Source organism: Myxocyprinus asiaticus, chromosome 9 (assembly GCF_019703515.2).
Source record: "Myxocyprinus asiaticus isolate MX2 ecotype Aquarium Trade chromosome 9, UBuf_Myxa_2, whole genome shotgun sequence".
In the NCBI taxonomy this organism is placed as follows: Eukaryota; Metazoa; Chordata; class Actinopteri; order Cypriniformes; family Catostomidae; genus Myxocyprinus; species Myxocyprinus asiaticus.
The window spans coordinates 31615191-31687279 of record NC_059352.1 but is presented as its reverse complement, the minus strand read 5'-3'; the positions used below and the strand labels follow the sequence as shown (position 1 = coordinate 31687279).

Sequence of the window (72089 nt, the reverse complement as noted above, 5' to 3'; positions counted from 1 at the left end):
TGGACTGAGCTTGTTGTCACTGCAGGCAATCTCAATGCTGTGCGTTACAGGGAAGACATCCTCTTCCCTCATGTGTTACTCTTCCTGCAGGCTCATCCTGATATGACCCTACAGCATGACAATACCACCAGCCATACTGCTCATTCTGTGCGTGATTTCCTGTAAGACAGGAATGTCAGTGTTCTGCCATGGCCAGCGAAGAGCCCGGATCTCAGTCCCATTGAGCATATCTGGGACTTGTTGGATCGGAGGGTGAGGGCTAGGGCTATTCCCCCCAGAAATGTCTGGGAACTTGCAAGTGCCTTGGTGGAAGAGTGGGGTAACATCTCACAGCAAGAACTGGCAAATCTGGTGCAGTCCATGAGGAGGAGATGCACTGCAGTACTTAATGCAGCTGGTGGCCACACCAGATACTGACTGTTACTATTTTGACCCCCCTTTGTTCAGGGACACATTATTCCATTTCTGTTAGTCACATGTCTTAGTTGTTGAATCTTTTTATGTTCATACAAATATTTACACATGTTAAGTTTGATGAAAATAAAAGCAGTTGAAAGTGAGAGGATGTTTCTTATTTGCTGAGTTTATATCAGCATGTTTAAAGATGTGAGTGGTCTACAAATAAACATAACAAAATAGAATGTTAAGAAGAATGGTATGAACAGTATCAAGAAAACATGATATGATATTATGATTTCAGAAACAATATAAAGTTATCAAAATGTGGAGTAGGGACAACAGCTAAACATTAGTGAAGAAGATTCATCAAATAAAGGATATTATGTAAAGGATATGTACTGCATTATCGAATCACCTCTCTATACTGCTTATTGGTGCATGTCTGGGCGTGTCTAAGCAATACTCGGTAATTGCAGTAACAGCAACATCAACTACTTATGCACACTAGAAACTTCAGTTACAAGACAAAACAGAAGTCATTGTGTTTGGCAACAAAGAGGAAGTTCTCAAGGTAAACACATAACTTGACTTCAGGGGTCTAAAGACAAAAAATCAAGTAATTTTGTAGTCAGACCTTAGTTTTTTAGTGGTCATGTCAAAGCAATAACTAAATCAGCTTTAGACTATAATCTAAAAAAACAATAGCAAAAATTATATGTTTCGTATCCAGTCAAGACTAAGAGAAAGTTGTTCACGCTTTCATTACCAGTAGAATAGACTACTGCAATGAACTCCTCATCGGCCTTCCCAAAAATACCATTAGAGAGCTGCAGCTCATGCTGCTGCCATGATTCTGACCAGAACTCCAAAAAACTGAGCATATCACCCTAGTCTTCAGATCATTACACTGGCTTACAGTCACATTTAGAATTGATTTTTAAGTACTATTACTAGTTTACAAATCACTCAATGGCCTAGGACCTATATACATTGCAGATATGCTTGTTTAATATAAACCTAATAGACTTCTCAGATCATTGGGATCAAATCAGTTAGAAATACCAAGGGTTCACTCAAAACAAGGTGAGAAAGTGTTTAGCTATTATGCCACCCACAGCTGGAACCAGCTTCCAGAAGACGTCAGATGTGCTCCAACAGTTGCCACATTCAAACCCTGAAAACACATATGTTTAACTGTGCATTTACTGACTGAGCACTGTGCCGCACTTAATGATTGCACTGTATAATTTGATTTATGTATTATTTTTTCTTAATTTTTATTCATTTAAATATCTGTTGGAAACATCTGAACGATAAAGTTGGGGGTTATTAAAGACTACGAGAGTGGTCGCTTCAAGATCACGGGGTGAAAGACGTTAGGACCTCAGGGAGGTGGTTATTAAATGTCAGGGGGGTGGCCACTTGAATATCAGGGAGTGATTGACCTTCAGACCCCTGGGGCACCTGTTCAGTGTTTTTACTCAACAAAAAAAAGGGGTGCCCAAACTCGTTGGTAAAAATAAAATGTTTATTTTTATTTCTTGTTCTTACTGATTGCACTGTATGATTTTATTTAATTTAAATACCTGCTGGAAACATCTGAGAATGAGAAAGGTGGGGTTATTAAAAACTATCTGAGTGGTCTCTTCAAGATAATGAGGTGATGGACATTAGGACCTCAGGAAGGTGGTTTTTAAAGGTAATGGAAGTGGCCACTTCGATATCTTGTTGTTATTAACATTTTTATTGATTCATAAATTAACACAAAAAATACAACATATATATATATATATATATTGAATCAAACACTTTAAACATTAAACCCCCACTATATCCCCTCCCCCTACCAAACTCCCACCCCACCCTGATCCCCCCACGAACACCCCTGTGGTCAATAGAATATAGACACACACACAGAAAAAAAACACAAAACTAAAACAACAACAAAAAATGTAATAAAATACAATAATCAAGTATTATAAAAAATAAAAAAAATAAATTACTCCCTCCACCGCCCCTCCTCGAGATTCCCCCAAAAACGCTAAGTAATTGCCCCATTTCTTATTGTAAGAAACCCTAACCCCCATCCTTATGCTCGACCCCTCCTCGAAGGCGGTCACCCTCCCCATCTCCGCACACCACTCCGGGAACGAGGGTGCTCCATCCAACTTCCAACTCCTCAAAATAACCTGCCTACCAATCATCACACTGGTCAAAACCCAGTCCTTCATGTACTTATCCTCCAAATCCATGACCTCCCTATCTCCCAAAATACAGAGTCTGGGACAGAATGAGACCTGAGTGCCCAACACATCACACACAAAACTTTGCACCTTCAGCCAAAATTCTTGGATCTTACGACACCCCCAAAAAACATGGGTGGTGTCTCCATCTTCAGAATGGCATCGCCAGCAGATGGGTGTGTCCTTGAGACCAAGCCTATACAATCTATACAAGAGGGGGTCCAATAAAATCTATGTAAAATCTTAAATTGCATAAGGTGAACCCGTGCATCTCTAGATGCAAACTTGATGTTTTTTAGAATCCTAGCCCATACTCCCTCCTCCAATAACAAATTTAAATCTTCCTCCCATAATCTTTTGAGAGAATTTAAAGCTCCATCCCCCAGACTCTGAATTAACAGGGAGTAATACACTGATGCCTCATGACCCTTCCCAAAAGCAGTAAACACCACTCCCAGAGTATCTGCCACTCTAGGGGGGTGTATGCTACTCCCAAAAACAGTGCAGAGCAGGTGGCGCAGTTGTAAATACTTATAAAATTGAGATCTGGGAATCCCAAAATGTTGAATCAAATTTTCAAAAGATCTCAATACTCCACTCTCATAAAGGTCACCAAGTGTATTAACCCCCCTCACAATCCCATCTGACCAACAGAAAGGGGACATACTAATACATAGTTTAGGGTTCAGCCATATGCTTGAGGCTACGTTAAAATAAATATCAGAATTAAACACTCTGGACACTTTTGTCCATATCGAATGCAAATGCAAAATAACGGGGTGCGACTTAACTTCTCCGGCTAGTTTAATCAAAAGGCTTTGCAGTGGCGAGATAGGGGCAAGAACTTTTCAATACAAAACCAGGGAGGGGCTCTCTCAGTTGGAAGCGACCAATGAGCCAAATGTCTAAGAACGAATGCATAATAATAAAACAAAATCTTGGGTAGGCCTAACCCTTGGGTAGGCCTCATTCCAAATGAAGGACTTCGCTATGCTATCAAATTGCTTGAAATAAGACAGGGGGACATCTACAGGGAGAGACTGTAGCAGGTAGTTGAATTTTGGAATACAATTCATTTTAATAACATTAACCTTCCCAATCATCGATAAGTGTAATGAAGCCCACCTGTCCACATCATTCGAAAACCTTTTTATTAAGGGATCAAAATTATCTCTGACTAAATCAGACAAATTTGCTGGGAATAAAATTCCCAAATACTTAATTCCCTGTTTGGGCCACTGGAAGGCACCCAGCTGGAAGGCCGTTACTGGACAGTACACTGTAAAAGCCAAAGCTTCGGATTTAGACCAATTGACTTTGTATCCTATGAATTTAGAAAAGGAGTTAATAATTCTGCGGAGGCAAGGCATAGATCTAGTAGGGTCAGAGACATATAATAAAATATAATCTGCGTAAAGCAGAAGTTTATGCGCCACTCCTCCTGCAATCACCCCTGGAAAATCATCCTCCTTTCTTATCGCGGCTGCTAATGGTTCCAGGGCAAGACAGAACAATAATGGGGAAAGAGGGCAACCCTGCCGGGTGCCCCTATCCAGAGTAAAATAATCTGAAATTAACCCGTTTGTTTGCACCGCTGCTACAGGGTGTCTATAAAGTAACTTAATCCAACCAATAAATGTACTCCCAAACCCATACATTTCCAAAATCTTAAAAAGATAATCCCATTCTACCATATCAAATGCCTTTTCGGCATCAAGTGAGATGGCAGCAACCAGAGATTGATCATTCGCTATTGACCACATGATATTGATGAGATGCCTAATATTATCAGAAGAGTTACGGCCTCGAATAAACCCCACCTGATCTATATGTATAAGTGATGTCATAACTTTACTTAATCAATTAGCCAGAATTTTGGACAAAATATTTACGTCTAACTGGATCAGGGAAATTGGGCGGTAACTTTTACACTGGATCTTTGCCCTTTTTAAGAATCAGACTGATCTGAGCTTGCGTCATGGTTGGAGGAAGCTTTCCGTTCTTTAATGATTCCGTATAAACAAAAGTGGAGCCAGTTCTGTAGCATAAGATTTGAAAAACTCAGGCCTCGGCAAGGCCTTAATTACCTCATCAAGCTCCTCCAAGTTTATCTCAGAATCAAGAGAATTTTTTGGCTCAGTCGTCAGTTTAGGGAGATCTAATGGTTCCACAAAGTTCCTAATGTCTTCATCAGTAGACGAAGACGTGGAACTATAGAGATCAAAATAGAATTCTTTAAAAGCATTATTAATATCAATGGCAGAGGTAAATATTTCACCACCAGCAGATTTCACTGAGGGAATGGTAGAAAAAGACTCTCTCTGCTTTATATATCTAGCCAAAAGTTTTCCTGCTTTGTCACCTGACTCAAAGTATATCTGTCTTGCCCTGAATAACCAAAACTCCACTTTCCGTGACAAAATGTATATATTTATATTTCAATCAGGTCAATTCTCTGAGACCATCAGATGACATACGGCGCTTCAGCTCTGCCTCGGCACTTTTAATATTTCCTTCCAACTCCACAAGTTCTTGTGCTTTGGATTTTTTGGTGAATGAGGCATACTGTATGATCTGACCCCTAAGAACCGCCTTAAGTGCCTCCCAAGCCATGCCCACAGAGGATACTGAGGACCAGCTGGTCTCCATATAAACATTGATTTCAGTCTTTAACATTTGTTGGAAATCAGGATTTTGCAAAAGGGACACATTAAGGCACCAACTATATGATTTCTTTTTCTCTGTATGTGGCAACACCTCTAAACTCACCAGGGTGTGATCTGAGACTAAGATATTTCCAATTGAGCAATCAACAACAGATGAAATGAGGGATTTGGAAATAAAATAAAAAAAATCTATTCTAGAATAAATCTTATGGACTGATGAAAAAAATGTATAGTCCCTACCAGATGGGTTCAAAAGTCTCCAAATATCCGTAAGACCAAGATTTATACACATCCTGTGAAGCGTCAGTGTTGCTCTAGGGGGTTTATACACTTTTGCTTCACTGTGATCAAGGACTGAGTCCATCAAAAGATTAAAGTCTCCTCCCAATATTAAATCATTGTCAGGTGTATTCTGTTGATTCATGTCTTTTATTTTGAAATTCTAGTTCCTGTTTCATGTCATGTGTTCCTGTTTCGCTAGTCATGTGATTTCTGTTTTCCCTCCATGTTCATGTGTCATGTTTTCTTTGGTTTATTGTTTAATTATCTTGTTATCAGTTCTGTTTGTTCATTGGTTTATGTTCTCCCATGTCTTGTATTTAAGCCCTCATGTTTGCATTGTCTATTGGTGGAGTATTGTATATGATGGTATGTGTTTGTCAAGTCAAGTCAAGTCAAGTTCATGTTCTTGTTAGATCACGTTTATGGTTAGGGTTTTTGGAGTTCACTTATAAAATAAACTGCACTTGGGTTCTTCATCTTCACGTCCTCGTCATCATCATCATTGTCAGCAGTTCCAGCATACGTTCCAGAATACTCCACCACAACCAATGGACCCAGTAGTTTTACTTCTGCGCTTACGTCAGGGGAATCATCCTCTGGAGGACTATGTTGAGGACTTCTGCGGTCTAGCCAGCCAGGTAGACTTCAATGAGGTTGCCCTCAAGGGTTGTTTTAGATTTGGACTAAATGAGATTTGGACTTTTTTGATGTCTGGCGATTGCAGTTCCCTCAGCCTGGCTCAATATATCGACCTCGCCCTACGATTCATCAGTTCCCCATTCACTGTGGGGGAGGCGGATCCCGAGCCAGAGTTCCACGACATGGCTGCCGCCGAGCCAGAGTCCCACGTCATGGCCGCCGCCGAGCCAGAGTCCCACGTCATGGCCGCCGCCGAGCCAGAGTCCCACGTCATGGCCGCCGCCGAGCCAGAGTTCCACGTCACGGCCGCCGCCGAGCCAGAGTTCCACGTCACAGCGACGCCTCAGCCTGCTCCATGCCACGTCACAGCGACGCCTCAGCCTGCTCCATGCCCCGTCACAGCGACGCCTCAGCCTGCTCCATGCCCCATCACAGCGACGCTTCAGCCTGCTCCATGCCCCGTCACAGCGACGCCTCAGCCTGCTCCATGCCCCGTCACAGCGACGCCTCAGCCTGCTCCATGCCCCATCACAGCGACGCTTCAGCCTGCTCCATGCCACGTCACAGCGACGCCTCAGCCTGCTCCATGCCATGTCACAGCCACACCTGAGCAATGGGACCTGGAGATGGTTCCCACCCTTATACCCACCTTTAGTTCTCCTGAGCAGGCAAGGGGAACTTTCAGCCCTCCGATCTCACCTGGACCCTCTGAGCCCTGGACTTCGCTTTGGCCTGTCGGTCCCTCGACATTGCCTCAGTTCGGTGTTCCCTCGGCTCCACTATGGTCCTTCAGCCTGTCGGCTGTGCCGGGGTCCCTCGTCCCTCTGGCTCCTCCTTGGTCTGTCGGTCACCTGGCTCAGCTTTGGCTCTACGATCCCTCAGCTCCACCTTGCTCCTTCGAGCCTCTAGCACCGCCTTGGTCCTCCCTGCCATCGGCTCCACCCTGGCCCTTCGTGTCTTCGGCTACTCTCCAGGCACCACATTCCAAGGCTCCGCCCCTCGAGCCTCTCATGGCTCCACCTTCCATGGCTCCACCCCTCGAGCCTCTCATGGCTTCACCTCCCACGGACTTTGCCCTGGTCCCATGCCCCTCGCCCTTTCTCGCCACGCCATGCCCCACGCCTCAAGGCACCCCCCCCCCCCGCTCCCTACAGAACTTTGAATTATGTCATGTATTATGTGTTTTGTTTATGTGTTGGGGTGTCAGGAGCCACCCCTTAGTGGGGGGGATATGTTAGGTGTATTCTGTTGATTGATGTCTTTTATTTTTAAATTCTAGTTCCTGTTTCATGTCATGTGTTCCTGTTTCCCTAGTCATGTGATTTCTGTTTTCCCTCCATGTTCATGTGTCATGTTTTCATTGGTTTATTGTTTAATTATCTTGTTATCAGTTCTGTTTGTTCATTGGTTTATGTTCTCCCATGTCTTGTATTTAAGCCCTCATGTTTGCATTGTCTATTGGTGGAGTATTGTATGTGATGGTATGTGTTTGTCAAGTCAAGTCTAGTTTATGTCAAGTTCATGTTCTTGTTAGATCACGTTTATGGTTAGGGTTTTTGGAGTTCACTTATAAAATAAACTGCACTTGGGTTCTTCATCTTCACGTCCTCATCATCGTCATCATTGTCAGCAGTTCCAGCATATGTTACAATCATGAGTGGTGCCAACAGCTTGCAGCATCCCTTCAACATCTATAAAAAAAGCCCTGATCATCAGTGTTAGGTGCGTAAATATTAGCCAAAATCAACCTTTGCCCTTGAATTTCAGCTAAAACAATAATGACACTCCCTAATTTACCTTTAGTCTGTTTGAGACATTTGAATTGTAGATGTTTATTAATCAATATAATGACTCCCTTGCTCTTACTTAAGCCAGCACTAAAAAAAACATGTCCACCCCATATCTTCCCAATTTTTTCAGCTTCCTGCTGGGAAAGATGCATTTCTTGAAGAAACACTATATCATATTTCTTACGTTTAAGAAAATAAATAACCTTCCTTCTTTTTATGGGGTGCCCCAACCCATTTACATTCCATGTGGAGAGAGACAATCCACTCATATTAACATCTGACATTTTGATATAGTAGAAAAAATAAATTGTGTGTCAAAAACAAAATTATACAGACCACATTACCCATTAGTGAAACAATCAAACCCCGAACTTCCCCCCGAACAAAACAAACAGAAAAAAGAAAAACGTGCGCATTAACCCCGCGTACGAAAGCGCCAACTGGCGACAATCTCTCTAAACAAAACAAACTCCAGCCAGCGGGGGGAATAAGCACGAAGAACGAACAGATTAATCCACAGCTGTTCCAAAGGAGTGTTATTCAATAGAACAAGCTCCAGTTGCTAGGCAGAGCCAATACAAAAAGAAACAAAACCAGCATCCCGGTTCCCCGGATGGTCGAGTCAATTCAATCGGAGGCCGCATAAAAGTACATACCATGACTTACATAATCCGTCAACTTTATAAAAGACATCCTTTGTGTGAGCATGTAGATATTTTGCGGTCATCCACAGTGTCCACTCTCAAACTGGCCAGGAACTTCAAAGCAAAAGTAATCTTTCGCCAATGCAAAAGTTTCTTTAAGGAAAAGTGTTATTCACAAAACAGGCTCCAGCCGTTCGGCGGAGCCAACGCAAAAAGCAAAAAGAAACCAAAATGATGCCAAGCTTCCTCAAAAGCCAGAGTAAGTACAACGAGTCGACCCACTCACATGAGAAACACCCAATGGTTTACTCACCCATTGATTCAATAAAAGACATTGCCTGATTGGGACATGTAAATACTTTGTGACCGTCCTTCGTTTCTATTCTCAGTTTGGCCGGAAACATCAGAGCAAAAGTGATCTTTCGCTGATGTAAGAGTTTCTTACATTCCTTGAACCGATCGTGTTTCTCTCTTGTCGAACTCGCAAAGTCCGGGAACAAGAAAATATTATGGTTCTTCCAAGAAAGCTTCCTTTTGCTCCTCACCTGGCGCAACACAAGATCTTTATCGGATGATCTCAGAAATCTGGCCAGAATCGATCGGGGCCTGTCTCCCTCAGCAAATCTGTGAGCTGGGACTCTGTGAGCTCACTCGATGTCCAGCTTGTGGCCTGTTATGTTGAGCAGACTCGGAAAAAGCTCGTCTAGGAATTTCACCATGTCTCTGCCCTCCTCATGCTCAGGAATTCCAACAATTTGAACATTATTCCTGCGGCTTCTACTCTCAAGATCTTCAAGCTTTTCAAGGAGATTTCCAAATCAACTTTGGTCACGGGCGGATTAGCGGTTAATTCCCTCTCTGAAGATTCCAGACAATCGATTCGACTCTCAACATCAGACACTCTGGTAACTAAATCAGAGAATTTTATTTCCATCGCGTAATCGATCGACGTATTACAACGAGATCCTCCAAGTCAGCAAGAACCTTCGTCAACATCACCGACATGTTGGACAACTGACGCTGGATCTCCTCTCCCGCCGCGCCATCCAAATCGAGTTCCCGGTCTGTAGACCTGTCAGGGCTTTCATCCTGAACATGTATGTGTCTTTTAATGTCTCCAGAGCCCGAGGATTTTTACCTCTTTGCCATGTTTTGCCTCAAAGAGCAAATGTTTAACTGGGTGTATCAAATTTCACCAGATTATAACATGAAAATAATAATAAAATTTAGCAGAAAAGTGCGCAGAGCTCGTCGCTCACACATCTGCTTCTTGCATGGCGTCACGTGACCCCCCGGCCACTTTGATATCTTAGGGTGATCATCCTTCAGACCCCTGAAGCACCTGTTCAGTATTTCCAATGAAGGGGCGCCCCAAACTTACTTTTTATTCTTGTTCTTATTTTGTTGTTCTTAAGTGATTTTAAAATGAACTTTTTTGTATAATTTTATGTTCCCTATAATTTCCATGTAAAACACTTTAAATTAACAGTGTGTATGAAATGTGCTATATACAGTGCTGTGAAAATCCTTCCCCATCCTGATTTCTTCTGTTTTTGCGTGTATCTCATACTAAATTGTTAACAAAATTCAAACAAAATCTAACATAAAACAAAGGCAATCCGAGTAAACACAAAATACAGTTTTTAAATGATAATGTTATTCACTGAAGCAAAAAAGCCCAAATCTATGAAACTGCATTCATAATGGAGTTCAGCTGGACTAGACACACCCAGGCCTGATTACTGCCAGCCTTGTTCAATTAAATCAACACCTAAATAGAACTTTTTCAGCAGCATGAAGTTGGCTAAAAGGTCTCACTCTGTAGCACACTATGCCAAGGTTGAAAGAAATTCCAGAAATGATGAGGAAAAAGGTGATTGAAATACATCAGTCTAGGAAGGGTTACAAAGCTGTTTCAAAGTCTCTGGGACTCCAAAGAACCACAGTGAGAGCCAATATCTCCAAATGGAGAACACTTGGCACAGTGGTGAACCTTCCCAGAAGTGGCCGACCTTCCAAAATTCCTCCAAGAGCACAGTAATGACTCATCTAGGAAGTCACAAAAAAGCCAAAGACAACATCCAAGGAACTGCATGCCTCTCTCACATCAATAAAGGTACTGCTCATGACTCCACTATCAGAAAGTCATTGGGCAAAAATGCCATCCATGGGAGAGTGGCGAAAACCACTGCTAACCCAGAAGAACATTAAGGCTCATCTGAATTTTGCCAAAACACACCTTGACGATCCTCAAAGCTTTTGGGTGGATGTTCTGTGGACTGATGAGTCAAAAGTGGAACTGTTTGGAAGACAGGGGTCCTGTTACATCTGGCGTAAATCAAGCACAGAATTCCACAAAAAGAACATCATGCCTACGGCCAAGCATGGTGGTGGTAGCGTGATGGTGTGAGGATGCTTTGCTGCTTCAGGGCCAGGGTGACTTGCAATAATTGAGGGAAACATGAATTCCCAGAAAATCCTAAAGGAGAACGTCTGGTCATCAGTCTGTGAGTTGAAGCTCAAGCACAACTCGATTATGCATCAAGACAATGATCCAAAGCATAGGAGTAAGTCCACCTCTGAATGGCACAAAAGAAACTAAATTAAAGTTTTGGAGTGGCCTAGTCAAAGTCCTGACTTGAACCCAATTGAGATGCTGTGGCAGGACCATAAACGGGCAGTTCATGCTCAAAAACCCTCCAATGTGGCTGAACTAAAGCAGTTCTGCAAAGAAGAGTGGGCCAAAATTCCACCACAGCATTGTGAACAACTGATCTCCAGTTATCGGAGGCATTTGGTTGCAGCTGTTGCTGCTAAAGGTGGCACAGCCAGCTATTAAGTTTAAGGGGGCAGTTAGTTTTTCACATGGGTGATATAGGTGTTGGATAACTTTTTTGCTTAAAAAAATAAATAATATATGAAAACTATTTTGTGTTTACTCAGGTTGCATTTGTTTTATGTTATATCTCGTTTGGACAATTTAGTATGAAAAATACACTAAAATAAAAGAAACCAGGAATAGGACAAATACTTTTTCATAGCACTGTAAATAAATGTGCCTTGTCTTGCCACACTAGAGGGCGCTGTCAGGGCTTTTTACACTTCTTATATCATCTGAGGCGAACGTAACCACGGGGTAGATCAGTCAGAAGGAGAGGAGGAACAGTTGATCAGATAAAGATACCGTTCAAGAAATAAAATACGGAGGCAAACAAACACTATTGAAAAGACCAGTGACCAAGGCATTTTTATTTGTATAGTGCATTTCACATTATGCAATTCAAAAGCAACTTTACAGAAAGTTATGCCGAATATCTTAAAATGCCTTAAAGTTTGGTGTACATATGCCAGTATAATTTAACTATATAGCATGTGTAATACAAGTCATGTGTTGAATGCAGATGTTAAAGGCGTCCATAGAAATGATAAGTTGTTTTTTCTGGCTTATGTGAATATAGGGTGAGGAGCCATGGCAGGCATTTCAGATGAGCAGTTAAGAATTAAAATGATCTGAAAGGGGATTTTTTATATGATACACAGTGTACAAATATTTAAGAGTATGCAATGAAAATGAATTCCTATTTATCTGTTCTTTAATTTGAATTGTTATTATACACTGTGATGTGTTGTAATGACCCACCCCCTGTCTAAACATTTATCACATGTGCTGGAATAAAGGTCTTATTTTGGCTTTGATCAACCTTCAGATGGATTTTGGTGAGTGATGGTAACAACGTTTTTCAGTTTTTGGAAGTAAAAAAGTCTAGAAAAGAGGAATTCTTTCAAATGTAACCCTTCAACATTTTTTTTTATTAGTTCCCCCTAATTGAAGAATAACCCATAAATACCCACAGAATACACAATATAAAATGAATAGGAAGCTGGGTAGGAGTCCCTCCTGGAAAAAAAAGCAAAGCTTATGAATTCAATGTTGATCCAGCCTGGTTTATGCTGGTTGGTGCTGGTGTACCAACACCAAACTTGGTTTACCAGCATGATTATTCTGATGAAGTTAGTTGAAAAGGCACTATTGCTGCTAAGGAAGTGAAGCAGCAGGCTCATGCTAGTTCAACTGTCAAGTATTACTGGTATAGACATTTGGATAGGGTCAGTTCTTTCTGGTTAAGCAGCCAGGTCCAGACAAACCAGCATACCAGCATCCCCTGATACGACACAACAAACATAGTCACCTGCTGGAAACTAGTGACAAGCAGTGTTGGCCTTTTCAGTAGAGTCAAAATCCCAGAACAAAACTGAAATGAAAATATGCAGAAAAAAAAAAAGAAAATGATATACCAAAGAAAACAAGCCTTAATCTCCACCCTAACACAGATACCGGATACTCAGGTTGGGTAACATTCTTTAGGTAATTATAAGGAAAACAATCAAACACAGGTACAGTTTGAACCAGGCTGCAAACAAGGTCCAAGCAAAGAGAACTTAACTGAACAAGTACTGTAACTAAATCAGGCATCAAAAGTTGGGAGGAAAAATATAGTTTTCTTTAGTGGAAGTTATTGCCAACAATATTTATACATCTGTTAATGTTCCTTCGGAGTAAATGTGCTATTCCAAGTCTTTCTGGGAATGTGTCCAAGATAATTTTGTGTTCCATGCCCCTGGAAGGAACATGTTGGTAAACACAGTACAAAAATGGGACAGTAGCGACCTCTGCTGGATACAATTTCTATACCAGGTTGTTTACTCCATTTGAATTGAGTGTTGATTTTAAACAAAGGCCAGTACAACCTGGAGGAAAAAAACAGTGTCCTGTTTATATGAAACAGGACCTCTACATCCTTATGTTTTAAAGTGACCACAACATTTATACTGGCCTTAAAAACCATACAAATTTTATAGAAAAGACTGAATGTACTATAAATATGCCCCTTATGACTTAATTTATATCGACAATGAAGTACACATGGCAGAGGAAAAAGGAGGAAAGTTGATGAACAAATGAATAATCTTCTTGGGCTTATAACCATCAGTCATATTAGTTGAATTCATACAAGTCTATTAGGGAGTTAGTAATTTTCTGTGTATTTTTTGCTACATGTTCTCTCCATGCACAGATGGAGGCAGGGAGGTTAATTAGTCTATTAACGTATATTAACATTACTCACGTAACTTTGGTTCTCTAAAAGGAGGGAACAAGATGCTGCGTCAGAAGCACACGCTATGGGAGCAGCCTTCAGGGGGCGGGACTTTGAAACCTCATATCATCATGCCAATTGCACTGGCTGGTGAAGCTTGGTGCTCCACCTATGCTGACATAATCGTGAGCATATACACTGGAGCCCAGCTTCACACCATCAGGATTTTTCAACTGAAGGGAGGGAGAGCATATCTCTCATCCCATAACAGCGAAAAATCAGTAGCTGTGGCACAGCTACGCAGCGTCTTGTTTCCTTTTAGGGAACCAAGGTTATGTGAGTAACCGAGATGTTCCCTTTCAAGAAGGTTACTTCGACGCTGAGTCAGAAGCTGATGCAATGGGAGCCATATATCATAATGCCACAGCACCGATGTGCAATGACTACTAGCCATTACAGGGTACTTAAATGCATTGCTATAGCCACCCCTTGGTTTTGAGAAATGGAAGCATAACAGTAAATCTGTCAGGAACACTCGTATTAGCATACACCATTCATTTAATTCAGGCGACTCGTCCAATCATAATCCAACATCTTTCTAAATCTGCAGCTGTATGTTATTGCATCATGTGCATTGTTTTCGCCCCTCAATCCACCCTTTCACAACCAGTTTAGGTCTCGTCCTACTGAGGGGTAAGTTCCTCTCCCCTGCCGTTCATCTTCTGGCGGGATCTGACTGTTTGAGCGAGAATCTGAGCACTGAACCGTGAGACAGGGCTTATGCCAAAGGAAACTATTAAACTATTCCGAGTCTTTCTGGTAGAAATAGAATGTAAGTGGGAACAATAACTCAATGGCTCGATGCCAAGACAGAGACACTAGCCATGCTGGGTAGTAGAGCAATGCCTCAACAAGGAAAGAGGGGAACAGAGTGATCACCTCACCAAGGATTTGGCACAATGACATTAGCCACCAGTGTAGTGAAGCATTGCCCAAATGCTCTCATTCCCACCTGGGAATTTCTTTGCTTGGAGACAGCCAAACCCTTTGAGTGGCCTCCACAGCAAACAAATAGTTGTTGTTGCGATACTCGGAATTCACTCATTCTAATAATGAACATCCATAATGCCCTTACAGGACCATGTGCAGTCACTTAGCCTCGTTCGACTCCAAGGGAGGAGGAGAGAACACCGGCAGCGTAACATTCTGAGCCCTTAAGGGGGTTTCCAGGATTTTGGGCACATCACCCCCTCTGAGCTTGAGAATGGCCTTCGACATGCTCGATACGAACTCTAACAAGAGTTGCTGACCAGAAGGGCCTGGAGGTCTCCCACACGTTTGACTGTTGCCAAAGCAATTTAGAGCTCAGTCTCCAAAGAGAGTATGCATATGCTGACCACCTCTAGTGGCTTAAACAGTGAACCCATAAGCTCGTATAACACCGGAATTTTAGAGGGGCGAAAAAGGATCTTAGCCATCTGGCACCACACAATATCTGTTGACCAGGGGGTGTTTCCTACAGAAAAGCCCTCAAATGGCTGTTGGGCTATCTTCGGCGCAACTTGTATCACTGTTTCCTTGTCTTACCATATCCAGCACCATTCTTGATGTCAGCTGACGAGGGAAATGCATATTTGCATTTTGCTGCCATTTGTGAGCTAAGGCGTCTAAGCCTGGTGGAGCTTGCTGTTATGCATTACCAGAGGCAACAATGCATGGCCTCCAGGGAGGCAAAGAGGTTCACCTCGGCTTCCCAAATACCTCCCAATTCCTCTGAACTGATTGAGGGTGGAGTCTCCTTTCCCCCGTCCTGGCACCCTGATGCTAGAGGAAACCAGGTCAACTGTGCATGCAGCCAGGGATGTGCATTGCACGTAGGAGACATGCCTCACTCCAGAGAAGAATTCAGCTCACCAGGTGTGAAAATACTCCTCCTTAGCAATTCATATACTCCAAAACTGCAGTATTGTCCGTATGAATCAGAACATGAACTTTGATGTCTGACAGAAAACCTTTCAGAGCCATTAGAACTGCAAACAGTTCGAATTATGTGCCACATAGTTTGTGCACCCTCCAGGTGCCAAAGGCCAGACGTCCATTGCCAGGTTTGAGAGGGTTACTTTTGAAATGTATTCCACTACAGATTACAGAATACTTGCTGTAAAATGTCATTTGTAAAGTATTCCGTTAGATTACTCAAGGTCAGTAACGTATTATAAATATTTTGGGTTACTTCTTCAGCACTGGTAGATTTTTTCACTTATTTTGACTATAAAAACTCTGCCAGTACAGTAAGATAAAATACATGATAAAATACATTCTCTGAAAAACCTAAATATATTACGCAGTGTTGTTTCTAAAACAAGATTAATCTAATTGATCTTGTTTTAAGGATTTTTAGATATTTTTACAGGAAAACAGTACAAAAATTATTACCAAGAATAAGATTTTTGCCCTAATATCAAAGGTCTTACTAGAAAAAAAGAAATTATGATCCAACATAAATTTTCTTGATAAAAAAATATGATCATGCCTGGTAACGTGCATGTAAAATGGCTAGAAATAGCATTTTAGCTTAGTGTAAAGCTGACAATTTACACAAGGTTTATTTTTTGTGATTAACATTTTTTATTGATTCATCTATTAAACAAAGAAAAGCAAAACATATACAAACAGAATCAATATTTAACCCCCACTATTAGACCAACTGACTCTGTATCCTGAGAAGTTAGAAAAGGAATTAATAATTCTGTGAAAACAAGGCATAGATCTAGTGGGGTCAGAGATGAATAATAAAATATCATCTGCATAAAGCAAAAGCTTATGTGCCATACCTACCACCACCACCCCTGGAAAATCGTCTTCCTTTCTTATCACGGCTTCTAATGGTTCCAGGCCAAGACAGAACAATAATGGGGAAAGAGTAAATAATCCAGAGTAAAATAATCTGAAATTAATCCATTTATTTGTACCACCGCTACCGGGTATCTATAAAGTAACTTAATCCATCCAATAAAAGTATTCCCGAACCCATATATTTCCAAAATCTTAAAAAGATAATCCCATTCTACCATAAAAAAAAACGGCTTTTCGGCGTCAAGTGAGATGGCAGCGACCAGCGAGTCTGATCATTCGCCACTGACCACATGATATTGATGAAACACCTAATGTTATCAGAAGAGCTGTGGCCCCAAATAAACCCCTCCTGATCTATATGTATAAGAGATGTTATAACTTTATGTAATCGGTTAGCCAGAATTTGACTGAATTTTGCTGGATCAGTAAAATTGGACGGTAACTCTTACACTCACTTGGATCTTTGTTTTTAAGAATCAGACTGATCTGGGCTTGTGTCATGGTTGGCGGAAGCTTTCCATTCTTTAATGATTCCGTATAAACTTCTTGCAAAAGTGGAGCCAATTCTGCAAATTCTGCAAAGCCATCTGGCCCCGGAGCATTGCCTGTAGGCAAGGCCTTAATTACCTCGCCGAGCTCCTCCAAGGTTATCTCAGAATCAAGAGAATTTGTCAGTTTAGGGAGTTCTAATGGTTCCAACATGTTTCTAATATCTTCATCAGTAGACGAAGAAGAAGTGGAACAATAAAGATCAAGATATTAATATCAATGGCCAAGGTAAAAATTTCACCACCAGCAGATTTCACTGAGGGACTGGTAGAAAAAGACTCTCTCAGCTTTATATATCTAGCCAAAAGCTTCCCTGCTTTGTCCCCCGACTCAAAGTATGTCTGTCTTGCCCTGAATAGCCAAAACTCCACCTTCCATGACAAAATAATATTATATCTGTATTTAAATCAGGTCAATTCTCTGAGGCCATCAGATGACATTCGGTGCTTCAGCTTTGCCTCTGCACTTTTAATATTCCCTTCCAACTCCACGAGTTCTTGTGCTTTGGACTTTTTGATGAATGAGGCATGCTGTATGATCCGACCCCTAAGAACTGCTTTAAGTGACTCCCAAGCCACACCTTTGAGGATACTGAGGACCAGTTGGTCTCCATATACACATTGGTTTCAGCCTTTAACATTTGCTGGAATTCAGGATTTTGCAAAAGGGATATATTAAAGTGCCAACTATATGATTTCTATTTCTCCAGATGTGGCAACATCTCTAAACTCACCATGGTGTGATCTGAGACTAAGATGTTTCCAATTGAGCAATCAACAACAGATGAAATGAGGGACTTAGATATACAAAAACAAAATCAATTCTAGAATAAATCTTATGGACTGATGAAAAAATGTATAGTCCCTTCCAGATGGGTTCAAAAGTCTCCAAATATCTGTAAGACCAAGATTTTTACACATCCTGTGTAGCGTCAATGTTGCTCTAGGGGGCTTGCACACTTTTGCTTCACTATGATCAAGGACTGAGTCCATCAAAAGATTAAAGTCTCCTCCCAATATTATACCATGAGGGGTGCCAGCGGCTTGCAACATCCTTTCAAGATCTATAAAAAAGCCCTTATCATCAACGTTAGGTGCGTAAATATTAGCCAAAATCAACCTTTGCCCCTGAATTTCTGCTAAAACAATAATGACTCTTCCTAATTTATCTTTAATCTGTTTGAGACATTTGAATTGTAGATGTTGACTTATCAATGTAATGACTCCCCTGCTCTTACTTGAGCCAGCACTAAAGAAAATATGTCCACCCCATATCTTCCCAAATTTTTCAGCTTCCTGCTGGGAAAGATGCATTTCTTGAAGAAACACTATTTCATATTTCTTACGTTTAAGAAAATAAATAACCTTCCTTCTTTTTATGGGGTGCCCCAACCCATTCACATTCCACGTGGAGAGAGACAATCCACTCATACATCTGACATTTTGACATATACATTTTTTTTACATTCCAACATAAGAGCAGCAAACAAACCCTGAACCAAACAAACAGAAAAAAGAAAAATGTGCGCATTAACCCCACGCACGACAGCATCCATCCCTCTAAACTCAAACAGTCCATGTATGCCTATGAGAGCCCCTGTGACAACTTTGCCGTTGGGTTGCTCAAGTCCGGTGCTTCTGTACAAATTTTATGAGACAAAATAACAGAACAGAAGATAATCTATAAAACAAATATTAGCCAATAGGCGGAACCAGCCATCTTCCTTCTTATGGCCATCCTCAGTATCCATTCCCAATTTGGATGGGAACATTAGTGCAAAAGCGACCTTCCATTGATGTAAGAGTTTCTTGCATTCCTTGAATCAATCACGTTTCTCTCGTCCAATTCACAAAGTCTGTGAACTAGAAAATGCTGTGATTCTCTAAGAAAGCCTTCCTTTATTCCTTGCCTCGCGTAACACAAGATCTTTATCGGATGATCTCAGAAATTTGGCCAGAACTGATCGGGGCCTGTCTCCCTCAGCGGAACTCCGAGCCGGAACTCTGTGAGTTCGCTCGATTTCCAGCTTATGGCCTGTTATGTAGAGCAGACTCGGGAAGAGCTCATCTAGGAATTTCACCATATCTCAGCCTTCTTTGTTCTCAGGAACTCCAGCAATTTGGACGTTGTTTTGTCAGTTTTAGCCGATTAGCAGCGAATTCCCTCTCTGATGACTCTAGATAATCAATCCGTTTCTCGACATCCGACACTCTTGTAACCAACTCAGAGAATTTCTTCTCCATGGCAGTGATCGATCGACGTATTACAGTAAGATCCTCCAAGTCCGCAACGACCTTCGCCAGCATTGTCGACATGCTGGACAGGCACCGTCCAAACTGTGTCCCTGGTCTGCGGCCCTGTCTGGTGTATCAGCTTGAGCACATAAGTGTCTTTTAATGTCTCCAGAGCCCAAGGATTTTAAATTCTTTGACATATTGTCTTCATAGAACAATTATGGAACAGGGAGTATAGAATCTCACCGGTTTATGTTACAAAAAGTATTAAAAACTAGCAAAGTGCGCAGAGCTCGCCGTTCACACGTCCGACTCTTGCATGGTGCCACCTAACTTCCTCTACACAAGGTTTATTTCTATTTCTTCTGCTCCAAACTTACTTCAAACGTACTTCTATGTCTGCTCGTATGAATGTAACACATCATAAGAAAGTGTTTCACCGCTGTTCAAATGCAATTTGGATCAGATCATTTATATGTATAAATGTTTTCCATCTGAAAGGACTAAATATTAAATGAAACAAATGACAATAAAATGCAAAGTAATCTCTTCAGTAATCAAAATACTTTTTGAATGTAACTGTATTCTAATTACCAATTATTTAAATTGTAACTGTAGTGGAATACAGTTACTTATATTTTGTATTTCAAATACGTAATCCCATTACATGTATTCCGCTTATCCCCAACCCTGTCCATTGCACAGGGCTCCCCAGCCTGTGTTGGAAGAGCGGTGGTGACAACTTTGGAGTCTGATCATATTGGCGAATTTGACACCTTTCAAATAAATCCTGGTTCTCCTTCAATAGGTAACATGCTTAAACAGAAACGAGTAACAGTAGCCTAGTTTCCATCCACTTTTCATGCTATTTTGTTATCGACAAATTGAAAATGCATATTTTCTTTGCGAAATTTGCCGTCTTCTGTCTGTTTCCGTTCAAATGGCCTTTTATCTATAAAAATGGTGTGCGTGATGACGTCATGCCTAAAAAAACACTTTGTTGCATAAGTTTTGGTTTATCGCAAAAGAAATTTGCCCTTAAGCCGTTTCCATACAGAAATGTGTGTTTATCACTAATTCGCCTCCCAGATATCCCTAATGTTTGGTAAAATGGGGAGAGTATTGAGACAATCGAAATTAGCCAGTTTACTGTCATTTTTATTTCACAAATAAATGCAATCAGAAGAGGAGAAATTGCATTCAAAAGGGAGCAGTTGCTGATGTTGATGTATTGGTCCTGATGTTGCACCTATTGCAGTTTGCCACCGGTTCTGACCCGAAAGTGAATTGTAATGGCCCTGTTCAAGCTGGCAACCTGCTCCAAGTAGTAGGTGTCATGTATTCCCTGTTTTTGTCTAGACTTTTATGTTGAAATTCTCGTTTAGTTCCCTGTTCCTGTTTTCTGTGTTAGTTTTGTAGTCCTTTGTAGTTTTTTCATGATTGGTTCACCTTGATTGTTCCCAAGGTGTTCCTCATTCCCTGATTGTTTCCCCAGGTGTTCCTTGTTTTCCCTTGTGTATTTAAGCCCTTGTTTTCCCTGTTTTCTTTGTCAGTCTTCGCATGTATTGTCATGTTCTGTACATGGTTCCATGTGTTGTGTTTTCATTTCATTCTGAGTTACCTTGTTCATCTTTTGTTTACATTAAAAGCTGCATATAGATCCTCCATACTTGCCTGCCTCATTACAGTGGGGAAACATTTGGTCTTAGTATAAGGACCATCCATCAATGTGTATATGCTGTGTGCACAACTATTAAAGAAAAACTGATGCAGTGTAATATCAGGGTTTACATATGATACATTCCTGATAATCAATAGGCTATTTTAAACAATCATTTAATCTAAAGCATTGCAATCACAACTGCATTATGTCTTGCATATTTGTCCAGCAACTTTTAATGACCAATTGAACTTGATTATCATCTAAAATTAATTTTAGTGTCATAATGCAATTTGCATTTTCTGAAGAAGTTCAGCAGATGCGATCCGAGGTAAATTTTAAAATGTTCAAAAGCTCATTTTCTGAAAGTGAACTCTTTGGACAAATAGTTCTGATAGTTTATAGTCTTGAAAAAAGTGCAGAACATTCTGATAATGCAATTCAGCCGATTTTTTCATATACAGAACAGGGTAATGCTAATTTAAGTTTGTGTAAAGAAAAGGCATATATAGGTCTAAAAATATATTTTTTTTAATTTGGTAATGTATTTTTTTAATTTGATGCTTTTTATTTAATGGTAATTCATTTAATTTAATACAGGGAATTTTGACGCCATTTTTTCAAAAGTAAACTAAATAATTTTATAGAATTTGGCTATAAGTTAGTGTTCCAAAAATGCACACTGATGTTTTTCTCCTAGCATTGTGTATTTATTTTTAATTTAAAACATCTTTGTGCACAGAAATGATATGTTTTTTGTATTGTGGGCTAATTCTATGACTGACGTCTATTATTTTGAATGGTATGGAAAAGCAACTTTAATAAAAAAAACGGATGTCTACCATGATTAAATTAATCGCAAAGAGTGGCCATTCATTTGTTGTCCGTGTACTTGTCGATGTGCATGATAGGGGATATTTGTGGTGGCACTCCTAGAAGTGTCATGTTTGCAGCATCAGATCTAGGCCCTATATGCCATTAAAATCAATCCATAATCACGTACAATAAATTGGCTTTCAAGGATGTATACCTTGTCGTCATGATTAACGCAGGCTAGCAATTGGGGTAGATTCTGTAATGTGACACTACATTTTTGCGTTAATGCCAATTTTCTCGGCAAAAAGTGTTTCCAAACCAATTTTTTTGTGACGTGAAGTATCGACATAGAGTTTTCGACATTTCCATCTGCTTGATTTTGATGCGCTAAAACTTTTTTCACAAAAAATCCTTGGATGGAAACGTAGTTAATGAGGAGAAGGTGACCGTGTTGCCAGACGTAATGTGGCACCCTCGGGCTAACCAGCACTAGAGAGGTCTCATCTGTAGCAAGCCTGGCAGGGTGATGGCAGGTGCGCTCACTGGTCACCTGTCCAGTAGATGGACATGAGACAAAATCTGTCTCTACCTGGCGACCACAAAAATAATTGCTGTAGAAGCCTTTCTGTGCCTCGCATGCCGGTACTTCCTTTATCACATCTTTGGCGAAAAGGTATTTTACCTCTGAGCGTAATCTCGGCAAGTCTCGACTGTATGGTGGAGGACAGAATGTCATTGAGGTGAAGCAGTTGCCTAACAAACCAAAGCACATAACCATGTTTGACTGTGCTCAGTGTTGGTGGATGAATACCACCCACCATCATGGGTGGTCACTCACCGCAACAGAGTTGGCTCAGGCTAAATTTTTGCTCACTTTTTTGAACATGTTTGTGCCTTGTGCAGCCACTTAGAGGTCTGTCTGTTGTTCTGATGCAACGAAAGGGTTGTCACCAGCTTGAACCTTGTCAAGTGTAGGAAAACGGACTGAACTCATTCTTAGGTAAGGTGCCAACATGGTTACCATGTAGAGTTTCATTCCTAGGAAGGAAACTTGCTGACTGGGCACTCACACACATTTTCCAGTTGCTCTTGATGCCCCAATGTACCAGCAACAGGTCTCTGTGCTTGCACATTTGAGCTACTAATCACTGAGGTAAAAAAGACGCCGCTTGGCCACAGCATTTAATAAATGCATGAAGGACCAAGGACAAACTGAAGGGTAGGACCTTGAACTGAAATGCAGTCCTCTTGAATACGAATCTTCAGAATGGCCTGCAGCAAAGGGATGTCTGCATATACACATCTGCAAATCGCTTGACACAAACCTGTCTAGTGGATGGACATGAAATTCTGTGATGGTATAGGAACAGGGTTGGGAACCACTGGTATAGGGTTTCAAAGTCTCACGCCCTGAAGGGTGCTCCCATAGCATCAAAGTTACCTTTTTAAAGGGAACTAATGACTCCTGAGGGTAGAAACTGTTTCTGAATCTGCTATTTCTTTATGTGATACTACAGCACCTGCAGCCATCTTCCTGTGTTCATTGTGATTCAGTTCAGTACAATATGAACACACTGAAAACACAATATTGATATATTAAAAATATTTTGACAAATGCTTAATAAGTGAGGTAAAGAATTATTTCAGGTAGAGTCAGCCTCCCTTGAGTATCATAAAAGTAATAGTACACCTCTCCTCAATTATCTTTATGATTTGAGGTATGACTCATGTCTGTAGCAGAAACATTTAGGACAAGTTATAACCTGAGATATAATAAAAAGTGTGGTTTGCGGCTTATTCTGGCTAAGAACCGCCCACTTGAGCAGCAAATGTCTGTTTGTAAAGTGACAGTTTGACAGGAGAAAACTTTAAAGTACAGAGAAGTGTCTAGAGTTACTATTGAGTTACATCCTTTGGATATTACAAATAGAAACAACAAATGTCTTGTGATTGACACACCAGCGCCATCTATTGAGCTGACTGTTGTAATCTTGTATCGCAGGGGTTTTCAAGCAAATGTATGTGTGTGAAAAGTAGTAATCGTGACAAAGACACTATGTTGTTTGCAAAATAAATAATTGGTGTGTATTTTGTCAAAATAAATAAATTCTTAAAATATTATCTGAAATATATTTACTTCATATTAAGTTTACAGTGTAGCTTTTTTTACTCATTATTGGACTTACAAAGCATAATGAAACTCTGATCCCCAGTTTTAAAACCCCTGTTTTATGAAATACATGTTACTCTTACTTCTGAGCTGTTGTACTAAGTACAATTGTTGTTGTTTTTTTTCAGCTGAATTTATGACCCATATCTGACCTAGAACATTCCATCTGTCATTTATAATCTAAAATAAACAGGGCCTAACAAATAGGCCCTATTTTTTAAGCAGCCTATCAGTTACAGCAAGACTGTAATACCAATTGGCAATTAAGAGAAGTTTCATTTTGAAAGAATATTATTATCAGTATAACTCTCTCAAACCTCAAGGCACAAACAAACTCACAAAAATAGGCAAATTTCCATCTTTAACCGACTTGCACTGAGCACTTGAAACTCGGCTCGGTAGCCATGTCGCTACGTCTGACTGACAAACGTGCTCAATCTATCCTCCGATACTTGATGAGTTTCAAGCTGGGGTATCCCTGCCACTGCATTTGTTCCAGCTGCCGTCACCCAGTTGGGATTGTTACAGATGAAAACTCTTTAGTATTTGCTCAACTAAAGGGTCCCTCATCATGCTTGGCAATACGGTCGCCAAGCGCCACAAAGTTTTATTGAAAGGGATTTCTCGCCCCATGTGGTCAGACAAAAAGTTCATGAAGGATACGTCCAACACAGGCCATCGTCCCGCGCTTCTTTCAAGCTGCCAGAAAGCTATGGTAACTCAGATAACCACTCTGTACAATTGTAGAGAGCAGAATAGCATCTCAGAATGCACAACACATCGAACCTTGAGGCAGATGGGCTAGAACAGCAGAAGAATACGACAGGAATGATTTGGGATAGGACCTGTTTGCCTCCCCTGAAATCACACACTGTCACATCTGTAACTCCATGACTCTGGAACTCCATGGCCCTTACTCAAAAATGGCCAGCAAAATGCAAATGTGCATTCCCTTCTATCCGCTTGCTACACCAAGTGTTATGCAAGATTTGGGAAGACAGGGAAACCATGTTGCTAGTTGCCACAAAGTAGCCCAACAGCCACTGGTTTCTGGAGCTGTTAAAGCTGTCAGATGCAATTCCTGTGAGGAGGGATCTGCTCTGGCAAACCTGAGGCATGATTTTGCATCGCCAGCCAGAGCTGTAAAGATTTCATGTCTGGCCCCTGAACGGGGCTTGTCTGAAACAATAGGGCTGTTACAGCCGATGTTCAACACATCACTACGGGCCAGTGCCCACTTAACAAGGCAGCTGTAGGCCTTAAAATGGCAACTTTTTGCTGACTGGTGTTCTTCCTGTGTTGAGGACCCAACAAGTTGCATTTTGTGCAGACAATCCTGTGCTTTTTGCAAGAGCACTTGGATGCAGGGCTCCATCCACACTTAAAGTGTATGGCGCTGCCATAGCAACTGGCTATGACCCCGGGTGTTTATTTTTTTGTGTTTTTTTTTTTTTTTTGGCTGATCTTTTCACCTTGTGACTGTCCTGGTCTGGGACTTAGGGATGGTATTAAATGTGCTTAAGGATTCCCTGTTTGAGCTTACACATATTCTCTTTGAAGACTGCTGGTACTCACTTTGGCTTCAGTCAAACGTATTGGGACCTTCAGGCCTTGTCAATCAAAAACTTGTGCTTTGAGTTTGGACCATGCTTGTCAAAAGCTATTTGCAAGCCCAGAGAGATTAATGTGCCCAAAGGGCTGGCCACCTCCTTTAGGGCTCAGGTTGTTACCCTACAAGTATTCTCTTCTCCCTTTGAGTCGGATGAGGTTAAGAGATGTCACATGCTTTGCCCTGTGAGGGCATTACGCATGTACATTGACAGATCAAGTCAATTCAGACTGTCTGAACAGCTCTTTGTAATTTGTCTGGCCATCTCAAGTAAAGAATTTCTCACTGGGCTGTGGGTGTCATTGCACTCGCTTATGAGTTGCAAGACATACAATGTCCCATTGGTGTTAAAGCGTTTTCCTTAGAGGACATCTGTCTGGCTGCAGGCTGGGCTTCCCCTAACACCTTTTCCAGGTATTATAACTTGGTTGTTTCCTCCCTTCCCATGTTTTTGCTGTGAAGGAGGGTTGATATATGTCTATTTAATGAAAACTCTGGATAGTCTTGTCCTTGACCATCTCCAACCCCTGGTGGGCTCAGCTATGGACCCGTTGCAGTTTGCCTATCAACCAGGCAATGGGGTAGATGACGCAGAGAGAGCAGGAGTGGACTTTAGCTTGGCTACCTGGATAACAGACTACTTCACAAACAGACCCCTGTATGTGAGGCTGCAGGACTGTGTGTCTGATGCGGTGATGCTCTACATGGGAGTCCTGCAAGGAACAGTCCAACACTCCATTGATGGTTATAAGGGTGAAAATAGAGGCTTGATTAAGGACTTTGTTGACAATGGAATTGCCTCCAGCTCAGTGCTTGTAAGACTAAAGAGATGGTGGTAGATTTCCACAGGGGAAAAAAAAAACACCATACAATGCCAGTAAACATTCAGGGTGTGGACACTGAGACTGCGAATTTATACAAATACTTGGGTGTCTACCTAAACAATGAACAAGAATGGTCTGATAACACAGTCTTGTATAGGTAAGGTCAAAGTAGTCTCCATCTCCTGAGACAACTGAGGTTCTTTAGAGTATGACGGGCACAGCTAAAGACTTTTTATGACTCAAAAGTCTTTGTGCTAGTGTAGGGCTTAACTGGTTGTTTAGATCAGTGTTACTATCAGAAATAATTAACAATAATTTCTTTAGTTATTAATTAATATTTAAATTAATTAATTGAAACTAACTCATTAAATCCTCATATGGGGCTCCAGTAAATGTAGTGTGCTACGTTTAGGAGCAAGTTTGGTTATTAGCAATAATTTATAATTATCGAAGATAGTTATTAATTATTAAAATCAATAGAACATTGATGAGAATCAATGTTAGCTTTTCTAATCCTTTAAATCAACAATTATCAAAGATAATCGTTAATTGTTAACATCGATGAAACATTAATTAAAATTAACACTAGCTTATTGATCATTCAAATTCAACAATCATCAAAGATAATTATCAATTATCAAAAATCAATAGAATATTAATAAGGATTAACATTGACGGGGCACCACCCTGGAATCAGGGACTAATAACTAGATAGTATAACAGTCTCAATATTAGACTGTTAGGAAAATCGGCATCCGAAGAATATCAATTTTCAGGAAAAAAACAATGAATGAAGGCTTGAATCCGAGCACTAACATCCCATCAGCATGACACAGGAGTATGCAAAACAAACCAAAACACTTCTCTTTGTAATATAACAAAGTTTATTTATGCAGCAATATCAATTAATAATTAATACAATGCAGTCAATAAACATCAGACTTACAACTACAAAATAAACAGTGATATGATTAGATATGGAAATCAAAATAATCCTATAACACATGAGGGTGTGTGTGTGAGAGTGAGTGTGTGTGTGTGTGGTTAGTACGAGAGAGAGAGAGAGAGAGAGAATAAAAGTGATGGCCCTAAAGCCGATTTCGCGATTGTGGGAGAGCAAGCAGCTGTTAGTTTATCGCTCAGAGACACGGTGGATGGCTCGTAAAAGTCCCGCGTTCTTTGACTCTTTAATGGATAAACTCAGTTTGCTGGTCTCACCCGCGATGGCAAAAATGCACAACAGTCCAATTTGGTTGGACCACAATACAGCAAAACAAATTCGTGATAATTAATACCCTGAGTATTAATAATGAGCGGTCATGGCGGTCCGTAAACTGTACAAGCAAAAACCTTGAAACACAAGAATAATTCTATCTCTGCCCAGACGTAAACCTCTTACTTGAATCGCATGAGGATGCAGAATGTGTGTTCATCCGTCCTTTAACTCTGACCCGGTTCCTTGAGGCTCGGGTGATGAAGGGAGGCCATTTCCTTGCTCTGTTGGCGGGCACGGCTGTTGATTCTCGGCAGGCTGGCGGAGAACTCAGAAATGTCGTCTTGATTGAAGATGGAAGAGAAATCTTTAATCTCTTCACTTCTGCAGGCAAACGGATGAAGATGCGGATTGCTCGGTGATCTCCTTAGGATCCGTTTGAGTTTTCGGTTGAACATGGAGTAATCTCAACTCGTCCAGCGAGATGGAGATTGTATGGCCACAGTTTCAAGTTGGACGTTACTTCCTTGTGCCATGAGGTTGCACTGAGGGCAGCGATGAGCTGCGTCTACACACTGCAAACAAAGTTGCTGGAAGCAAATCCCAGAAGCATTTCAGAGGTATTTCTACTCCTGATGATGCCATGGTTTGAGGGACGTTCTGTTGTGTGCCTCATCCAATAGGAGTTGAGAGTTCAATCCTTTAGTGAGCAAGGCTTCATGGGGTTTGTAGTCTGTTTTGGACTCCCTTTGTTTGATTTTGGCACAGTTTTTATCAGTAAGATTTACGACGTGGTGTGTGGGGGCCTGAGTTAGGTTTTACGACTGTGTTAGGCCTGCCTTTGTCTTCTATCTGAATACATGAGGCCCAACACTAGCATCTGTAATTCTGTACACTGTTGTTTGCTGGGGTGGAGACATCTCGGACAGGGAAAAAAAGAGAATTAAGAAACTGATCAGTAGGGCTAGTAATGTCCTGGTTTGTCCCTAGGACTCCATCGATGAAATAGGAGAGAAAAGGATGGTAAATAAGTTGTCATCTATTCAAAACAACCTCTTAGCTCATCCATGAGACAGTGAGGGCCCTAGGCAGCACATTCACCCGCACTGCTCAAAAAAGTGTTAGCGAAAAGTCCTTTCTTCCATCTGCCACAAGACTATTCAACCAACATCACACATGATTGCTTCTATGTGTAATATGTATTCATTTATTTCTAATGAAAGTGTGCAACATCTTAGTGTTTTAATACTAAATTGGTACAATACTGTCTGCTGGTATTTATTACTTTGTACACAATTTGTTTCTTTATATAGTTTTGTAGATCTGTAATAAAGTTTTTATAGTCTTAAATTATCTTTATGTTTTCTATGTTTTAACTAAGTGCTGTTGTAACATGGGAATTTCCCCTCAAGAGGATCAAGTTTTCAATTCAATTCAATGTTTCACTACACTGTTGGCTAGTGTTATGGTATTACGTTACCATAACATAATACAATAACGTTCCCTACCCACTGTGGGCGAAGTAGAGCTTTGTGAAATGTTTCACTACCCTGGATGGCTAGTTTCATTGCTTATGTGGAAAGACTGTTTTTGTCCATGTCACCCTCCCTCTTCTGCATTACATTGCAAATAGTGTTATTTTCAGTAGTCAACTGCCTTGTTGGCTAGTTCCATTGTATCACATTCCGGTCTATGACTGTTTTTGTCTCTTCTCTTTGCACTATGTAGGAAGCAGAGATTTCATGCAGTGTTCCACTATCCGGATTAGCTAGTGCCATAGTTATGCTATTACCATAAATGGTTTATTTCTTGTCCCTCTTCCTTCCTATTTTTCAATACGAAGGGGAGGTCATTCTAATGCATTTTACTACACCGTCTAGTATGCATTGTCAAATGCGTGTAAATCACTAGCATGGCATTATGGTATATGGCTCCCATACTGTTAGCAACTGACACAGCATCGAAGTGGCAGACTGTAACCTTAGTTCTCTGAAAGGAGGGAATGAGATGCTGTGTAGCTTTGCAGCACTACGGATTTCTTGCTGTTAAGGGGCCGAGAGATGCGCTTCTCTCCCTTCAGTAGAACAATTCTGGCGATGTGATAAAATGGATATCTGCAGTGTAAGCATCGATGAGCTATGCAGATTTGGAAAAGTTGATTAGAATTAAAAATCGAGAAAGAGAGGCTATCAAATCTTCAACCTGCTCTTCTAGCTGAGGTACTAACCTCTGCATTGTCTCTGTGGATGGACTGAATGCTGGTGCATCTGGGTTCAAAGGCGGGTGTGACTGATGACTGACTGGCCATGTCAAGTATGCAGTTTCAAAATACTCCTCTGATTCATATTCCTCATCAGTTTGCTAGTAAACCCGGTGTTGTCTGGTGTGAGGCTTATGTCCTTGGTTAGTCTTTCCATTTGTGCTAGCTTTTTGATTTTGAGGAGTTTTGGTTTTAAAGGGTAGGTAATCACAGGGCAAAAGTAGGTTCCGATGAAGCACTTTCCTTTTTCTTTTACCACTCTCAGGTTTGATTTAAAAAAACAGGACTATTTTCACCCTTTCAGCCCACCACCACGTACACTTCATCTTCCCAGTAGGAGCAGATCTATCCCAGGCCTTCTCTTTCTCTCATATTTCTTACAAGAACCCAGCTACCTTGTGTGAGGTCCCCTCCATAGATTTTCTTATCATATTGGGATTTACCTTTCAGAGCAGATTTTTCAGCTGACTTAGATGCAATCCTGTAGGCTTCCGTCATTCTCTCCATTTCTCTACAAAGTCTTGAGATAAATTCTGTTGATCTGTAGGTCCTGTGCCAAACAGCAGTTCTACTGGAAATCTTGGAAGCCTACCAAAAAGCAAAAAGAAAGTGGAGAAGTCTGTGGCATCATTAGTGGTGCAATTATATGCATGTAAGACCTTGGAGAGAAGGGTATTTCCAATCTGTTTTGTGCTCCTCTGTAAGAGCCCTGAGCATGGAGAGCAATGTTTGATTGAATATCTCCAGCTGTTCATTCCCTTGTGGGTGATACGGTGTTGTATGGGAGCCCTTGACACCACACAGCTCTTTCAGGCTCTGGAGGAGGTGATTTTCATGTTCGCGACCCATGTCATGATGATTTTGTTCTGGAAAACCAAACTTCAATGCAAACTCATTAAACAGCTTGTCAGCCACTGTCTTTGCTGATTTATTTGTTGTTGCGTAAGCTTGGGCGAAACTATTATAGTGGTCCATGACCACAAGAATATACTCGTAACCCCCCTTACACTTTTCCAAGTGCAAAAAGTCCACAGGCACTAATTCAAATAGTTGGGTAGTTCTGATGCTGCACATTGGAAACTTACAGAAGTGCAAATTTACAGAAGATTTGCACAAAAAATTCCCATGCTTTTGTCCAGGTCAAGATCCGTGGGAAGCACAATGCATGACAAAGCTGGCACTTATGTGTCAGTTGCTAATAAAGGTGCAAGTGATTTAGAAGCACACATTAGCTCTGCGAAGCGTAAAGCGTCAGCAAAAGGTGAAAGTTCATCAGGTAAATTAACGGGCTACTTTTTGGGACCAGGTAAAATTGTTATCACATTGCTTCATTTTCCATGGGCATTCAAAATAATAGTAATAGTAAATGAAGGTACACTCATGGCATCAAATAATTTATTTTGGTACATGGACATTCAAAAGAATGTTAGAAATTTTTATTTATTTATATATATTTATGTTATGCTAATAGAGTATCTTTTTCACTGTATTAAAGTTTGCATTCATAGTAACACTGTTTTGAAGCCTATTATTATCCCCCCCCCCCCAATACAAGTTGAGATCTGGTACTACTTTTACGGTGGAGGATACCATCTCTCTCCACATACAGTTCATTCCATTCTCTCAGCAATGCTTTTACTTGAATACTCTCTGATGCTCACAGGCTTGCTCACATGGTCTATTATCTCTCACTTTCCAGCTTAAGACTTTGCCTATGCTTTGGTCTTTTGTCTGTTCTTCTCTACCTAGGAATGGGCTGTATGACACTGAGGAATCTGTCTGATTCTGCTTGGCACTCAATAGCACTGAATGAAAGAGAACTATACAAAGGTGTGGGCTCCTCCTGCTGGACTAAAATGCCCTGACGTGTGGCACTTACCACATCTTGTGTGACAGCTTCTGTACATTGAAACATGTAGCTGCCCATGTCCAGGGGCATTCTGGAGAGCCCATCAGCATCTGCATTGGCTTTCCCGGGCCGGTACTTTATGGTAAAATTAAAATCTGCCAACTCTGCCAACCACCTCTGCCCTGTAGCATTTAGTCTGGCTGTGGTGAGGATATACAGGTGCATCTCAATAAATTAGAATGTCGTGGAAAAGTTTATTTATTTCAGTAATTCAACTCAAATTGTGAAACTCGTGTATTAAATAAATGCAATGCACACAGACTGAAGTAGTTTAAGTCTTTGGTTCTTTTAAAAGTGATGATTTTGGCTCACATTTAACAAAAACCCACCAATTCACTATCTCAAAAAATTAGAATATGGTGACATGCCAATCAGCTAATCAACTCAAAACACCTGCAAAGGTTTCCTGAGCCTTCAAAATGGTCTCTCAGTTTGGTTCACTAGGCTACACAATCATGGGGAAGACTGCTGATCTGACAGTTGTCCAGAAGACAATCATTGACACCCTTCACAAGGAGGGTAAGCCACAAACATTCATTGCCAAAGAAGCTGGCTGTTCACAGAGTGCTGTATCCAAGCATGTTAACAGAAAGTTGAGTGGAAGGAAAAAGTGTGGAAGAAAAAGATGCACAACCAACCGAGAGAACCGCAGCCTTATGATTGTCAAGCAAAATCGATCCAAGAATTTGGGTGAACTTCACAAGGAATGGACTGAGGCTGGGGTCAAGGCATCAAGAGCCACCACACACAGACATGTCAAGGAATTTGGCTACAGTTGTTGTATTCCTCTTGTTAAGCCACTCCTGAACCACAGACAACGTCAGAGACGTCTTACCTGGGCTAAGGAGAAGAAGAACTGGACTGTTGCCCAGTGGTCCAAAGTCCTCTTTTCAGATGAGAGCAAGTTTTGTATTTCATTTGGAAACCAAGGTCCTAGAGTCTGGAGGAAGGGTGGAGAAGCTCATAGCCCAAGTTGCTTGAAGTCCAGTGTTAAGTTTCCACAGTCTGTGATGATTTGGGGTGCAATGTCATCTGCTGGTGTTGGTCCATTGTGTTTTTTGAAAACCAGAGTCACTGCACCCGTTTACCAAGAAATTTTGGAGCACTTCATACTTCCTTCTGCTGACCAGCTTTTTAAAGATGCTGATTTCATTTTCCAGCAGGATTTGGCACCTGCCCACACTGCCAAAAGCACCAAAAGTTGGTTAAATGACCATGGTGTTGGTGGGCTTGACTGGCCAGCAAACTCACCAGACCTGAACCCCATAGAGAATCTATGGGGTATTGTCAAGAGGAAAATGAGAAACAAGAGACCAAAAAATGCAGATGAGCTGAAGGCCACTGTCAAAGAAACCTGGGCTTCCATACCACCTCAGCAGTGCCACAAACTGATCACCTCCATGCCACGCCGAATTGAGGCAGTAATTAAAGCAAAAGGAGCCCCTACCAAGTATTAAGTACATATACAGTAAATGAACATACTTTCCAGAAGGCCAACAATTCACTAAAAATGTTTTTTTTTTATTGGTCTTATGATGTATTCTAATTTTTTGAGATAGTGAATTGGTGGGTTTTTGTTAAATGTGAGCCAAAATCATCACAATTAAAAGAACCAAAGACTTAAACTACTTCAGTCTGTGTGTATTGAATTTATTTAATACACGAGTTTCACAATTTGAGTTGAATTACTGAAATAAATGAACTTTTCCATGACATTCTAATTTATTGAGATGCACCTGTATGTGAGGGGATTATTGTCTGTATATACTGTGAAGGATGGTGCATGGTACTAATAATACTGGAAATGCTCACAGATGACCCACTTTAATGCCAGACATTCTAATTTGCCCGAGTGAAGGTGGTAGTTTTTCTCTGCAGGGCTGAGAGTTCTGGATCAGCCATCTTGACACTGGTATAGGGCTGCTCCCAACCCTTCCTGTAAGGCATTGCAGTGCAGGATAAACTCTTGGTTAAGATCTGGATAGCAAGCAGTCGACTAGGTAAGTCAGTACTTGGTGTTATTCAGTCCATGTGATAGGAGTTTTACCAGAGAGTTTGCCTTTTACCTTTTTCGCAGTAATTTCTTTGTTTTTGAGTATTTTAACTGTGTTTGTGATATGTTTCCAGATGGTAAAAGTGCTAGCAAATCACTTTGGCATTTGGTGTGAGTTTAATACCATGCTCTTGGTATCTTTTCAGAGCCATCTGGATATGCAAGATATGTTTGGTGAAGGATTTGTGTGAACTAAGTTTTCATCAAGGTAAGGCTGGCAGATTTTGTCCCTCAGGCCCCACAGACACTACTCCATACTCCTCTGGAACTCAGCTGGGGCTGAACTCAAACCAAATGGAACTCATACCCCTTCATAAAGGCCCCATAGTGTTATAAATGCAGTAAGAGGGTGGCTTTCTTCATCCATAAAGCCCTGATGATAAGCCTTCCCCTGATCTAAGACTGAGAACCAAGAGCTTCCACTCAAACTATCAAGCATGTCTTGAATATGGGGTATTGTGTGTCTGTCAGGCACTGATTTTCGATTAAGTTCTCGGTGGTCACAGCACAGTCTTAAACTGCCATCTTTTTTCCTGACACATACTATAGGTGATGAGTATGGGGATTTTGACTGAGTTATCCATCCTCTGTTTAACAGATCTTGAAGATACTCCTTCACCTCCTTATGGATTGGCTTGGGAACAGAGAGGTAAGTCTTTTGCACTGGGGTGGGATCTTAATAATAATACTTGTAATACGCATTTTTAATGAGGGAATGCAGCCTACTTCATTACTGTCTCTTGCAAAACCATGGCACTCCTCTCTCAGCATTTATCTTACCATGGCCTGCTCCTCACTGGGAGATGATCAATATCGATCAGAGGATCCCATGACTCACTTTGTCCCTGTAAGCTCATCTGTGGGTTAGGGTCAGGGTTTATCCAAGCTGATGTACAGGTGAGACCAGGGTTTATTGGGCTAGGGCCCCCAGTCACTGGCTGCACAGCTGCAGGGTAGACAGCTTTAATCGTTTCAATGTGTCCAAGGCAAGGATGTGGGCCAAGAGTTATATTTTGTTGTGTGAGGTTCACAACAGAGACTGGGATGCGACATGAGCTGCCCCACTTGACTGTGACTAGCAGTTCTTTAACGTGCAACCCTTCTGGCCAGTAGGGTTTATCATCAGGAGTAAACATCATGACAGTGTCACTTTCCATTGTGCCCAGGTGTGATTGGCAGTATACATTGGTTGATTGCCCAGGAGGAACCACAACTGTTTTTCTACTTGTCTTCATCATCTTTACTTCGTGATCTGAATAGTTTGTACTGATCAGTTGCATCAGAGTATTGGCTGTACCAGGATCGATTTGGAGGGCAGCACTTAGTAAGCTGGCTTTGTATAGTTCTCTGTGCTCTTCACTTCCTGGGTGCTCTTTAATGATTTCTTCAATCACATTGAAACCTATTATTAGGTCACTGGCTACACTGGAGTCACAGGACACTAAACTAGGGAACTGTAAGCCTGAACTAGACCCTGCTTCACTATTTAGCTTGAATTTGACTGCTATCCAGCCAGTGAATGGAATAGGGGTTTGGTTAGCAGCCATACCTGTCAATGTTTCGTGCCCCAGGAGCTCTTCTACTCCTCTAACCATTGTGTGGGGTAAATGTTTAAGCCTCCCAGTTTCATTTATAAGGCTTGCTTGGGCTCCAGTGTCCCATATGCTTTGACAGGTATGTTATCCAGACTACATTTGACCATGCATTTTTTGCCAATCAAATTGAGCAGTTTTCAGTTTTGCTTTGGAGGAAGATAGTTTACTTTGCTGGTCTCAATGAAGAGTGATGTAGTTTTCTTTTGCTGTGACCCTTTATATTCAAGCTGGCTGATTGCTTTGCATAGAGGCTGATATGTATGCCATTGATCTTTCTGACAGTATTTGAACAATATTGTGCTGTGTTATAGTGCTTACACTTTTTCAGTCTCTAGTTGGGCTCCTCCTTCATGCCACAGCTTTGAAAGTGTCTAGGTGCTGGCGTTTTGGACATTGCATTGGGGGTCACTGGCTGTCCTGTGACAGGAACCCTCTCCCATTTCACGAACAACTTTGCTGTGGAGTTTTGCACCCACGAGCAACATGTCTGCCCTGACCACACTATAACTGTTGCCTTGACCTAGCATAAGCATCGGCTATATATCTGATTTATAGGGGAACCCACTAACTATTTTATCCATCTGTGCATCAAACAATAAGCAAAAGTACACCATATACTCTGAAAGATTACATAAAACCAATGCACCAAATTTAAGTAAAGTTTGCTCACTCAAAACAGTTCATTTGTGAATTATACCCTTTATCTCCACACCACATTGAAAAACAGACACCATATACAAAATGCAAATCAGCAGTATAAAATAAATTATACAGTCTTATCTGTATGATGTGAATGATGATGATGAATATCCTTTCCAAACAACGCATGAAGAATACACAAGTCCATGGATGAATGAGTTGTGGTTGTAATCCAAATGATTTTCCCAGTGCAAAATATATTACTTAGTGCCATGGTAAATCCAGTCAAAAAGTTCTTATATTCCTTATTGCAGCTTGATCCACTTAATAATCTGCAAAAGGTGCAACATAAAGTTTGAAAGCTTCCAGAGTTCATGAATCACACACCCCAAATGCTGCTCACAGTCCTCACTATGGTACAGGCAGTGAATAAACATTAAACTCAGGCCTGTGAAATCCTTTTTAGATTGAGCATAAAGCCTGTGAAGACCTTCTACAAGTAAAATCAGATAAATCACATTTAGAAAATAAATGTTCATCAGTGAACCAGAAATATACAACAAACACAAGAAAAGAAAACAATGCTCAGACTGAGCATTAAACACAAGGTTTCCCAATCAGGACAGCAGTTCAGTGTTTGGAGCAATAAGCCATGCTTACTTTCTCCATTGCAAACTGAGTTCTTCTATGACCCACACCTGTCTTATACCTGAGAGTTATGCCCTCTAACTCCCACTCAGGGTGAGTAGTAGAATTAATATAGCAACCCCCCCCCCCCCCCCCCAAAAAAAAAACCATGTAAACAGGTTTGTGACTGTTACAACACTTAAAAACAATGCTTACACTGGTCACCTGTCCCTTGATCCTGACATGACCGACAGCCTTTCCTCTTTTCCCCCAGCCCTCTTGCTTTAGTATTACTGGTCCCTTGGAACATCTGTTTCATTTCAGCCATTTCTGTTCTCAGTTCAGCTACTAGGGCATGAATATTAGAGCCCTAAGTAGGCACGTTGATGTGTTTGGTGAGCTTCTTGCCTGTGTCTGATGACAGGGCTATGGCAACAAGCTTTTGAGGCAACTGGGACCATTCATTCACATCCTCATTAGAGTCAAAGTGAAACTCATTCACTCTAGGTGGCTTAGGGGCTGTAGTTTTCTTGAGCTTATGCTATCTCTCCAGCTCCAGACTGGCTGATTCATTTACTCTCTCAATTAAGATTTCATCAGAGACCCTAGGATCATCGAGATAGGGCTTAATTTGGAATTTAATGCTACCACTCAACAGTCCTGTACCCACTGACCTAAGGAATTTTTTCAGAATTAGGTCTGGATTGTATTGCTCTCCCAAATCTTTTTCTTTTGATGCAAACAACAATCTGTATTTGAGTTCTATAGCCCTGAAAAAGAAATATTGGGCTGACTCTTTTGGGTCTTGTGAGATGCTAATCAATCTCTGATACAGGTCTGAGCTTTCTTCCTCTTTGTAGTGCTTTTTCAGAATGGGTTTTAACTTCAGCAAGGTCAGGTCGCTTTTAATTGCAAGCCTGGACTTATGGCCCTAATGACAGCCTCAATAATTTCACTTTCTGAGTGACCCTTATGAAGCCCTGACTCAATTTGGTGCACTACGTTTGTGTACAAGAGCTTGTCTGGTTGTCCCCCTTCACCTATTTGCCAACAAATTCGAAATTCTTTCAATTTCAAGAATTTTCCGAATGGTGACTTCAAGAATTTTGTTGTGAGGGCATGGATAAACTGCAGCATTTGAGCTGAAGTCTTGAATATCCAAATTCTCACATGTATTTCAGCATATTTCGATTTCTGGGGTTTTCTTATACTGACATGGGTCTTTCTGTATCTCTGAATGCTTTTCAGTTGTCACCTTTGGATGAGTTGGCTCAAGGTGATTGAGGATGTCCTCTGGATTACTATATTCGTACTTCTCTATGAACAACAGAAGATCCTGGATGTACTGGCTTGCTGCCTCTGCTTCATTTGCATACTCTATCTCATCTAACATCTGTTCCACTGTTCTAATTAGGGCGCTTTTAATTTTATAAGCAAACTGTTCAACATCCTTTATCATTTTTAAGAATACACAGACTTCCAGAAGCTTTATGATGCTTAATGCTGTACTCGCCCTTTCCTGAAGTTCATCCAACTCCATTTTGTCCATGTATTGCTTGTTTTTTTTTTGTTGTTGTTAATTTTAGTTTTTTTCGTGCTCTCTAGGTCTGTCTTTATGGAGTATGATCATTCTTTTTTCGTCTCACAAACCAACTCCTGGCTGGCTCACCAAAGTATTTTGCCCTTATGATATAAAGAAAGGTACTGCACCATTTGATTGTGGCTTTTTGTTGAGATTTTTCTTGAATTCAACTGGATGCATCAATACAGACACAAACACTTGCAACACTACACTTCACTTCCCCGTTAATGTCTCTCTTAAAGTGGAAGTCACTATTTTCATACACTTACTGACACCTACTGGTCGTAATGGTGTCTTATTTCTTGTGTTATTTCTCCACATATCCCACAGATACGTATATATACAAATACATTTGTTCTATGTGCTTAAATTGTGCTTGTTTAACAAAACCAGATTAGATTATTTTTTTGCGTTTGTTGTTATTATGTCATATATTCGGGTCAGGGGTCAATGCTCACTTCCCCGGATGATGTACGTACGGAGTCTATTCGCACTACTGGCATGCATACCTGCATACAGGCCGAGAACTGCATCCTTCATCAAATGCAGTACACTCATGACAGTATGTGATTTCAGACTGATGACAGAATGTTTGAAACAATTCATCATGCATTCATCTGTGCATTATCCATGCTATTTTCTATCCATTAATATTTTTATTATTTTCTATTTAATTTTATTCTCTCTATTATTTGTACTCATTATTGAACATGCTAGCTGAGTAACAGTAGAGTTATATTTTTCATGTTCTGACACAAGTAACATCCTGCTACTGGAATAGTTTTATTTTTTTTTAATGTATTCTGTTTTATGACATAAAAATGTCATTACTCTTTAAAGTGGTCATGTCATGCCCCCTTGTAAAGTTTATAGCACAGCACTGAAGTGATTTTTTGCAGTTATAATGTAGTATTACATTATTTTTTTTACACTGTCTGAAACGTTCAGTTCTCTGTAAGAAATGCCCACTGTTATGATTGGCTAACATCTTTGCAGAGCAAGCACCCCCCACTCATTACATGTGTGAAACTGTTTTTTTCCCCCATGAATGAATAAAATGAAAACATGCAAGTGATTGATAAAATCACCTAAAAGCTCTCAGTCCAGTCAATTATGGATAGTTATATGTCCCAATTTTTGTGAAGCACACAATCAAATTACAGCAGATTCTTGACTGAAATAACAATAGAAAACTGAACAAAGTCGGTACACTATTGCTCCCCAATACTTAAATTATTAGGCATACAAGATTTGGTGATTATAATATAATGCTATATAAACAGCGAAAATAGTCCAGACTAACACACGCTGTGAATGTGAAGGGTTAAAAAATATGCATCCAGCTGTAGGGAGAGTTATAAGGGACAGTCGGCCCTCGGGTTTCCCTGTCTCTTCTCACTGCTTCAATATGCATCCCATGTTGGGAAATACAAGATTGTTTACCAGGTGGGGTTGATTCCCCCTCGATTGATTCGCTGATCGAGATGGTATCCCTCGATTGAATCAACGCTTAAATACGGGACAATGGGCATACAAACACATTTATTGGATGTCCTGGCTAAAATAAGACAGCTGGCTGGCTTATAAGCACATATTTCACCGGTGTCTTTGTTACGCTACGCGCTACGCGTTCATCTTCCAAATATATATATATATATATATATATATATATATATATATATACAGGTGCATCTCAATAAATTAGAATGTCGTGGAAAAGTTCATTTATTTCAGTAATTCAACTCAAATTGTGAAACTCGTGTATTAAATAAATTCAATGCACACAGACTGAAGTAGTTTAAGTCTTTGGTTCTTTTAATTGTGATGATTTTGGCTCACATTTAACAAAAACCCACCAATTCACTATCTCAAAAAATTAGAATATGGTGACATGCCAATCAGCTAATCAACTCAAAACACCTGCAAAGGTTTCCTGAGCCTTCAAAATGGTCTCTCAGTTTGGTTCACTAGGCTACACAATCATGGGGAAGACTGCTGATCTGACAGTTGTCCAGAAGACAATCATTGACACCCTTCACAAGGAGGGTAAGCCACAAACATTCATTGCCAAAGAAGCTGGCTGTTCACAGAGTGCTGTATCCAAGCGTGTTAACAGAAAGTTGAGTGGAAGGAAAAAGTGTGGAAGAAAAAGATGCACAACCAACCGAGAGAACCGCAGCCTTACGATTGTCAAGCAAAATCGATTCAAGAATTTGGGTGAACTTCACAAGGAATGGACTGAGGCTGGGGTCAAGGCATCAAGAGCCACCACACACAGACACTACAGTTGTCGTATTCCTCTTGTTAAGCCACTCCTGAACCACAGACAATGTCAGAGGCGTCTTACCTGGGCTAAGGAGAAGAAGAACTGGACTGTTGCCCAGTGTTCCAAAGTCCTCTTTTCAGATGAGAGCAAGTTTTGTATTTCATTTGGAAACCAAGGTCCTGGAGTCTGGAGGAAGGGTGGAGAAGCTCATAGTCCAAGTTGCTTGAAGTCCAATGTTAAGTTTCCACAGTCTGTGATGATTTGGGGTGCAATGTCATCTGCTGGTGTTGGTCCATTGTGTTTTTTGAAAACCAAAGTCACTGCACCTATTTACCAAGAAATTTTGGAGCACTTCATGCTTCCTTCTGCTGACCAGCTTTTTAAAGATGCTGATTTCATTTTCCAGCAGGATTTGGCACATGCCCACACTGCCAAAAGCACCAAAAGTTGGTTAAATGACCATGGTGTTGGTGTGCTTGACTGGCCAGCAAACTCACCAGACCTGAACCCCATAGAGAATCTATGGGGTATTGTCAAGAGGAAAATGAGAAACAAGAGACCAAAAAATGCAGATGAGCTGAAGGCCACTGTCAAAGAAACCTGGGCTTCCATACCACCTCAGCAGTGCCACAAACTGATCACCTCCATGCCACGCTGAATTGAGGCAGTATATTTTTATAGTACAATGACTTATGTCAAAATTTCAAGGAAAATGTTATTCCTTTTGACATTTTACAGTCGTGTTGGTCTATATCCTGTAGAGTAGGCCTCAATGTCAGGATATCACCCCTTCAATGTAACCCAAAACAATCCATCTCACAGTCATGTTGGTCTATATAGAGTATCCTCAATGTCAGGATATCCCTGCTATCAGCATTTACACTGATGGCCAGATCAAACCTCAAGCAGCGAACAGGTGTCTTGTACTAGCTGATCCACAGAATGTTTTGTTCCTCTCATATTTCCTCTGACGCTTATTTTCTTGATCTATATGTACTCCTGCCAGCCGTGTATCAGGTTATCAGTTATGCATGGCATCAGCAGGTTATTCCTGTCCTAAATCTCTCACTCAGTAAGTACACTAAAGACTGAACAATGTCGACACATATCCTCAGTCAGATAAAAAAACATACATACATACCCTTATACTAATGTAAAAATGTGTTTCGCTGCATTGAAAATGAATATGTGAACAACCATAAACTGGATGAGATGGCTGGAAATGTTTGCACTTTTAAAAAACAGACTAAACCTGACAAAAACAAAACAATTTTGTTAGCAGATATATGTGGAAAACTAGAATCACTAGCAATATGTGGAATACTAGCATCAAAGATTTGCAATGGCCTTTAAAACAAAAATGTTGCTATATATCATTTTTAGAATTCTTTTCCCCATTAGTGGGTGGATATAATCCTGATGAGTTGTAACTGTATCTGTGTCTGTATATGTCTTCCTCAGAAAATCTCCACTGGATCTTATGCTCGGTATGGTTGCCTGGGTGAATGGGTTAATCTTTCCAGACAGCAAATGGTTTTGCCAAAGTGCTGACCATTGCCCATGTAAAATCATGTGAGTTAAACTGTGCTCTGACTCCTCCTATGGTATCTTAAATGTCTGCCTAAAAATCTATCATGAAGAGGAAGTGGATTAATTGCTCTCTGTGAAATCAACATTAGTGGACTAGTAAGGTAAGAAACTCTTTGCATGCGTGGGATGGTTGAATGATTTTTCAGTACAGTACATACTGGCACACACTGACAGTTGTTTGCTGGCTTAAGAGTTTGCAACTGTTCCAAGAGTATCTACTGGAAGATCTTCCAGTTAGTATACATTTTTGCTGTACAGTATTTCTTAGTAGCTCATGCTATAATTTCTCACAAATCAATACAATAAGGCAAACAAGAGCCGCATAGAATTTTCATAGACTGTAAATGAGTAATCTGTTGTATAGTACATGAATGCATCTGTAGCTTTTAATTTACTGTTGGTAATTGGCACTGTTTTTAATTTTGGTTGGCATGTAGTCATTGTCAGTCTTGTTTTGTTTTTTAATTTTATGTTCAAAGTATGTATTGAAAGGAGTTCTAGCAGAATATTTGATGTCATGCACAAGTTAAGTTTCTACAACCATTTTCTTCCACCCATTTGATTAAAATGATTACTAAAATGTATGTTAACTCTTGTTTTTAGGCATTGCACAGGTACATTACACAGAATCTTACCACACTCAATTTGGTAATAAGGGTCAAAGCACTAAAACCTGAAAATTAAACAAATAAGGAAATGGCTATGTCAATGGCTAAAATGAATGACCATTTGAATTCAGCAGTGTTTACAGATAATGTCTACATATCAAAAAGAAGCATTAGAAAGATTCTCAGCCGTAAAAGGCAGTATGTGCCTGTTAAGTGTAACAACACTGACCACGACACCATGAAAGCCAGCCTAAATCCACCCCGTGTTGAGGAGACCAATGCTTCAACCAGCTGTGATGAAAGAGAAACAATAAAAACAAGTATTGAGAAAAAGATGGTCTCCCTCCATCTTAAGACTCAAGCGAAATCCTATTTCTCTGAGAGATGTTCTGAGCAGTCTTCTGGGGAGGAGAGAGGAGTGAATGAAGCTGATAGGCTTGGATCTGACCCATATTCTCTACTGGAAGTGGCCAGCATCTCCAAAATGAAAGTGAAACAGGAGGTGGACATCACTAAGCCATGTGCACTGGCAGTGTCTCCAAAGGAGCAGCATGGAACAGCGGGAGACAAATGCGAGGTGGAGGAAGATGAAAAGGACGGACCAAACCCTCCACAGAAAAAAGGTCAGTTTGTGTTTGCTGCAATGAAGAAACGAGGAATGGAGGGAGACATGGAAAACCGCCCATACAAGTGCACTTATTGCAATTGGGCTTTCAAAAAGTACAGTAACCTGTTGAGCCACATTGACACTCACCGTGGCCTTAAGCCTCATGTTTGCGACATGTGTGGGAAGGCCTACTCGCACCAGGGTACTCTTCAGCAGCACAAACGACTGCACACAGGTGAAAGACCATACCAATGCCCTTTCTGTGTGAAAAGCTATATCTGGTCCTCTGACTTCCGCAAACATATCCGAACACACACAGGAGAGAAGCCCTACACCTGTGAGGAGTGCGGCAAGGACTTTGTGCGCTCCTCCGACCTGCGTAAGCACGAGCGCAACATGCACACAAACAACAAGCCATTCCTCTGCAAGCAGTGCGGCAAAACCTTCAACAAACCCCTGTCTCTTCTTCGCCATGAGCGCACTCATTTGGGCGAGAGGCCCTTCATTTGCCCAGAGTGTGGGAAGGCGTTCGCTGTGGCCAGCCGCATGACAGAGCACAGGAAAATCCACAGTGGTGTGCGTCCCTACACCTGCCCAGTTTGCTTCAAAGCATTCACCAAGTCCTCCAACCTATCCGAACATCTCACAGTTCACAGTGGAGTGCGGCCACACAAGTGCTCAGAGTGTGGGGTGGCGTTTGCCATGGTTTCCCGTCTGGTGCGCCACCAGCGTATTCATGCAACTGTGCAACCTTATCACTGCCAGGGCTGCGACATGTCATTTAGCCACCTTGAAATGCTAACAGAACACATTCAGGGTCATGCTGACACTGAGATTTGCATTACCTAATTTTTATAGTGCTTTTCACAACACACATCGTTTAAAGCAGCTTTAAATTATGCTGTAATAGAAAATTATACTAAATGTCTGTAATGTCTTAAAGTCCTCATTGAGCAGTTTAAATGAAAATGTGATTGAAAATAATGCAATAAAAATTATATGTGTTTAGGCCCCCAGTGAGGAAGACAAAGGCAAAGGCAACTTTGGCAAAAAATTCAAAACTCCATAAGATATAGTTAATGGAGGAAAAAAAACCTTGGGGGAAAAGGATCAGCTGGGGGAGCCAGTTCCTCTCTGGCTATACACTACCGGACAAACGTTTTTAAACACTTATTCTTTATTACAATTTTTTTTTTTTTTTTTTTTTTTTTACATTTTAGAATAATAGTAAAGTCATCAAAACTATGGAATAACATAAATGGAACTATGGGAATTATGTTGTGACTAAACAAAATCCAAAATAAATCAAAACTGTGTTATATTTTAGCATCTTCAAAGTAGTCACCCTTTGCCTAGAATTTGCAGACATGTACTCTTGACATTTTCTCAACCAACTTCTTGAGGTATCACACTGGGATGCTTTTTAAACAGTATTGAAGGAGTTCCCATCTATGTTGGGCACTTATTGGCTGCTTTTCTTTATATTTGGTCCAAGTCATCAATTTCAAAAACTTTTTTTTTTTAAATAACATTTTAGTTTAGTAATGAAATAAATTAATATGGTGGTACAATTATATTTTTGTCTACAAAACTAATTTCAAACATTTAAGCATATGCCTTCAGGTCAAAATATTTTTAAGATCATGAGAAACATTTCAGTCAAGTGTTTAAAAACTTTTGACCGGTAGTGTACGTAATAAATATAATGCCAATAATAGTTATCTAAAAGTAATACAAGTCATGTATTAATTTAGTATACTGAGTAAATTTTGGTGGGCAATGTTTACAACTTAAGGATATTGACTGATCGATAGATAGATCGATGTACCACTTCAGCCTTAACCACATAGCTATTCCACAGGTAGATGGATTTTCACAACCTTTCTTTACTCATTTTTACTAGTCTTAACTGCAGGGAATTGTGGGGACCACTGCTGAAAGACTTTGACTTTTAATTATATCACTGTGTATATTTTTAGCATGTAAACACACTGGTGACACATTATAAACTTTTCATGGCACATGATGCCCTCTTGCCATCTGAAGAAGATTATTTGCCTGTGAGTTAGAATAGTGTGAATAATACTGGTGGTGTCAGAACGCATTGTCCTATTTTATGTTGTCAATACTTTAATATTTAATAAATAATATAATATAATATTATAAAAATAATAAAATATTTTTTTGCTGTCCGTTTTCTTAAAAGCTAAATGGAATTACTTGTGCTTGTATTACTTGTATTTGGGAGAGTAACCATATGCAGCAGGGAAAATTGTGTTTTAGAATGTTTTAGATTTGTGTCATATGTTAGAAACAAAAACATTTACATTAGATTCTCTGTTGTCCAGGAGTGAAAAAGAATATGGTACTGTCAAATAAAAGCAGTATTACTGAGGAGTCATGTATCCCTAGGTGTAAAGTCTGGTGTTGGACACATGTTAGGGTGTAAGATGGAATCCTGTTGTTCTCTTTTTATGTCTCCTTTGAGGATATGTGACCCTAATTCTCAGAGTGCCAACATTTTTCCCTATACTCCTAGACCTGCACAATCATGGTAAAAGTAGCTGGCATTCCTCTTGTCAAAGTCCACTGTCCTACTTGATGCAACAAGAGACACTGGCTTATATTGCCATAGTTTTAGTTATATTTTAATACATTTTTGGTCAATCATATACATTCATATTACTTATACAAATATTATTATCATTTATTACTGCCATTTTTTATTATAAATCTTGTGTTATGGTACATATATTTAGTAAAATATCAATGGCTAGAATTAGATTAAGTATAATTAACAGTGCATTTAAACATATAAAATGCTGGAGAAAATACTGTACATTAGATAGCATTAGGACATATAGATGAAATAATATTACAAACTGACCTCCACCAGTGTCAGTCACTACCTGATATCAATATTATCTTTGGAACAGAACATGGTAACACCCCCCAATACACCCCCCCCCCCCCCCCTTTTACTCAATCAATACATGACCCATATTTGCACTGCTCCTGGCTCCCATTCTCCTGCCTCTTTTAAGGCGATGAATAAGCATAATCACTGTTGGGGGGTGGGGGGGGGGGGTTACATGTTATAGAGTTATATAATCACTGACATTACCAGCTGTGGTGATATTTTAAGTTCATCTTTAAGTGGGTCACAGCACTTTTGTCCAGCACCATTTCACATAATGCCCCCTCCTCCCTACAGGCCATGATGCAAATCCCAAAAGTCAGCTGCCAGGGCTGTGCTTCAGCTGTTCAATGTCTTCATTTAAAGAAGCAAGAACACCAAACATTTAAAAGATTATTTTAGAACTGTCTTCAGGGTAGCCTCACATGTAAAAAACAGGACATTTTAGGTGAAGCAAGAACAAAATAACTGCAGGGGTGGGCTTGGCTTCAAAAGTCCCTTCAAAAGACTAGGGTGCATCAGTCTTGAACACCATGCTGAAATCCAAAAGTCCCTCAATATGTTCCACAGCTGGTGAATATTGTCCAATGTAGACCTTAATTAGGGACCCTTTGAACAAAACAACAAAACCTGAATATTTACAAGACAGTTACTAACTTATAATGTGTATACACTGGCCCCAAAAATTTTACCTGGGACATGGACCCTTGATTCTGACTGATTGTCCCAGCCAACCTTTGTCCTGTAACACAGTAGAGACACAAATTCTTAGCTCTAGTACCTATATGGTACTATTAGACTATTAGATATTACTAATAACTCCTTGTTTGAGCTCCAAGCCCTTTCATTTGTGTTAAAATAATATGTAAAATTACTGGAAAGAAGAGTAGATGAAAAATTTATTTTTCAAAATCCATTCCAGAAAATAGGGCTCCCATTCCTTTTGACCAATGAATTTAGATGTATAAGGATATATCTTTTTTTGATATAGAGACTGTGCTCACAAAGAGCAATTTATAGCTGATGAAATATTTTGGATCTGGGCATAACATCACTTTAGATATTTCCATTATTTATTTTTTTTAAATATTTGATTAATTCCTCAGCCTGAAAATCACACATATGAAGTCCCCAGGTTTTCCTTGACCTATGGAAACTTAAAATTAAAAAAATCTTTTGACTAAATAAAATGGAAAAATATGTTCCATAATTTATATATATATATATATATATATATATATATATATATCATTTTAAACCTCTTTATTCTATTGCTGAAAGTTGTGGTTTATCTCAGTATAGCAAGTAAATGTCACCAGACTCATTAGTATGGACAGAGAAGACATCAGTGTTAGATGTTGAATGTTAACAGGTGTCAAACAGACACAGTGATTAGGAGAGGTTTGATGCTGCCAGCTCATGGTCACTCAGTATGCAACACTCTCAAAGCTAGTATCTCTCCAATAATTCCAAAACCAGGCAGTTATAGAGAGAACCTTTACTCACCAGCGCTCCTAGAATAGGGATTGATCCCACTGAACTGGGGTTGTGACCAAACTGTGGCTGCTGGGGCAGGGGAAGGGAATGGACATTTGGCTGTTGATTCCTAACAAGAAACAGACCAAAATTATATTTCATGAATGCAAACAAGGGTATGACAGGGTCAGTGAAAATTAAGCAACATCATTACCACTGGATAATAGCTATGTCAGTATTTATGGATAAAGAGCAGTTGGATATTTACTTAAAATAGTTTTGTCACTGTTTTAATTGCTGTGAGATTAGAGTTATAATAACTTTCAATTGTTAAATTCCTGAGATACTTATAATTATTGTAATATTCACTGAGGAAAATGAAAGGTTATTTATATATATATAAATAACTGAGATTGTGGTTGAACATTTTTTATTTTTTTTTTTTACCCCACACTCAACAGTGAAAACTGTAATTTTCATAAACTAAGTCAATTAAATAAAGTCTAAGAGAACAGGACATAAGCAACAGCACTTAAACCGTCTTTAACCCTGTAAAGCCTAACGTATGAAAGAATCGTCAGAAATGCATTGTTTTTAGTACCATTAGATAAACTATAAAAAGAAATAGTAAAAACTAATTTTGCACGTTTTTTTATTTATTTTATTTTTATGTATAATATTTTTGTGTAGGACATTTGTTATTTAAGTTTATCTTAGCCCATACATGCTACAGTGGTAAATCTTGGGGTATTATCAGAGGACTCCCTGAGCTTTTCAGAGATAACAAATGTTTGAGAGTTTGGCCATGACACCTTCCTCTCCTTGGTCTATAAATATGGATTGAAATGTATCACAGTTCAATTCAGCACATCAAATTTGATATGAATAAAATATTATTTTTTCAATTAGATTTTTTTTTATCATATGTATTATATGCACCAAACACTATATTGACATTTATTTATTTTATTTTTGTACTTTTTTGCTGGGTCTCAGGGACTTGTGGTAAGATGATAATAGCTTGTAATGCAAAATAATATCTTTATAATGATAGAGCAGGCTGCATATTTGAAAATACACAAAAATATTAGTTCACACTTTAAATATATATTATAAAAAGTATATGTCAGAATTTTCAAAGCTCTGTGATTTATTTATTTATTTTATTTTTTTGTGGCGGGCATGAATGGAATGGTGATTGAGATATATACCTCAAAAGCCTATTGTATCATATTTGATACATGGATTTCAACAGGCTTCTTCAATAAAATAAGCTACAAAATTTCAACCAAGCACAAGTTGCTTATATTCAGCAAATACTCATTTTAAAATATCAGTAACAATATAATAATTACTGTCACGTTTACTTTATTAAAATCAGCAAAGATTTCTAATTTAAGTACATGCAATACAGACATTTTTGGAAATTCTTTTTTTATTTTTTTTTATTTATTTTTTTTTTAACATATTTTTCAATCAAGAAATGCCCGGAAACGTCCACCAGGTGGCAGCAGACAACAGGATTTTCAGCAACATTTTGATTATGTTAATGATGCACAGGCTTTAGAAAGTAGAGTATCAAATTTACAGGCAGCATTATAGGGTTAATGGTGAAGTGTGTAATGACTCTTTTAAAACAGACTTTCCAAACACTCTCCCAGTCTTCCATTGCCAATCAAGTGTACTCACCACAAACGTACACCATTGGTTGAGCCAATGTTGTTGTGTCGGGCTGGGCAAGATGCTCAAACAAACTGAGCAATGTTTTGATAGCGCCACAGAGTCACAGTGTTTACACTTTTCTGGGGAAGCAACCAACGTATGGCTTACTTATAGTTGTGGCTGACACCGCATATTAAGCTGGGATAGGAGATAAAAGTATTTTAACAATAAAAATATTACATCACCTTTAAATTCTTTTTTGATTCTGATGCCTTTTATCATAAAATACCATAGACCATTTGGGGCCTTTTACACCGAACACATTTTTGTGTCTGTCCATTGGGTTTTTTCCAGTTTTTCTGGGTGAAAATGCACTAGATAGAAGTGTATGATCATTGTGCCATGTCTTGCTGTGTTTTCAGGGCCTTCCGCAGGTGTGCTACATTTTTTAGACACTATGTCAGGTTAAAAATAATGTAATCTTTTAAAAATGCATCTTGAGACACCAGCATTCTGTTCTATTCGTTGTACTGTGTCTAGCTTTTTTATCTCAAGAATGCGTTCAGTCTGAACAGCACTTTATTTTATGGTCACTTACCCCAGAGGTGGGACTGTAGCTTGGGATTTTATCTTTTAGGATTTCTGTAGGCTTAGACTCGAACCAGCCACTGAACCATCCAGACTTAGGGCTCTGTTCAGAGAGGGATACAGTATAACAATAAACATTTTACATAAAATCTAAGAATAAAAAAAAAAAGAAAAAAAAAAAAAAGCATAAGGATCCATGTAAATATTTTATAATATATACCTTTGCTGACTGAGTGTAGGTCTCTCTCTTGTTGTCCTCACTTGGCATTGTCCCAGAGTGATCAACACTCCCAAGTATGTTGTTGTTTTCAGGAACACCCTGCTTGAAGTTTTTAATAAAACACATATTGACATTCACATTGCACATATTACATACAGTATGTTATATTTAAAGGGATAGTTCATCCAAAAATGTAAATTCTGTTATTAATTACTCACCCTCATGTTTTTCTAAACACATTACTTTTTTCTTCAGTGGAACGTATAAAGATATGTTTGGAAGAATGACTCAGTCACCTTTCACTTTTTATTGCATCTTTATTTAATAAAATGAAAGGGAAGAGTAGCTGAGGCTGTCAGTCCTTAACATTCTGCCAAACATCTCCTTTTGCGTTCCATGAAATAAAGGCATTTAAAAGAGTTCTCGGACTACAATAGTAGAGACTTTAAAATGTAAAGGAACTGAAAAGATGTTTTTCTCACCGTGACAGTGTTGGCAGACAACTCATCACCTTAAAAAATTTAAAGTATACATTAACTGGTGTTGCATATATGTAAAAGTAAATTGGTTTCAAATTATTAAGATGACGTATAATATAAGAACAGTAAATTCGGTAAAACAATGTCATCTTGATGTTAGCCAAGACACATTCATAATATTACTGCAGCTTATTGGAGGCAAACTGGATGCAGCAATGTCATGTGTATTGCTGCTATCAGGATTAGCGTGGCTTTGGTCCATTGAACCTGGTGGAGGCTCAAATGTCTCCATAAGGAAGACTGGGGGCAGTGTCACTGGCTGCTGAGCAGGGTACACTGGCACTGGGGCAATGGTCTTAGGAGCCTTTTCTTCAGAAGAGTAAGAGTGGCTCACTGGGGACTAGGACTCCTGATACCCGGCATCATTGTGAGGTATCATAGGCTGAGATGAATATGAGAATTCATCTTCAGTGCCTTCATGGTTAACAGCCTTTATCAGGGAATCTACAGAAAATCCAAGAGAGAAAAGAACATAAAACATTTTTGAAAATTTTAAAAATAAAATAAATAAAATTCCCACCATATAGACAAACTGTTAAAGGAACATTTCACTCCAAAATGAAATGTTTGTCATCATTCACTCACCACCATGCTGTTTCATCCCAGTCGTGAAACATAAAAGGAGATTTTAGCAGAATGTCAGAGTAGGTCTTTCCCATACAGTAAAAGTGGGTAGTAATTTTAAATGTCAAGCACAAAAAATGACAAAAAGCACCATAAAAGAACTGTAAATGACTCATGCACTATATTTCAAATCTTCTGAAACCATGCAATAGCTTTATGTGAGGAATAGATCAAAATTTAAGTCATTAGTCATTAACCGGAGATCTCCTTTTGTGTTTCACAACATTTTTATTTCATTTTTTTTATTTCATGGTTGAACGATTCCTTTAATGGCTTTCACCTGATGCTTTTTACAAATCTTTTGAAATTACATGCAATTTTCATGGGTTTTCCCAGTTCTAGTGCCACCTATTGGCTCAAAGTGCAGTAGCAGGGGCGTTTACTGTACTTAAAGAACTGGGACATACTGTATCTTTACCTGAACACTCGTTGCTGTCCTCATGAGCCCAAGTACTCTCCACAACTGGTGACTGGTATGTCCTACTACAGTCATAGTTCCCCATCTAAGCAAATATAAAAGTAATGATACTGTAGGTTATAGCAGAATTTGTCAGAGCTTCATAAATCAGTAGAGAGGTCACTACTCTGGATCATTAAGGAAAGTTGCAGATGTGTTCTACAGGATGTCCGAGGACCCTTTTCCACCTGGTATTAACATTCGCCTCGGGTGATACTATTACAAGTGGTCAACGCTAAAAAAACAGTTCAAGTGTAAACGGGGTCCAAAACGTTTTGTGATCCGATCACTCAAACCACATTCAGAGGTAGTCATAAACACATGTGACCAAATCGCACTGTAGTGTAAACACTAATGCATTCTGCTGAACACAAACAAATATTTTAGAAGAATATTTCAGCTCTGTCTGTCCACACAATGCAAGTGAATGGGTACCAACATTTTGAAGCTCCAAAAGGACATATAAGCAGCATAAAAGTAATCCATATGACTCCAGTGGTTAAATCCATCCCTTCAGAAGCAATATGATAAATGTGGGTGAGGAACAGATCAATATTTAAAGGGATAGTTCATCCAGATGTATATGACTTTCTTTCTTCAGCAGAACACAAACGAAGATTAGAAAAATATCTCAGCTCTGTAAGTTCATACAATGCAAATGGATGGTGATCAGCACATTAAAGTTCCAAAAAGCACAGACAATAGTAAAAAAAAGTAATCCATACGACGAGTAGTTAAATTAAAGTCTTCTAAAGCAATACGATCTCTTTTGGTGAGAAACAGATCAATATTTAAGTACTTTTCACTATAATGGTTTATAGTTGTTTTGAACTCTTTATCACCTATCATATCACTTCTGAAGTTATACTGTAGATTTAACCTACTTATGGATTACTTTTATGCTGCCTCTAAGTGCATTTTAGAGTTTCAAAATTTTGGTACCCATTCACTTGCATTGTGAGGACCTACAGAGCTAAAAATTTGTTCTAAAAATCTTTGTTTGTGCTCAGCAGAAGAAAGAAAGTCATACACATCTGGGATGGCATGAGGGTGTGTAATTGATGAGAGAATTTTCATTTTTGGGTGAACTACCCCTTTAAATCTTTGGAAGTTACATTTATAGGAAAATGGTGATCTGAAAAATTAAATAAAAAAACTGGAAAAGCGCATAAATTCACATGAAGAAGACTTCACAGATCTTTTTTCTGTATGCCTGACATTAACATGCAATGATTCGGATCATATTAAGTACATACAATAGATCAGAAATTCAGTTAAATCGACTCAAATAATGCCTGAATACTGCACTTTATCAACATGCAGTAACATTCTGACATAGTAAGTGATCAGAGAAATCTGATCACAAGTGGTCACAGGAGATGCATGTTAAAAAGGTGTAAACTGCTATCTGTCTTGGTTGATCAGACCACTCGAAATGGATGTTAATAGCAGGTGCAAAAAGGGCCTGTGGGTCAGCGAGTGTCATGGTTTATGCAGAAGTAAAATGATAGTGTGGTCTGCACACTGAGTTCTGTATGGATGTCTGGTAGCAGTGTGAAAGATGACTGACAGCTCAAGCCAGACAGACATCAGCCCAGTGCCACAGTCAGTCATGTTTTCAAATTGAATGAAGACCCAAATCATCTGTTTATGTCACACAGCGTTGCCCCTATAAAATCCATTAGGCATTGATTGTTTCATGCAAGCATATTAATTGCAGCTGCACATTTTGTACTTCATAAACACCTTGGTATGAGGGCAGATCATATATACAGTCAGACAGTTGCAGAGCCATAGATATGACCACTATATATATATATATATATATATATATATATATATATATATATATATATATATATATATATATATACACTATATATACATTTCCCGGAAATTGCCAGTCTAATATCTAATATATTTTTTCATTTCTTCCTGGTATCCCAGCAAGTCATTTTTATTTGTAACACACATCATTTCAAAGCAGCTTTACAGAAAATTATGCTTTACCTTAGAGTCATCATTGTGTAATTTGATTAAATATGATTGTAAATTGTGAATAAAAATAATGGAGAAAAATAACCTTGGGAGAAACCAGGCTCACTGTGGGGTCCAGTTCCCCTCTGGCTAAACAGCATGAATTTAATGCCAATATTAGTTATTTGTGTGCAGTGCAAGTCATGGTTTAAAATTCATAAACTAAGTAAGTGTTAAGGTCCAGTGTTTAAACAAAGATTTTATATGAACTGTAAGATTAATGATTAATGTCTTTGAGGTCCATCTTGGATTAACTGCAGAAGTTCACATGCATTGTCCTTTGTTAGTTGGCTGATGAAGGCTTTTGTTGGCAATTAATTGATAGTCTACGCATTCCATTTCAAGAGTGTAGTCCATCAATAGACAAAGGTGATGCAGGCAGAGATCAGTGAGGTGCATCGCAGTTCAACCAGCAGGTCTTTTCGGTGAGGTTCGGTAGGGTTCTAAGTCCAAGTTTCAGGCAGTGGCATATGAAATATCCGATGTCTTACAATTGGAGTTGGCATCAGTTCATCCTCTGAAGTCCATTATAAAAGACCGAAGTGATGTCTAGCTAGCACCGGCTGTAGTTTGTCATCATCACTCAGCAGCTTGTAGCAGTGGAGTCCGACACCAAGCAGGAACGGAGCTAATTCTGCCCATCTCTGGTAACCTCGGGATATGAATCCTGGAGTTGTAACAGGGAAACAAATAGAATAATATTAGCGTAGATGCCATTCAATTTATTGCAGAGATATAGATTATGAGAAATGTTTCTGAGAAATGTTTCTGGTTCCAGCAGACCTAACTAAAGCAGTCTAATTGTGAGTTGATGGATAAATTAGGTGTATGCCTGGCTTAAACGGAGTGAGTGTGTCTGCGTCCCGAACAGTGCGAGGAGTTAATAATATTAAGAAGAGGTTCTGAGATTACAGCAAATACATCTTTTAAGAGCTTAGTTGGTATTGGATCTAACATACATGTTGTGGCTTTTGATTTTTTGATAAGTTTTGTTAGCTCTTCATGACCTATGACAGCGAAGGATTGAAGCAGCTCGAGAGGAAATTTATGAGACACTGTTTTCTGAGGGGTAGTGACGGTTGATTGCATAATTCCAATTTTATTTCTGATGATTTCTATTTTATCAGTAAAGAAATTAATGAAGTCATTACTATTGTGCTGCGACGGAACATCTGGTTCAGTCAATGCTTTATTCCTAACCAATTTAGCCACAGTAATGAATAAACACCTAGGATTGTTGTGGTTATTTTCTATGAGTTTGCTATAATATGCTGACCTGGCAGCTTTTAGTGTCTGTCTGCAGCTATAGACACTATCCTTCCATGCACCGTGAAATACCTCTAATTTTGTATTCTTCCACTTGCGCTCTATTTTCCGAGCTGTTCTCTTCAGACAATGAGTTTGATCATTGTACCATGGTGCAGGGCTTTTTTCTTTAACTGTATTTATATTTTCTGTTATTACATTAAGTTCTTCTAAACTTTTTGGCTTACTGAGTATGTGAGACAATTCTGGAAGATTATTAGTGAAGCTATCTTTAGTGGTCGAAAGAATAGTTCTACCTGAACGATAGTGTGGTGTAGATTTAGTGACATTAGCTGATCGCAGCAAACAAGAGACGAGGTAATGATTTGAGATGTCATCGTTCTGCAGTAGAATTTCTATAGTATCAACATCAACTCCATATGACAATTAAATCTAGCGTATGATTATGGCGATGAGTTGGTCTTGTCACATTTTGACTCCAAGAGAGTTGAGAATATCAATAAATGCTAATCCCAATGTGTCATTTTCGGTATCTATGTGAATGATAAAGTCACCAACTATTAAAGCTCTATCTACAGTAACTACAAGATCTGATAGAAAATTCACTAAGGACATCTGAGTACGGCCTGGGTGATCTAAGACGACAGAGATTTTTTATTTATATCTGATGGTGTCACATTAAGCATTATTAGTTCAAAAGACTTAAACTTATATTCTGTGCACTGAGTAACACCAAAAACTTCCCTGTAAATTGTAGCAACCCCTCCTTCTCGACTCTTCAGACGAGGCTCATGTTTATAACAATAACCTAGGGGAGTAGATTCATTTAAACTAATATATTCATCCGGTTAAATCCAGGTTTCAGTCAAGCAGATCGCATCCAGACTATGATCTGTAATCATTTCATTTACAATTAGTGCTTTGGTTGAAAGAGATCTAATGTTTAGTAGCCCTACCTTTATATGATATTTATCTTCTTCAGTTTTTTAGTTTGATTTGACCGTAATCAAATTTTTCTAAATGACTTAGTGAAGGGTTTGTGTTTGGTAGTTCGGGGAACAGATACAGTCTCTATATGATATCTAGGTGATACAGTCTCTATGTGTTGTAGTTTATGTGACCTGTATGACGTCTCAAGGCAGCTAGCAGATGTTCGGATTAACCAGTTTGTCTGCTGCCTGACCTGGTCCCCAGTTGGTCAAATACTATCACTATTATAAGACTATGAGCCAAATTACTAGAGAGGAGAGGAGCACCTTCCCTGGAGGGATGAAGTCCATCTCTCTTTAGCAAGTCAGGTCTACCCTAAAAACTCTTCCAATTGTCTATAAATCCTATGCTATTCTACGGACACCACTCAGACATACAGCTGTTCAGTGACACTAATCTACTATAAACCTCATCACCACGATGAGCAGGGAGGGGGCCAGAGCATATTACAGTGTCTGACATCGTTTTTGCAAGTTCACACACCTCTTTAACATTATCTTTAGTGATGTCAGACGCTCAAGCCCTGGAAATGCATTTAACAATGGTGGCTGGAGTCTCTAATTCCACGTTCCTTACAATTGAATCACCTATGACCAAGGCTCTTTCAACATGATTCTCAGTGGGTGCATCACTAAGTGGAGAGAATCGATTGGAAACCCTAACAGGAATGGGAGTGTGGTGTCGCTTTGCTGAGCGAGTATGCCGACAAGACATCACCCAAACGCCCCGCTGCAATGGCTCTACAGCCGGAACCAAAGTGTGTGTATTGCTCGCTGTACTACCCGCATCCGAAACAGTATCTACCGGCTTCTCTTTCTCACTGACCTCCACTAGCGTTCGGATGCGTGTCTCTAACTTATTAACCTTCTCCATCAGCCTGACTAATTCCTTACATTTATCACATGTAAATCCCTCACTGCTGATGGAAGAAGCTATAGTAAACATGTGGCATGCAATGCAGGAAGAAATAACATGAGCATATGCCATGACTTACCGCAATTGTTTGTTGTTTTTGTTATGGTTGTTCTTAAGCGGCAAGGGTTTGAGATCGATGTGGTTCGATGGGGTTCCTGATCAGCAGAGGTTTAAGATTGATGCAACAATCCATGTAAAACACAGTGGAGAAAACGAATCCACGCAGTCGAGATGCAAGATGTAGACAAGCGGAGAAAAAGAAAGAAAAAAGAGAGAAAACAGGTACGCGCGGTAAAATACACACAGTAGAAACGGTACAAAAGTGGAAAAAAACGAAGCACACGGTAAAATGGCAAAGGATAAAATGATGAACGTATAAGAAGAATAAGCAATGCTAAGCAGGCTAGCAAGCTACAAACACAGACTCGTGCAGTGTGCTGGCAGCAACCGGAACAGGAAGTCAGCAAGTCACCATTTGTAGGTTGAGTTCACCAAGTGTAACTCTGTGACGCTGTCAAAGCATTCCTCTGTTTGATTGAGCTGCCCCGTCCAGCTCAACATGGCAACATTGGATCGACCAATGGAGTGAGTTTGGGGCAATCAGTGAAAGACAGAGGAGTTTTCTGGAATCTGTTTGAAAACTATGATTATTTTTGCAATTCAGTTTGGTGACGGTAGTGGCACAGAAATTACACTGTTCAGCTTTAAGGTGGATGAGTGAAAAACTGAACATCATATATATTTTAAAGACGCATACAAACATTTCCATTTACCTGCATGGCCTGATATTTGCAGTGAAGCTGCACCAGCCAATCATGGTCCAGGAAAGGCTGATTGAAACCTGTGTCACTGAGCTGTGCCTCAGACAACTTCAGTCTGTCCACTAACTGTGTTATCAAGCAAAGCAGACATAAGATATCACATCATACAACATTTCAGGTGCATAACACAACATTAAAACTACAAGATTAGTGTTAGTGTGTACAGGTGTGTGTTACTTTGATATGCTATCCCAGCAGCACCATGTGGGGTTCCTCTATCCTGAGCAGTGCTTTTGCCACCACCTCACAGTAGTGAAAGGCCTGAGACACGAGACCACAGTCCAGCAGCCGACATGCATAAAGGAATTTATACACCTACACAGGACACAACACAATCATAATTATATAATAAGTAAAACACACCAACCCACACTTAAGCATAATAATGTGAAAATGTAAGGAATTTTAGGACTGTATAAAATATCAACCAACAAATTTGACAGAAACAGTGAATATGTGATGAAGTGCAGATCGGGCTATAGACTTGATGTTTGTAGTCTACAGTATGTTTAAATGCTACCTGAAAAGCAGGGATGATAAATTCAGCATTTCCAAGCCTCTCACAGTACTCAAACAGTTCAGTACAGCGAATGGCGGAGTTCTGACAGAACTTGGAAAACGGAAGACTGCAGTCAAAAGATTAATGGAACAGCCATGTGAATTCAGGAACTATTCAGATATCTTATAATGGACCTTAGTCAGGGGAGATGCTATATTTAATTTTACGTGAATGAAAATAAGGCTGTGAGAGATAGACATACAGTGTGTTCGATGGTTAGTGTCAATGTTTTAGTCTAAGTTTTACAACTATTGTTTGCAGATTTTTTGGTCACTAGAGTTTTTTTGGAAAGATGTATTTTCAACATTTTGTCAGCTGAACCCACTGAACAGACTGTACTTCCACAGCTTTGTTTTCAGTTGCATTTAATTAAACTCTGACTAAAATCTATTACTGTTTTTCATAAATCCTCACCTGTGCTTGCCGCCCAGAAGCACTAGGCGTTCTGATCTGTTTTTGTACCAGCCAAAGGCAGAATGTGCTGTGAGGTAGCAGATATGGGAGACATAGAGCAGTCCCCTGAAGGCTGAGATGGAAACATTTAAATTTAAGATTGACTCTGAGAATAATATTTGTTAGGGCAAATATGAGAAGCCATAAATAGATGAAGGAAGATGGTTATGTCTAAAAATTGGACTGGAAATTACCTAGGGTATCGCCCATGGTGATGATGGATTTGTGATGTATGATTGAGTCTCCTGTTTCATTGGACAGCATAACAGCCAAGTGTGGTCTCCAGTCTCCCAACTTCTCATTACTCCAGCACTGGAAAGAGAAGAAGAAAGGAGACATAAAGAGAACATTTAGATGAGAGGGACATACCCTGCTTAAAAGACCGGCTTAGACCAGCATGAATTGGTTTATACTGGTTCGGTGCTGGTCTAGATGGTGGGCCAGCATAGTCATGCTGATCACCAGTAAAAATGCTGATCAACCACCCATGTACATGTACAAGACTCCACAGAACTTCTTCTGTATGCCTGACAACTAGTCAAAGTCTTTCTGATCAAGCTGGTTGACCAAGAAAAACATGCTGGTTGAAATATTTATGAAGCTTGTTAGGGACACCAGGATACATGGCATCCAAAACACAACATATGCTGGTGACCAGCATTGCTGGTCTTTTCAACAGGGTTGAGGAACAGAAGAGGAAAAGAGGGGGTTGTATATGAGGAGTTATAGACCTTTTTCACAGACTGTGATGACGCATTTTTGCCTTATTTAGCAGCGTAAATCTCCATTTTTTTTATGTTATACATTTTTTAAATGTTGAGTGTAAATTTTAACATTATGCTTTGTGTTATATTACCCTGGAATTAGTTTTAAAAAACGAATTACCACAGCTGCGAGAGGGTTTCTATTACAGCTGCTGAGAGAGTGACAGTAAATTTGGCATCTTCTCCTATTTTACAGTCTTAATCCACCACTCACTGTTTTTTCCTCTTCTGGAAAGTCATTCAAATGTAATAGTTTTTCTTTTGGTCTTGGAGCAAATAGGTAAGTAAAAATAATATTTGCTGTGGTCTCCCATTCACTCCCATTCACCGCTGTCAAAGTTTACCCTGCAAATATTTACTTCCGCATTTAAAAACCGGAGTGTGAAAAATGTCTATTGTGGGTATTTGTATAACAATTCTGTTTAATAACCGTAAACTGGCAATTGGTACAGAATGATGTATGTTACCATGGAAACAGCTGGGATTCTTTCTGAGAGCAGCTGGAAAAGAGTTTGCAGAGGGTCACTGGGAGCCAGGCTGCCTGTAAATCTGTCAAACACACATACAATACATATTCTATATAGCCAGAAGACATGACCATTAATTTGCAATGACATGGACATATATATAAATATAGCTTGACATACATACAGTAATTGTATACCATGATACCCATACACATAGCAAATGTACACACACACACAAACTAAAGTGTCAGACAGTAAGTTTATAACATAACATAACAGTCCATTAAATTAATATTCTAGGCTAATTACCAGTAAGCTCTTATGAGAGCATCAATGGCATGCTGTCAATTTCCATGAAAAATAATTTAAACTAATAAAAATGTGTTGGCAATTATACACGTACAATGGAAGTCTTGTTTAAAAACAAAAACGCTACCTTATAGCAGGGCCGTAACAACATGTCCTCAACAATATTCAGTGGTTGACCAATATGTCAATAAATGTCAATCCTGAATATGTGTTTACATTCTTGCCATACTGAAGCTCAATATACAACCCAAAACAAATTTTTAAATAAAAATGAATATTTAAACTGGAAAACATCAAAACACAGAATGAAAACACCACTAAAAACACTACACAAATGTACACACCATTTGCAAAGTAATTCCCACACAGCTGAATCCTAACCAGTTCGGCTAATATTCTCATAAGCATACACACTGTTTTGGACACACTATTTGAAGACTGGGATATCACCAATCGTTACCAATTAACATGAAGTTGTCTTCTAAGTGAGGCATTTTCAAGGCATACCAGTACTAGTAATGAAACACTGCCAGGAGATGATAAATATATACAGTAAATATATATATATATATATATATATATATATATATATATATATATATATATATATATATATATATAGCCTGGTCATATCTGTGGCTATGCAGTTGTCTTCACTTACTGTATATTTGATCTTCCCACATACCAGGGTGTTCATGGAGTGCAAAATGTACAGCTACAATTAAAATGCTCACATACTGTAAACCGTTCAAAGGTTAATGGATTTTATAGGGGTACTGCAGTGTGACATGAACAGATGACTTTATTCAGTTTGAAAACATGACTGTCTGTGGCTGTCATTAGGGGTTCAAGCTCTTAGCACAGAAACCCTATTGTAATTGTTAAGATTTTTATTATTATTATTAGGGGTTCAAGCACTTAGCGCTGAAACCCTGTTGTAATTGTTAAGATTTTATTATTAGGGGTTCAAGCGTTTAGCGCTGAAACCCTATTGTAATTGTTAAGATTTTTAGGGGTTCAAGCACTTAGCGCTGAAACCCTATTGTAATTGTTACAATTTTTATTATTAGGGGTTCAAGCGCTTAAAATTAGGTTTTGCCACATGGTGGCGCTATAATACCAAAAAAAAACATGAAATTGGTTGTAACTATGAAACCGTTAATCCTATTGACTTCAAAATTTGCATAATTTGTCTTTGTCTCAGCTGCCATCATTGTTTATATGGACATTCACCTATATTGAAAAACATGGCCACCATCGGCCAATCAAATTTCAGCAGCTATTACACAAGGTTAACAATGACCGATCGGAACGAAACTTGGTGGACCTATTTGACTCTTGGTCTGAGAGGGTTGTGCAAAGTTTTAAAAAAAATCGGCCACTAGGTGGTGCTATCACGATTTTTGTAGGTGTTAATGGTTATATATAATGCAGTGTTGTGAAAAAACACAAGTACACCTGATAGCTCTTCTCATTCTAAACAACTTTGCCTCAAGAAGCACTGGTGTCTGTCAAACCGTTCGGTAAATATTTCAGATAATGTTAAAAACCTACTTTTGCGAACTCGTCCTAGGTTTTTCGCCCAATCGGAACCAAACCAGTGAAGAAATATACTCTGGAGTCTGATTATCAGTAATTATAAAAAATTTTAAAAAATAGAAATTTCGACTCACGGTCACTAAGGGGTGCCAAAACGTTCGAAAAGGGCAGGCCATTTTTACTAAAATGGCTATAACGCCTGAACGAATGATATATTTTCACCAAACTCGGTACACATGTGTATGAGCTCAATCTGAGGTAACAGTAAAAAAACTGCAGAGTTTGGCCACATGGTGGCGCTATAACAGAAAAAAAAAACATGAAAACAGCTCTAACTACGCAACCGTTAGTCTGACTGAGCTGACAATTGGCATCCAGTGTCTTTGTCCGAGGTGCCATGACTGTCTATGAGGACAGTGGCATATCTCAAAAGACATGGCCGCAAGTTTGAGCACCTATTAGACAAGGTTAACGGAGGTCGATTGGCACAAAACTCGGTGGGCCTGTTCGACTCCTGGCCCTAGAGGTCTGTGAGAAATTTGAAAGAAATCGGACACCAAGTGGCACTAACGAGTTTTACGCCTCAGTAATCATGCTGAGTTTCACACATACACACAATATGCATACGGGTGCATCTCAATAAATTAGAATGTCGTGGAAAAGTTCATTTATTTCAGTAATTCAACTCAAATTGTGAAACTCGTGTATTAAATAAATTCAATGCACACAGACTGAAGTAGTTTAAGCCTTTGGTTCTTTTAATTGTGATGATTTTGGCTCACATTTAACAAAAACCCACCAATTCACTATCTCAAAAAATTAGAATACATCATAACACCAATAAAAAAAAACATTTTTAGTGAATTGTTGGCCTTCTGGAAAGTATGTTCATTTACTGTATATGTACTCAATACTTGGTAGGGGCTCCTTTTGCTTTAATTACTGCCTCAATTCGGCGTGGCATGGAGGTGATCAGTTTGTGGCACTGCTGAGGTGGTATGGAAGCCCAGGTTTCTTTGACAGTGGCCTTCAGTTCATCTGCATTTTTTGGTCTCTTGTTTCTCATTTTCCTCTTGACAATACCCCATAGATTCTCTATGGGGTTCAGGTCTGGTGAGTTTGCTGGCCAGTCAAGCACACCAACACCATGGTCATTTAACCAACTTTTGGTGCTTTTGGCAGTGTGGGCAGGTGCCAAATCCTGCTGGAAAATGAAATCAGCATCTTTAAAAAGCTATTCAGCAGAAGGAAGCATGAAGTGCTCCAAAATTTCTTGGTAAACGACAGTGCCAGACAGTGCCTTTGGTTTTCAAAAAACACAATGGACCAACACCAGCAGATGACATTGCATCCCAAATCATCACAGACTGTGGAAACTTAACACTGGACTTCAAGCAACTTAGGCTATGAGCTTCTCCACCCTTCCTCCAGACTCTAGGACCTTGGTTTCCAAACGAAATACAAAACTTGCTCTCATCTGAAAAGAGGACTTTGGACCACTCAGTCCAGTTCTTCTTCTCCTTAGCCCAGGTAAGACGCCTCTGACGTTGTCTGTGGTTCAGGAGTGGCTTAACAAGAGGAATACAACAACTGTAGCCAAATTCCTTGACATGTCTGTGTGTGGTGGCTCTTGATGCCTTGTCCCCAGCCTCAGTCCATTCCTTGTGAAGTTCACCCAAATTCTTGAATCGATTTTGCTTGACAATCCTCATAAGGCTGTGGTTCACTCGGTTGGTTGTGCATCTTTTTCTTCCACACTTTTTCCTTCCACTCAACTTTCTGTTAACATGCTTGGATACAGCACTCTGTGAACAGCCAGCTTCTTTGGCAATGAATGTTTGTGGCTTACCCTCCTTGTGAAGGGTGTCAGTGATTGTCTTCTGGACAACTGTCAGATCAGCAGTCTTCCCCATGATTGTGTAGCCTAGTGAACCAAACTGAGAGACCATTTTGAAGGCTCAGGAAACCTTTGCAGGTGTTTTGAGTTGATTAGCTGATTGGCATGTCACCATATTCTAATTTTTTGAGATAGTGAATTGGTGGGTTTTTGTTAAATGTGAGCCAAAATCATCACAATTAAAAGAACCAAAGTCTTAAACTACTTAGTCTGTGTGCACTGAATTTATTTAATACACGAGTTTCACAATTTGAGTTGAATTACTGAAATAAATGAACTTTTCTACGACATTCTAATTTATTGAGATGCACCTGTATCATATATTAGATCTCCTCATTCTGAACAACTTTGCCTCAAGAACCACTGCTGTCAATCAAATCGTTCATTAAATATTCATGATTATGTAAAAAACCTACTTTTGTGAACTAGTCCTAGGTTTTTTGCTCAGCCTCAATAAAACCAATGCAGTACAATTCTCTGGAATCTCTAGGTCAATAATTATCAACTCAGAACTCAGAACTTCACGAAATTTGGTGAGCACATGCGACATATGATTCTAAACAAGCATGCAGACTTTTATGGAGATCGGACCATAGGTGGTGCTATGAGCTTTAAAAAGCTTTAAAAATCATGTATTTCCTTAGTAAATTGCCTGTATTGGCTGTAAAAGGTAATTACTTGGTGGTTACATGCTTGCTAAATAAAACATAATACCTTTTTACGCATGTGCTTAAAGGCCTTAAACCACTTTAACCCCGTTAATTGCTTTTTGCAGCTATATTTAAGAGATGTTACTGTCAAAATGAGCATGGGCTAATGCCCCTCTGGCATGGGCTGTCAGTCATCTTTCACACTTCTACAAACCTGCTTAGCACTGTGTTGTAGGATCTGCTGTCCATTTTGCTGGCCAGAAATAAGGCATGACCCCAAAGACCACTATGCATGGCTGACTCCAGTGCCTCCTGCAGGGAGGGGAGCATCGAGAGAAAAGATCAGACAAAAGACATTTGGTAATACCATAGTAATTTGAAATATACTGCAGAACTAAATCACTGCAATTTTCATACACCATGGTACTTTCTAAGTATTGAAAAGCCTCTCCGCAGTATTCATTAAATCACCTCCTTTTGTGTTCTGCAAAGAAAGAAAGTCATACCGGTTTGGAATGACATGAAGTTGAGTACATTTTCATTTTTTGGTGTGCTTTACAAGTGAGGCAGGGAGCTGTCAACTCTTATAAATGAAGGAAGAATAAAAAAAAAAGGGAGTGGAATAGAATAACAGAAGGAGGCACAGGTCAAAAGAAGCAGAAATTACAAAGAACAAATAGTTCAATGAAAACAGCAACCTTTTTCCTGCCAGACAGCAATAGTTTGGTATATTTCTCAAGGTTTTGCTCTTCGCTCTCTTTGTCAGTTGGGGGGTATCCAGTCAGAAGGTCTGCAATGTTAATGGTCTCTGTTTCCGGTTTGGGAGTTTCACTCAGATCGATGAGGCTTGCTTCATTGGCAGGTTCAACAGAGACCTCACACACACCCAAAGAACTGGTGTCCCTCATCAGCACTTCTGCTACATCTGAACCCACAATTCTCTACACAACACCAACACACACTAAATGCAAACAGGGACACACTAAGCACACACAGAAGTCTTGACTTCTCTTACAAATATGATAATGTATGCATAGGAAAAGAAGTGGTTTACAGAATTACTATGCAAAAGCTTAGTAGTAGTAACATTGCAATCCTGCAATGTAATGAGATGAGTAATGTGACTTACTCCATTCTGTCTGCACAGCAGTATTAGTAGATGCCATAAGAGGGCAGCAGAGGTTGCATCTTCTAACTTCTCGTCCTTCAGACATTTCTCAGACATTTGAAGTGCAAAGTTAATGGCATCCACCTTATGCAAATCCTCGCTTTACAAAAGAAGAAGAGAAGCAACAGTCCAGTTAAAGACACTCGTTCATCAAATTAAATTATAGCACCAGTTTCAAACATTTAATTCACTGGGTCAGTGTACAAAGCTTTTTGATGAATAGTTAAGGCAAATAATCTAAAACTTGATTGACTTGACCACCCTTTAAAATAAAAACCAATGAAGGCCTAATGTGGCTCTTCATACATGACCCCTAGCAAAGGAGACGATGAAAATTTTTACATGGAAATTAGCTTTCTTGATTATATGTTATGAATATAGAAATCTGTGGAGTGGGATGTGGTCGTGTGTCTGTCACTGGGGAGAGAGGAAGCAGTAAGGGCCATCACCTGGTGATTGTTAACACTAAACACCTGTGTCTCATTTCAGTGAAGATGGAGAGGGGCTTTAAAAGGCTGCCGGAGCGACAGACAGACAGAGGGAGACCAGAGATGCTATGGGTATTCTGTAAAATACCTTGTTGTGAAGCTGAAAAGCCATTACTGTGTTGTGAAGCTTAAAAGCCAATACTTTGTTGTGAAGCTGAAAACAACTGCATTAAATGTTGACTCAAGTGGACTGTGAAATCGGCTCCCGTGTCCTTCCTACCTGAACCCCTCTAAAAAGTCTAATCTCACCACGCATCTCAAATGGACCTCAAAATGCATTGTTTTCTCCTGTTTTCTTACTTATTGCACCAGTAAAGAATATGTAATGAGATTACTGTAATTAGAAACTGAAGGTATTTTTGTGAGAGGGATATTTTGGAATATATTACCTGACCAGTGGCCCAGGAAAGTCTCTCATATCCTGCTGTTCCTCTGTGTCACACATAATTACCTGAAATGATGTATAATCCTTGTATAATCCTCCGTAATATACATATAATAATCCATAACATTACTTCATATACTTCACTATAAACAACTCACAAAGATGTTTCAACAAGCGCTATAGTAATTTGGGGAACAAAACAGAGATACTCTACATAAAAAAATTTATGTTTACTCTGTAAGCTCTGGAATAAAGACTCTTTAAAATGTATATTTGTAGTGCTGTCTTTCTTACCTCTAAGCTGTGGAGTTCCACTTGAGCAGGCTCACCCTCAGAGGCAAGGGCAGGACTGACCCATACCAGCTGACCTGCAGGCCCAAAGCTCACTGCCACATGGGGGATGCAGAACTTTAGTGGGGCTTCCACTGCAGCATCTAAATCTAATAAATCGAAAAGTTAAAAAATATACAAGTTTATGGAATAGGACCACAACAATATACAGCAGAGTTCGAAAGTCTGGGACTGTCACCACACTAAAAAAAAATATATGGGATTCTAAATTGAATCTTGAAATAAACAGAAAGTTTTAGGATTTTGAAAATGTGAAACAAAGAGATGTTATGACGTAAAATGAAAAATAACTATTTAAAACTATGCACTATTTCTGGGTCACTAATCAAATTAAAAAAAATTGTAACATTTGCCATGTTAACTCATTTATTTTATTTTATTTGATAAAAGGTCGGTTTTCCTTGCTTTCATTGAAGCAGTAAACACTCTTGTATATTCTCCAATCATGCTGGGAGAACACGGATCATCAGGTTTTGAACAAACTTGTGGAGTCAATGCCAGTTGAGTGCATGCTGACATTAAAGCAAAAGGGAAACATATCAAATACTAAGAAATTCTGACATTCATGTTAATTTATCAATTCATCTTGTTATGTAACTTGTTAAATTCACTCAAATTGTTTTGATAACAATATAATAGGTTACATTTTATTTTAGTGTCCTTGTTACAGTATAATTACACAAGTAATTACTGATTATTACTAATGAACAACATGTACTTACTATAGGGTTAGGGTAAGGGTTTGGTTTAGGGTAAGTTGCTTGTAATTATGCATAATTGACTGTTATTACGGTAACACTTTACAATAAGGTTCCATTTGTTAACATTAGTTACCAACATTAGTTAACATTAGTTAACAATGAACAATACTTATTAAGCATTTATTAATCTTAGTTAATGTTACTTTCAACATATACTAATACATATTTAAAATCAAAGATTGTATTAGTAAAAATTAGTTAATGCACTATGAACTAACATGAACTAACAATGAACACTTGTATTTTTATTAAATAACATTAACAAAGATTAATAAATTATGTAACAAATATATTGTTAATTGTTTGTTCATGTTACCTAATTCCTTTACTAATGTTAACAAATGGAAACTTATTGTAAAGTGTTACCATTATTACTATATTCAATACATGTAATATGTGTAACAAAGACACTGTAAAATGAAGTGCTACTACATAATGTTATGAAAAAATGCTAAAATCGAAGCATTCAGACTTTTTGGCCTCACTGTATTTATCCATTTTTTGTGACCATGAATAAATATGACTAATAAAAAAAATTAATGAACAAATGCTTGAGTGATGAAGCCAATTTGCCATTCCATGCACATTTTTAAAGAACAATAACAGCCATTACTCATCTGCCGAGCAAAAAGAAAAGTGTTCTGGATAGTTCTTGGTTCTATGACTGTTTTGCTATAGTTCTAACAGACCTGTGTTAGATATAGGCTCAGGTTCACTCTGATCAGCTTCATTGATGTACTGTCTGAGCTCATAGCTGCTGGAGGACAGACCTGAGGTTTTAGAGTTGGCAAGAGCTCCATTATCATTCACCTGGAGAAGATGAAACAAAATAGCCAAAGGGTCAACAGAACAGAGCTGGAATATATATACTGATGTCTACTTTAATGTATATAAGCAAACCTCTCCCATTCCATCTCCATTTTCCATACTTTCTCTGTGCTGTCTCTCTGATACCCCATGATCATATTTACCACTGACCGTTCCAAGGCTGTAGCTGTGAAATACAATGCGTAAAGTCACTTGATTTGAAACAAACAAATATGTAAAATCACTTGATTTTTTTTTTTTTATAAATACGTATTTCTGGCATAAAAAGCAGTAGTGGATGAGTAAAGGTCATAGACAGACCCTGTCTGATCAGGATATGCAGCTCTTGGAAACTCCTGCTGCAGTACTCTGACCTGATACCCCTCAGTTCTCCAGCCATCTGCGTTGCTCCACCCACCACCATCTACAGATCAGCAACAAATTTAACAAGAACGGACTGAACATAACCTTAATGAGAATTATGATAATGATGTGTATTTAGTACTGTAAGTTTACTGTTAACTTCATACTGAGGGCATGCGATTGAAGCTTAAGTACCCGGGGAGCTGTATTGTGCTCTGTGATATCCATGATAGTTGTAATAACCATAGTCTTCTCTGTAGGGCCAGTAACTGGGGGCAGAGTAGTCATATTCCTGCCTAAACAGATATTAGCATTTATCCACTAGACTGTACTTAATCACAGACAAATAACAATAAACAACAGCATCAGGAATGCCAGTACATTTCTAATAAAAAATAAAATAAAATAAATGAGAGGTAATAAATCAGTGATAACAATAAACAAGAGCCTCAGGTATGCCAATACAGTCCATTATCATACAAAATAAAAAAACTAAGTAAGAGGTACTGAATGAGTGGTGTTTATTCACATTTACCTGGAATGAGGTCTGAAATGTAATGGCTGGTTTGATGCAAACCCTTGGCTAGAGAAAGGATGGCTGCTATATCCAGGAATGTATTCTTGTTTAGGAGGAGGACCGGCCATGTAGCTTCTATACCGAGGATCCATATAGGGCCACTGTCTTTCTCTGTGGTCTGTAGGTGGGTAGTGATATGGTGTTTAGTGGGAGGATCTGTAGTGGTCATCTCTGTCACCAGACTGGTACTGATGCCCTGGCATATGCCAGTCTTGTCCTCTGGGCTCCATCACCAGACACACTGCAGGCGCAACCTAAAGCAAACTGCACTTACAGAGTAAATTCACAATTGTTAGTGAGAAGAAAGGAAGACTCATCTTGCCTGCTGTTTACACACTGACTAAGAGATGTTTTATCAATGAGCAGAGATATTAGTGGGGGGTTTTATCGGGAAGGGAGCAGTAAATCAAAACAACCTTTGTTTTCAGTTCTTTTAGCTCTTCAGATCACATGTTACTCATGATATAAAAACACTAAAAACAAATCAGCACAAGATTAGTAAAATTTAAGTGCAACATTTTTGTACTTTAACGGGACACAAGAAAACCTTGATGTAAATAACGGTGATACACTCAAAACTTACCAGACATATGATCTGGAGGAATTTTTTTTAACCTAATATAATATCCTTGACAATATCAAACAAGAAACCATTTTCTCAATATTATCAGTCAAAATCAAATACTAAATAAAAAGTTTTTCCAATTTGAAATGTTTTCAGTGTCCATACATCTTAGTACTCACAGTTCACCGCTGTGCTTTGTCCTGTCACAGTTTCAAAGTGCACATGCCACATAATTTCAGACCACAACAAAACTGAATTGACCCATGGACCTGCTTTACCTCGGGAATTAATGCTCAAATTACAATTCGTGCTTCTCTTTTCCTATTAAACTAGGGATGCAGAAATCGAGGAAGTCAAAATATGACACCTTCTCTTTGGTCTACTCTAAACAGCTGTTGTCAGCTACATGCAACAGCTGGAGATTTGCTTTTGACATTACGATTATTATATTTCTTTTTTTACTGTTAATGCATCACTAAACCTATGCAGAATATACACTGATAACCGTTTGAAACGTGTAAAATAAAGATGTTATTCTTTCATAAAGTTAACGGTAAATGTGATATAAATCAAAGCAGGACTTACAGTGTGTTTGCTTACAGAAGTTTGACAGGCACTGTACGCTCACTCCCATATTTGGAATATTTGAAGTTGCCACGTTGTGCGGAACCATCGCACAGAGACGCTGCGCTCTTCGGACATCTATCAGAGGAACACAGTATTTGGAATGTCATGCCTGCCATATTGTAAGGGAATTGTGAAATTTTCAACGCAATATTGCATTCAGATAACTACAGAAGAAAAAAAAACGATTTCTCGTTTATTTACTGATTTATAAATGCTTTATGAATTATGATTGTGAAACGCTTCAAGCACCTCTTACTTTTGATATTATATATATCAGAGTGACTGCTGTGAGAATATTTATTCAAATAAATTGTGTAACCGTTTGATTCAGATCAGGCCTTGGTCATTATAATATCAGTCAACAAAATGAGTAGGCTATTGGACAAAGTTTTTCTCAGTCTTACTCTGAATATTATTAATTATTTTTTATTTTATACGTCAATGCATTAAATAAAATGTGTTAAGGTTTTCATTATTAAAAAAAAAAAAAAAAAATTGTTTACCCAAAAAATAAAATTAATTAATTTACTCACTCTCATGCCATCCCAGATGTGTGTGTATATATATATATATATATATATATATATATATATATATATATATATATAGTGTGTGTGTGTGTGTGTGTGTGTGTGTGTGTGTGTGTGTGTGTGTGTGTGTGTGACTTTCTTTTTTTTCTGCAGAACACGATAGATTTTTAGAAGTATATATCTGTAGGTCCATACAATGAAAGTGAATGATGACCAAAACTTTGAAGCTCCGAAAAAAAAACACATAAAGACAACATAAATGTAATATATACGACTCCAGAGATTTAATCCATGTGTTTTTAGCAATCTAATGGATTTTGGGTGAAAACAGACCAAAATATTATACCTTTTTCACTGTACATCTTGCCATTGCAGTCTCTAGGTACGATCATGATTTCTAGCTTCATTACACTTCCTAGTTCTTGACGCATGCACAGAGCGCTAGATGGCATTAGGAAGTTTAATCAAGCCGGAAATCATGATCGCCAAGGAGACTGCTGATGTCAAGATTTATTTATTTTTTGGTCTGTTCTCACTCAGAACTGATTGGATCGCTTCAGAAGACATGGATTAAACCACTGGAGTCATATGGATTACTTTTATGCTGCTATTATGTGCTTTTTGGAGCTTTAAAGTTTTGGTCACCATTCACTTGCATTGTGTGGACCTACAGAACTGAGATATTCTTCTAAAAATCTTTGTGTGTGTTCTGCAGAAGAAAGAAAGTCATATACATACACAGCTGGGATGGCATGAGGGTGGGTAAATTCAGAGATAATTTTCTTTTTTGGGTAAACTATTCCAGTTTCCAGTCCAGAAAGTTTCACAAACAGGTCATGCATATAATATATAAGTAGTTTATATATTACATTCAAACATTATGTAAAAGTA

At 39.2% G+C, this 72089-nt stretch overlaps 2 protein-coding genes across 3 annotated transcripts; one reads left to right on the top strand and one right to left on the bottom strand.

The window, feature by feature from the left end:
- The first annotated feature begins 42118 nt into the window (after positions 1 to 42118).
- On the top strand, positions 42119 to 66868 carry LOC127446594 (zinc finger protein 648-like). 2 transcript variants are annotated; one of them, XR_007898227.1, is made up of 2 exons: positions 42119 to 42312; positions 66234 to 66868. XR_007898227.1 is itself a non-coding variant. In XM_051707640.1 (2 exons), the coding sequence occupies exon 2, from the start codon at positions 42908 to 42910 to the stop codon at positions 44273 to 44275; it is 1368 nt and encodes a 455-aa protein (XP_051563600.1). In that variant the 5' UTR covers positions 42119 to 42312; positions 42815 to 42907; the 3' UTR covers positions 44276 to 45817. The 2 variants fall into 2 exon arrangements, 1 of the variants encoding a protein (XP_051563600.1); XM_051707640.1 differs by lacking the exon at positions 66234 to 66868 and adding an exon at positions 42815 to 45817.
- On the bottom strand, positions 50290 to 69717 carry LOC127446589 (protein transport protein Sec16B-like). Its single transcript, XM_051707634.1, is given in 20 exon segments — positions 50290 to 50388; positions 50772 to 50800; positions 51163 to 51272; positions 51871 to 51955; positions 57891 to 58004; positions 58116 to 58253; positions 58459 to 58564; positions 58912 to 59023; positions 59145 to 59262; positions 60182 to 60263; positions 64791 to 64888; positions 65275 to 65517; positions 65706 to 65844; positions 66622 to 66683; positions 66912 to 67057; positions 68419 to 68539; positions 68630 to 68723; positions 68858 to 68960; positions 69095 to 69195; positions 69435 to 69717. Coding segments are annotated over 18 exon segments (2238 nt in total). The 5' UTR covers positions 69707 to 69717; the 3' UTR covers positions 50290 to 50388; positions 50772 to 50800; positions 51163 to 51168.
- Positions 69718 to 72089: the final 2372 nt, after the last annotated feature.

Bases quoted from the DNA above. Each gene is read 5' to 3' on its own strand.
- LOC127446594 (XM_051707640.1), top strand. From the start codon at position 42,908: ATGGCTATGTCAATGGCTAAAATGAATGACCATTTGAATTCAGCAGTG.